The sequence below is a fragment of the Mirounga angustirostris genome, unplaced genomic scaffold (assembly GCF_029215605.1).
Source record: "Mirounga angustirostris isolate CCGP_5_RB_7025 unplaced genomic scaffold, mMirAng1.0.hap1 SCAF_11, whole genome shotgun sequence".
Taxonomy (NCBI): Eukaryota; Metazoa; Chordata; class Mammalia; order Carnivora; family Phocidae; genus Mirounga; species Mirounga angustirostris.
Window position 1 is genome coordinate 14,397,627 of NW_026991719.1, and position 72,089 is coordinate 14,469,715.

General features: G+C 40.2%; 1 pseudogene; it reads left to right on the forward strand.

The window, feature by feature from the left end:
• The first annotated feature begins 3,361 nt into the window (after window positions 1-3,361).
• Window positions 3,362-35,509, forward strand: LOC123843415 (peptidyl-prolyl cis-trans isomerase FKBP3-like; annotated as a pseudogene).
• Window positions 35,510-72,089: the final 36,580 nt, after the last annotated feature.

Consider the following 72,089-nt stretch of genomic DNA (forward strand, 5'->3'; position numbering starts at 1 on the left):
AAGGAGAAATAAAGGCTTTCTCAGACAAACAAAATTAAGGGAATTTGTTGCCAGTAGACCTGGCTTGCAAGAATTGTTAAAAGAAGTTCTTCAAAGAGAAGGAAAGAAGAAAGGTCAGAAAGTCAGATCTACATAAGGAAAGGAAGGATGCTAGAGAAGGAATAAAGGAGAAGAAGGGGAAAATGAAGGGGGATATCAGAGGGGGAGACGAACCGTGAGAGACTATGGACTCCGAGAAACAAACTGAGCGTTTTAGAGGGGAGGGGGGTGGAGGGATGGGTTAGCCCGGTGATGGGCATTAAGGAGGGCAGTACTGCATGGAGCACTGGGTGTTATACAAAAACAATGAATAATGGATGACTAAATGTGGCAGAGATAGCTAATTGTACAATAAAAATCATACATTCCCTTCCATGGTATAGAACTGTTGCTAAGAAATGGCTTCTCAGCTGGGTACTATATTTCCAGCATCTAGGTGGAGCAATATAGGTAGTTTGTGACAAAGGAAGGTGAGCAAAATGATGTGTGCCCCTTCTGAACCCAGGGGATTAGGAAGCAGGTGTGCCTTCCCTACTTTCTTTTCTTCCACTTAGCTACTAGCTAAATGCAAAGGATTGAACAGTGAAGTCTGATGCCCTGGGGACAGCAAAGACACAAGATGCAAGGAGCCTGGGTCCCTATATGACCGCATGGAACACTCTGCTGACCAGGAACTGTCCCTTGAATAGTTACGAAGGCAAGAACCAATTCTATTGTGTTAAGCCACTAAAATTGGGGGCCATACTTGTTATAGCACCTAGAGTTTCCCTAGCTAATACATCAAAAGTTCTGTTTTGTTTTTGTTTTTGAGAAGGAGAGAGAGGGGAGGGAATGGCAGAGGGAGAGAGAGAATCCTAAGCAGGTTCCACGCCCAGTGTGGAGCCCAGTGCAGGGCTTGATCTCACAACCCTGAGATCATGACCTGAGCCAAAATCAAGAGTTGGACAATTAACCAGCTGAGCCACCCAGGCACCCCCAGCAAAAATTTTAAAAGGCTCTTTCTTCCAAAAGAATCCTGAATCACCAACATTAAAAACTTACCATTGAGGTAACACATCTTTTGAATCACCTTCTTCAACCGTTCTAAGACACTGCAGATTCTGTCATGAGGGCTAGGTTATGAAGATGCCACAACTCAAAGTTTTCAAATGAGTTTTTGTTATCTTGAAATAATGACTTTTGCATGTCATTCTACTTTATCCTACTCCCCCTGACCCAGTTTAGTGAGATGTACGGTATCATTTTCTTGTAACAGTCCCTAACTAAATTGCCTGGGGACTCCAGGTCAATCCAGCTTCCAGCCCTTCCACAAAGAGAACTGTAGGTGCCATCTCACTTGCTAGTAGAAAACCAATTCTGTTTCTGTTCACTAGAAAACACTGAGTCCAGTAAAGTCTGGTCAGTCCTTGTTAATACTTTGCATATTAAAAGAAGTGAGACCTTGGGCGCCTGGGTGGCTCAGTTGTTAGGCATCTGCCTTCGGCTCAGGTCATGATCCCAGGGTCCTGGGATCGAGCCCCACATCAGGCTCCCTGCTTGGTGGGAAGCCTGCTTCTCCCTCTCCCACTCCCCCTGCTTGTGTTTCTTCTCTCGCTGTGTCTCTCTCTGTCAAATAAATAAATAAAATCTTAAAAAAAAAAAGAACTGAGACCTTATGTATAGCTAAACATACCCCACCTAAAGCTATAGTGAACCGTCATAGACAAATACATATAAGAATCTGGTATGTAACAAAGGTCATCATACTAATCAGTGGTGAAATAAAGGGTTATTAAATAAACTATACCAGGTCAACTGGTTGACTAAATCAGAAAAAAAAAAAAAAAGCCCCAAAGTTAAATTCTTATCTCCCCTCATACCACAAAATAATTTCTTAATGGGTTAATGATTAAAAAAGAAACACAAATTTTAAAACAAATGTTTAAATCATACCGATATGGTAACAACTTTTCTAAGTATAAAAGCAGGGAAAAAGATACTTGCAGGGAAGATAGCAGAGTAGGAGGACCCTAAACTCACCTTGTCCCATGGATACAACTAGATAGACTCATATCCATGTAAATAACCCAGAAAACAACCCAAAGACTAGCGGAACAAACTCACAACTAAATGTACAGAAGAGGCCACATCTAAAAGTGCAAGAAGGGTAGAGATGTGGTGGGGAGCTAAATTCCATGGGACTGGCTACTGGATGGAGGGAGCCCCCAGGCATGGAGAGGGGTGAGAAACAGACTATCACACCAGGGAGCCTGCATGGGGAAAATAAATCCCCATAGCATTTGGCTTTGAAAAATCAGGCCAAATTTTGTGAGTTCTTACAACTGGTGGGACTTAAAGCCTAGAACTTTCAAAATTAGCAGGCTCAGCTCTATGAGAGCCCAGAGGTCAATAGGAAGCTGAGTCCCTGCCTTTAAAGAAACAGCACAACAAACAGCCTGTGGAAATACAGGAGAGAGGCAGCAGTTTGAAAAACACCTGGGGCATGTGGGAGAGTTATTTACTTATCTAGAATTCTCTGAGGGACTTCTCCAGGAAAAAAGTTGCTGCTAGGCACCATTTCCTTCCCCCACGCCCCAGCAAAAAACATACCACCACTTGCAGGAAACAGCCTGGAACCAGCATTCACTACCTAACTTGCTTACACTGCACTGCGCCCCGCCCCCTCCAACCTCAGTCCCAGCACTGTGGGTACTCTCCCCCAGAAGACTGTTGCAAACCTTACCAACACTGTGTCTCCCCACTGTGTGCCCTGCAGGGCCTTGGTCCCAGCAGAAGCGGTTGGTCACCTCTTTCAGAGGATGCTCACACATTGTTAAAACTGTACCCCCACCCCACCCCACATACTTTGCAGAGCAGCCCCATCAAGCCCTGGTTTCCACAGCAGCTGTGCATCCTGGGGTGGGGGAAGAGGGCTGGCACACAAAGCTTGTAAGGCTGCACCCCCACCCATGTGCACTTTGCAGAGTGGCCTCAGCCAGCCCTGGCTTCAGCAGCAGGTTTTTGTCCCCTGAGGGAGAGGACCAGCACCTTGTTAAAAGTGTGTGCCCTGCCCAATACTTTCAAGAGCAAGAGACAGAGCTGACTTTCCTAATGGAGTAACAGACAAAGAGAAGGTGTTAGACAAAATGAGGACACAGAGGAATATGTTCCAAATGAAAGAATAGGACAAACAGTACAGCAAGAGACCTAAGCTGAACAGAAATAAGTAATAGGCTGATAAACAATTAAAGTAAGAATCAGAAAGATACTCACTGGACTTGAGAACAAAGTGGAGGACATCAGTGAGAACTTTAACACAGAGATATAAAAGAACCAATCAGACATGAAGAACACAATAATTGAAATTAAAAATACACTAGATGGAATAAACAGCAGGCTAGAAGAAGCAGAAGAACGAATCAGCAACATGGAGGACAGAGTAATGGAAAGTAATCAAGCTGAGCAGGTGAAAGAAAAAAAATTATGCCAAATGAGAACAGACTTAGGAAACTCAGTGACTCCAAAAGCATAATAACATTTTCATTATAGGGATCATAGAAGCAGAAGAGAGAGAAAAGGGGGCAGAAATGTATTTGAAGAAATAATAGCTGAAAGCTTCCTAAATGTGGGAAAAGAAAAAGAAATTAGATCCAAAAGGCACAGAAAACTCCCAACAAATTCAGCCCAAGGAGGTCCAAACCAAGACACATAGTAATTAAAATGTCAAAGAACAGTAATAAATAAAGAATTTTAAAAGGAGGAAGAGAAAAGAAAACCATTGCATACAAGGGAAACCCCATATGGCTATCATCTGATTTTTCAGCAGAAACTTTGCATGCCTGAAGAGAGTGGCATGATATATTCAAAGTGCTGAAAGAAAAAAAAAAACCTGCAGGCAAGATTACTCTATCCAGAAAGGGCAACATTCAGAATAGGAGGAGAGATAAAGAGTTTCCTAGACAAACAAAAGTTAAGGGAGTTCATGACCATTAAACCAGCCCTACAAGAAATGTTAAAGGGGACTCTATGAGTGGAAAGGAAAGACCATAAGTAAGAGTAAGAAAAGTAGGAAGCACAAAACCAGTAAAAATAATTATATCTGTAAAAATCTGCCAAGGGATTCACAGAATAAAAGGAAATAAAGTATGATGCCATATGCCTAAAAATATGGGGAAGAGAGGAGCAAAAATGGGTTCAAACTTAAGTGACCATCAACTTAAGAAAGACTGCTATATGCATATACAAACCTAATGGTAACCACAAATCAAAAACCAGTAATAGATATGCAAAAAATAAAAAGAAATCCAAGTATATCACTAAAGAAAAACAACTTATGGTGAAAGAAGAGAGTAAGGAAAGAAAGGAATAGAGAAAATCCATAAAAACAAATACAAAACAAATAAAATGGCAATAAATATATACCTATCAATAATTACTTCGAATGTAAATGGACTAAATGCTTCAATCAAAATACATAGGGTGATGGAATGGATAAAAAAACAAGACCCACCTATATGCTGCCTACAAGAGACTCACTTCAGACCTAAGACACATGCAGACTGAAAGTGAGGGGATGGAGAAATATTTATCATGCAAATGGATGTGAAAAGAAAGCTGGAATGGCAATACTTACATCAGACAAAATTGACCTTAAAACAAAGGCTGTAGGGGCCCCTGGGTGGCTCAGTTGGTTAAGTGTCCGACTCTCAATCTCAGCTTGGGTCTTGATCTCAGTGTCTGGAGTTCAAGCCCTGCATTGGAGCCTACTTTAAAAATTAATTAATTAATTAGTTAATTAATTAAAATAAAGACTGTAGGGGCACCTGGCTGGCTCAGTCGAAAGAACAGATGACTCTACATCTCAGGGTTATGAGTTTGAGTCCCACATGGGGTATAGAGATTACTTAAATAAAAAACTTAAAAAAATTTTTTTAATAAAAAAATAAAAGACTGTACCAAGAGACAAAGAAGGACACTATATAATTATTAATCAACAAGAAGACATAACAATTGTAAATATTTATGCACCCAACACAGGAGCACTCAAATACATAAAAAGTTAATAACAAATATATAAGAACTAATTGATAGTAATACAATAATAGTAGCGGACTCTTGCATCAATGAACAGATCATCTAAACATAATATCAAGGAAACAGTGGCTTTGAATGACACACTGGACCAAATGGATTTAATAGATATTCTCAGAACATTCCTCCTAAAACAGCAGAAAACACATTCTTTTCAAGTGTACACAGAACATTCTCCAGAACAGATCACATATTCGCCCATAAAACAAACCTCAACAAATTCAAGATCAAAGTCATACCATGCATCTTTTCTGACCCCAACGCTATGAAACAAGAAGCCGACCACAAGAAAAAATCTGGAAAGAACACAAATACATGGAAGTTAAATAACATGCTACTAAACAATGAATGGGTCAACCAAGAAATAAAAAAAGAAATAAAAAGTACACAGAAACAAATGAAAATAAAAACACAATGGTCCAAAAACTTTGGTATGCAGCAAAAGCAGTTCTAAGAGGGAAGTTTATAGCAATACAGGCCTACCTGAAAAAGCAAGAAAAATCACAAATAAACAAACTAACCCTACATCTAAAGGAGCTAGAAAAAGAACAACAAATACATAAAACCATCAAAAGGAAGGAAATAACAAAGATTAGACCAGAAACAAATTTAATAGAAACTAAAAACAACTATAGAACAAATCAATGAAACCAGGAACTTGATCTTCAAAAACATCAATAAAATTAATAAACTTCTAGCCAGACATATCAAGAAAAAAAAGAGAAAGGACTCAAAAAAATAAATCACAAATGACAGAGGAGAAATGACAACCAACACCAGAGAAATACAATTGTAAGAGAATATTATAAAAAACTATATGCCAACAAACTGGACAACCTAGAAAAAAATGGATAAATTCTTAGAAACATAAAACCCACCAAAACTGAATCAGGTAAAAATAGAAAATTTGAACAGACCAGTTACCAGCAATGAAATTGAATCAGTAATCAAAAAAGTCCCAACAAACAAAAGTCCAGGACCAGACAGTTCCACAGGTGAATTCTACCAAACATTTAAAGAAGAGTTAATACTTATTCTTCTCAAACTATTCCAAAAAATAGAAGAAGGAAAACTTCCAAATTCATTCCATGAGGCCAGCATTACCCTGATAGCAAAACCAGTTAAAGACACTACAAAAAAAAGAGAACTACAAGCCAGTATCTCTGATGGACATAGATGCCAAAATCCTCAACAAAATATTAGCAAACTGAATCCAACAATACATTAAAAGAATCACTCACCATGATCAAGTGGGATTTATTCCTGGGGTGCAAGGGTGGTTCAACATGTGCAAATCAATCAACATGATACATCACATCAATAAGAGAAAGGATAAGAAATATATGAACATTTCAAAAGATGCAGAAAAGGCTTTTGAAAAAGTACAACATCATGATAAAAAAAAAACTCTCAACAAAGGTTTAGACAGAACATATCTCAACATAAGAAAGGCCATATATGAAAAACCCACAGCTAACATTATCCTTAATGGGGGAAAACTGAGAGCTATTCCCCTAAGGTCAGGAACAAGACAAGGATGTCCCCTCTTACCACTTTTATTCAACATAGTACTGGAAGTCCTAGCTACAGCAATCAATCAATCAATCAATCAATCAATGGCATCCAAATTGGTAAGGAAGAAGTAAAACTTTCACTATATGCAGATGACATGATACTCTATATAGAAAATGCGGAAGGCTCCATCAAAAAACTACTAGAACTGATAAACAAATTCAGTTAAGTCACAGGATACAAAATCAATGTACAGAAATCCATTGCATTTCTGTAGACCAATAATGAAGCAGCAGAAAGAGAAATTAAGAGAACAAACCCATTTACAATTGCACCAAAAATAATACAATACCTAGGAATAAAGCTAACTAAAAGGGAACCTACAAAATGGGAGAGGATATTTGCAAATGACATATCTGACAAAGGGTTAATATCCATATTATAGAAAGAACTTATACAATTCAACACTGGAAAAAACAAATAATCCAATTAAAAAGTGGGGAGAAGACATGAAGAGACATTTCTCCAAAGAAAACATACAGATGGCCAACAGACATATGAAAAGATGCTCAACATCATTTATCACCAGGGAAATGCAAATCAAAGCCCCAGTGAGATATCACCTCAACACCTGTCAGAATGGCTAAAATCAACAACACAAGAAACAAGTGCTGGTGAGGATATGGAGAAATACAAATACTCATGTACTGTTGGTGGAAATGCAAACTGGTGTGGCCACTGTGGAAGACAGTATGGTGGTTCCTCAAAAAATTAAAAATAGAAATACCATATGATCGATTCAGTAATTCACTACTGGGTATGTACCTAAAGAATATGAAAACACTAATTCAAAGGGTTACATGAACCCCTATGTTTATTGCAGCATTATTCGCAACAGCCAAATTATGGTAGCAACCTAAGTGTCCATTAATAGATGAATGGATAAAGATATGGAGATCCATTAATAGATGAATGGATAAAGATATGGAGATACACACACACACACACACACACGGAGGAATATTATTCAGCCATAAAAAATAATGAAATCTTGCCATTTGCAATGACATGGATGGAGCTAGAGAATACAATGCTTAGCAAGTAAGGCAGTCAGAGAAAGAAAAATACCATATGATTTCACTCATATGTGGAATTTAAGGAACAAAACAAAGAGTGAAAAAAAGGAGAGAGAAACAAACCAAGAAATAGACTCTCAACTATAGAGAACAAACTGGCGGTTACCACAGAAGAGGTGGATGGAGGAGATAGGTAAAATAGGTGATGGGGATTAAGGAGTGCACATGTCCTGATGACCACTGAGTAACTTACAGAATTGTTGAATCACTATATTGTACACCTGAAACTAATATAACACAGTATGTTAACTCTACTATCCTGACAATGCCCACTTCCTGACAATACCTCAGACTTCCATTTAGGTGTCTTTCCTCCTCACCCCACCTACACCTGTGAAAGGAAGCTGACTCATCCCCAATATTACTGGTGGGGCTAACTGGGCTAAATAATTACAGCCCCTTTGACAGCGATTGGACAGACTGCCAGGCCTAAGCCTGTTAGCACATGGTATTCTCCCAGCTTCCTGGATTATTCAGAGGCTGGTGTACAACCAGATTTGGGCCAATGAGGAACAAAGGACAATTTGGGGGCACTTCTTAAAAGAGAGCCAGTTCCTGTCTTCCTTGGGTATTTGGGGGTGTGGATCGGAGCCCCCAAGGGTGCTGCAGTATCCTCTAGAAGCCTGAGAATCAAACCACACTGTGGAGGAGAGCTGAGAGATTCTCAAGAGATCTTGAGAGTATATATTCAAGAGAAAATAAGTCAGAGCTTTGATAGACCCAGGGCTGATCACTGCCCTGCCACTGGGGTCTTCCTTTAACATAGGCGTCCTAGTATATGAAACCAAAACTGATTTTTCCCACTTGCAAAATGAAGCTATCATGACGCAAAAAGAAATGAAGACAAACACTGAAAACTAAAAGAACTTTTGCTCTTTAACATCAGGGATAATTCAGGTGCCTCAGTGGCTCAGTTGGTTGGGTGTCTGCCTTCGGCTCGGGTCATGATCTCAGGGTCCCTGCTCAGTGGGGAGTCTGCTTCTCCCTCTCCCTCTGCTGCTCCCCCTACTTGTGCTTTCTCTCTCTCTCCCTCTCTCTCTCTGTCAAATAAGTAAATAAAATCTAAAACAACAAAAACATTAGGGGTAATTATATCTATTTGAACCAAACCAAAGTTTAGGGCAGCTCTCCTATAATATGGACAAGGGTATTACCAAGCAGGTCTGGTCCAGTATGCCCAGAACCAATAAAGGTTATGCCCATAGGCCCAACAGACAACTGCTTTGGGGAGTGCCTGAACAGGACGTGGTAGTGTGGGTCTGGGGTCCCAGATGGGAGAACCAAAAGTTCTGGAACTCCGAGCTGTGGTGAGGAGCAGCAGGAAAGTCCACAGAAAACTGGTTGTCAGAATGGGTATGAAGTGGCACTGAGAGGTCCACCACTTTTGGCCAGTGCCCAAAATGCCATGAGCCCCTTGATTTAAGGCTAAGAAGTGGAACATGATGAAGTTTATGAGTCACTAGCATCTCACCACAAATTGGGATTTTTAGCCCCTACTGAGATTTGTGTAGAATATTTGTATGGAATAAGAGAACAGTGGGATGCCACAAAGGTGAAGGGAGAGAGAAAGAGATCCCAAAATCTAGAGGGCATTGAAGACCAACTGCTGAATCACACTTCTGCAGATGGCAGAAAAATGTGGCTGACACAGTTTTGCCAATGGCAGGCCATTTATGTTATTTAAGAGATCTAGAAATAGACCTGCTATATACCAGGCACTGTTCTGAGTGCTTTACAAACATTTATTTATTCCCCTCAACAACCCCATGAAATAGGTATTCTTATCATCCTTATTTTAAAGATCAGCAAACTGAGGCACAGAGAGGTTAAGAAACTTGCCCAAGTTCACACAGCTAGAAACCAAGGCACAAAGAGATGAAGAAATTGGCTCTAGGTCACACAGTTGGAAAGTGAAGTACAGCTGGTCAGTGGTAGAGTCAGGATTCGAATGCAGGATTTACAGCCAGGGCCCATGCTCCTGACCACCATACTCCACTGCATAGGCTATCACATTTCAGTGTCTTTGCAGACTTGCTGCTAAATATCCCCTCATAGGGATGTTCCTCTCTGCGTGACAGTTCCCCCTGGGGCTTTAGTGAAGCTACAACAGATTTCAGTACATGTAATAGTTGTGGGTGGTTTTTATGTCAGGTCTGGCCCTCAATTCTGGGACCTCGTGTTGCCACAAACTCTGCTTCTGTCACCTTTAACAGCCTGAAGAACAGCCATAACTTTGGGCTTGTTAAAAATGCAGTCGATCAGGAGGGTCAGGCCAACCATTTCCCTCTTTACCCAAGCTTCCTGATCATTCCAGTCCTCTGCCCATCACACATCCTCCTTCTTAAATACTATCATCAGTGTCGGGGTCATTAGGGAGAAAACCAATGAAGAGGAAATGATTATAAAAGTTACATCTGCTGTTCAGGCAGCTGTTCTCTTTCCTCATTAGGATAATCAATCATTTTTCAACATCATTTTTGTAACTAGAAAAGGCTTCATTTATTCTAAGACTAAGGAGCAGGAATAAGGGAATTAAATCCCATAGGTCTTTAGCTGATGGAATTTTTTTAATATTCTGTCCTCACCAATGACCTAATTAAGCTTTCAGAGAATGATAAACTCTCAGCTCCTCTGTCTTGTTTCCATCTGTGCCTTTGCAGAAGGGGAGATCCACACCCCTAGGAGTCCACGCCTTTTCTTCTGGCTTTCTGTTTAGCTTCATCTTCATAGATTAAGCCCAACTTTCTCTGACTTCCTGCAAGGGCCTCTTGGAAAGGTGTCATCGTCACTAAAACCTTACCATTAAGCCGCAGATTTTCACAGAGACATTAAGTCATATTTCTGTGGAGTCACAGAACAGTAGGGCAGGAAAATTACCCCTTGTAATGACCATGAGCCCCAACCACGGGGGAGAAACTGCCCAGGTTCATATATCAACTTTGTCCCTTACTAGTTATTTGACCTTGGGCACATTACTTAGCCTCTTGGTGCCTTGGTGTCTTCATTTGTAAAATGGAGAAGGAAAGTACATACCTACCTCCTAGGGGTGTCATGAGGATTAAGTTGACAGTACATGTAAAGCACTTACAATGCCTGGCACACAGTAAAGGCAAAATCGTAGGTTTCTCTATTATCATCGTGGCTACTGCTGTTGCTGCTACCATTGGTATTATCTGGTCCACCCGGCTCTGACGCTTAGGTGCCCTCTTGAACATCCTCTTCAAACCATCAAGGTCGGTTCACCCCAACCACATGCCTTCTCCATGCCTATGCCCTGGCTCTCAAGAGCTTTGGGGAAAATCAAACAAGTGTGTGAACTACAAACCCATTGTCTCCCAGCTAAGCCAACTCCCCAGATACTCTGTCGTCTGTGCCTCTCTGCATCGGTCATGGTCCAGGAAGAAAGACAAGCAGCACAGTTAGTTCTGCAGAGGTAAAGCAGGGATTGGAGGTGAAATTGCTGAAATGAGTTTTGGAGGACTCAAAAGGTAGACAGGGGATGCTGAGATAACACAGAGATGGGAGCTGCAGGAATTAGAGGCCACCCCAAAGATGTGGGGGGAATGGAAGGGAGAGACTGGGGTTATCAGAGCCTGGAAGCCTGGAAGAGGGACCCCATGGGGCTGTGACCCAGCCCCCAAAGAGGGGCATCACCCATCTCTGATGGGACACAATAAGGCTGATTATGAGAGTGTTGGGAAAAATCACAAACTGGATGATTTGAACTACTACCACCAGGCTGATGCTCACAGCAATAGGAAATAGACACGAAACCCACAGGAAGCAAATGGGAAGGAGTAGCCACCTGCTCTGGCTACCATAGCCAGACTGATCTTTCTAAAAAGCAAGCATGGGGGTGCTTGGGTGGCTCAGTCGTTAAGCGTCTGTCTTCGGCTCAGGTCATGATCCCAGGGTCCTGGGATGGAGCCCCGCATCGGGCTCCCTGCTCTGTGGAAAGCCTGCTTCTCCCTCTCCCACTGCCCCCTGCTTGTGTTCCTCTCTCACTGTGTCTCTCTCTGTCAAATAAATAAAATCTTAAAAAAAATAAATAAAAAGCAAGCACGGCTGGGTCACAAGCCTTCTTAAAGCCCTTCTGTGGCTCTCTCTGCATCTCCCGCGAGTCTGGAATGTAGTTTGGCATAGGGGGGTACTGGAGCTGGCCCTCACCTACGCCTAGTACTTTCCCACACCCGACACCCTCTCCCCTATGACACCAGTGCCAGCCATATTGAATTCATCACATTCTTCCAAACACTCCATGCCTTTGTTCCAGCCTGGAAAGCTCTTCTTTCTGAAGTCTTTGTTGATCACCTAAGCTAGGAATGGCTAACCTGGTGTGTACTCACTGTAAGCCCAACATACTTCTTTTAGCAGATGCTGCTGGGGCCCTTCCCACATCTCTTTGGCCTTTGCCTCTACATGGAAGGCTGCTTACTATAAACACCAGTGGCTTCACTTGGGACTGTATATCTGCCCACCAGCATGCATTTGGCCAGGTGGTCAGGAGTTGCGCTAGGGCGTTAATCTCCCTTGGGGCAGTCTTCAAACACTGATGGAGAGAGATGTGATGGCTAACTGGCCCATCTGCGTGGCCCCTTGGTGGGGAGAACAAGGCATGTTTTATGTGCCCAGAGCTCCCTGGGGAGGTTGAACCCCAGTTGCCTGTAGTAGTAATTACGCGGATAGGCTTTCTTCTGTTCCCTTCCTCAACTCCCTGATCTTTTCTACCAGTGCTTCCTGGGATCACTTCCCAAATAAACTACTTACACTCAAATCCTTTTCCCACAGCCTGTTTTGGGAGAAATCCAAAGGAAGACACTTTTCTGATAGCCCATTACATAGTGTTGTACTTATTTGCTTAAAGGTCCCCACCACCCTAACGGCTTTCAACTCTCTGAGGGCCAGGACCTTATATCATCCTTTATTGTATCCTCAGATCATAACACAGTGCCAGGCACATAATATGCCCTCCATCCATGCTTATTGACTGAGGGGAGATATCTGAAAACCAGAACAGTGACACTGTAGAATGTGATGCGTGATGAGCAGGGATTACTGAAGGAAGCTGGCAAAGAGCTTTGAGATTACAATTCACATTTTTGGAGGTAGGGCTCCTCAGGCAGCCAAAGCAAGGGAGTACAACTGCTACTTTTAATCCCTCTGTTTCTTCAGAGGAGAATGAAATAGTAGTACCAGAAATGTAGACACATCCACACACACAATGAAATGTGAGTCACAGGCATTTTGCCCCTTCACCATGTCGCATAGGTATGGTCCCCAGAGCAGCTGCCACCTCTGATTCTAACAAGCATAGATCCCTTCACCGGGCTCGAAGAAATGTCACACCAAAGTCGTATCAGTGGGCCAGCCCTTTTACTCTGAGAAGCTCAGAGAACACACAGTCCTAATACTGGCATGGCCCATGTCCAGATTAAAGGCCATCTGCTTCCTCTTTAATCAGGACCAGCCATATTGGGAATACTCCATCCTACCCAATCCTTCCTCTGAATGAGACTGATCATAAATAAGAGCCCTGCCACAATGCCCAAGAGTGTCCCAGTTCTCTTATGATTGCCAGCATTAGAAATAAAACCTCCATGTACCGGAGTCATCTCAGCTTCTTGCCCAGGAAGACTTCTGCACTGCCCAAGGGCTGGGTTCTATGATGTAAGCTAGTCTCACCTCTTCTAGCCAAGTTCCACATCAACAGTTTCCTACCATATGCCCTCCTGCCTGGACAGCTTGGGGGCCTCTAAATCAAGACATTTCCTGACTTTTTCCAATACTGTAACTACTAGGCAAGATTTTAAAATAACAATTGTTTTATTTTCTAACTTTTTTGAGCACCTACAATATACCAGTACCAGTTACAAGCACTGTGCAAAATGTTTTACATATAGTAGCCCATTCAAACCTCCAAACAACTCGATAGGAAAGGTAGGTGGATTAGCCTCATGTCACAGCAGGGGAAACAGAGGGTGTGCCTGACTTGCTTAAACACAGGCTTTCCAACTCCCAAGCCTGGACACTCTACCACAGTATTATTCTGGCATTATTTCAAATGTGATACAACAGAGTTTTAGTTCTGGAAGGGACCACAGAGATTAACCAAAATCCAACACCCTTCTGAGGTGCTGTTCCTTGGTAATTTAAGGTATGGTCTTGGCAGACAGACAGACCTCAGTAGGACTTACAGACCTGCCACTTAACAATCTGTGTGATCCTAGACAAGCCTCAATCTCCCCATCTGTAAAATGGGGGTAATAATTGGTACCTGCTAAGGATAGGATTGCTGTGAAGAAAAAATGAGATCCTGTATGAAAAGCACTTAGCAAGTGCTGATTAAATATTAGCTAACACTTACGTAGTACTAACTACATTCCAGGTACTCGTCTAAGTGCTTGTCACATATTGAATTAATTTTAATTCCCACAACATGAAGTAGCTATTATAATCCCTACTTTATAGATCGATTAACTGAGGCACATGTTGGCCACCAAACCACAGATCCAAGAAGCTCAGAGAACACCAAGCAGGATAAATACCAAAAAACCCCATCAAAAATCAAAAAACAAAAAACAAAAACCCACTGCACCTAAACATATCACATTCAAACTGCAGAAAATCAAAGATAAAGAAAAAAAATCTCGAAAGAAGCCAGAGGAAAAAACATGTTACCAATAAAGAAACAAGGATAAGAATTATATCTGACTTCTCATAAACCATGCAAGCAAGAAGACAGTGAAATGAAATATATAAAGTATGAAGAGAAAAAAAACCCACCAACCTAAAACTCTGTACCATTTGAAATTATCCTTCAAAAGTAAATGAGAAACAAAAACTTTCTAAGACAAAAATGAAGAGAATTTGTTGCCAGTAGACCCACCTTGCAAGAAATGTTAAAATAAGTGCTTCCAGTTATAGAACAAATAAGTCACAGGAATAAAAGTCACAACATAATGAATATAGTCAATGCTATTGTAATACTGATGTATTGAGATAGATGGTAGCTACACATGTAGTAAACATAGCATAATAGGTAAATTTGTTGAATCACTATGCTGTACACTTGAAACTACTGTAATGCTGTATGTCAACTACACTAAAAAAAAAAAAGTTCCTCAGAGAAAAGGAAAATTGTATAGATCAGAAACTTGGACAGACATACATAAAGGAAGAACATCAAAGAATAAGAGAAGGTAAAAACTTATTTTTCTTATTCTTAACTGCTCTAACAGATAGATTATTTGTTCAAAAAATAATGGCAACAATGTATGCAATTATGTATGCTTACATGTATGTATTTATGCTTACTTTATTGTATATATAAGTGAAATGAATGACAGTAATGATTCAAGAGATGGGAGGGAGGAATTAGGATTCTTTTGTTATTATAAGGTACCTGCACGATTCATGAAGTGGTATAGTGTTATTTTAAAGTGGACTTGGGGCCACGTGGCTGGCTCAGTCAGTGGAGTGTGTGACTCTTGATCTCAGGGTTGTGAGTTCAAGCCCCATGTTGGGTGTAGAGATTAGTTAAACATAAAACCTTTAAAAAAATTAAATTAAAAAATAAAGTGGACATGGATTCACTGTACTTGTATACTGCAAATTCTAGAGCAGCCACTTTAAAAGTAAATTAAGTAGTAGATATACTAAAAAATGAGACAAATGAAATCATATAAAATGCTCAGTCAAAACCACAAAAGGCAGAAAATGTATGGGAGACAAAAGTAGACCAAAAAATAAGGGCAACAGAGTAACAAATATTGTAGATAGCAATCCAACTATATCAATAATCACTTTAAACATCAATGGTCTAAATACACCAATTAAAAGGCAGTGATTGTCAGAGTAGATCAAAAAAACAAGATTCAACTATATGTCATCTACAAGAAACTCACTTTAGATATAATAACACAGGAGTGCCTGGGTGGCTCAGTCAGTTAAGCATCTGACTCTTGATTTTGACTCAGGTCATGATCTCAGGGTCATGGGATCATGCCCCACATCAGGCTCTGCACTGGGCATGGAGCCTGCTTAAGATTCTCTCTCCCTCGCCCTCTGTCCCTCCCCCCACCACTCACACGCATGCACACTCTCTCTCTCTCAAAAATAAATAATAAATATGTCAAATAAATGTTATTTAATATAATTTAATACATTTAAATATAATTACAATTATTAAATAAATAACATATAGATGAAATATAAAGGAATGGAGAAAGATATGCCATGCTAACACTACTCGAAAGAAAGCAGGAGTAGCTATATTAATTTCAGACAAAGCAGACTTTAAACAAGGAAAGTTATCAGGGATAAAGAGGGGCATTTCATAATGATTGAAAGGTCAGTACTCTAAGAAGACAATGTGCATGCACCTAACAACAGAGCATCAAAACATGTGAGGCAAAACAGATAAACTGCAAGAAGAAATAGATAAATCCACTATTGTAGGTGGAGACTTCAACATCCCTCTATCAGAAATAGACAGATATAGCAGGCAGAAAATCAGTAAAGATAGTTGAACTCAACAGCACCATCAATCAACTGGATTTCATTGACATCTATAGATGACTTCATTCAACAATAGTAGAGTACAAATTCTTCTCCAGCTCACATGGAACATTCAGCAAGATAGACCACATTCTGGGCCATAAAATGCACCTTAATAAATTTAAAATATACCTTAATAAGTTTAAAAGAATAGAAATCATATAATGTGTGCTCTCAGACCACAATGGAATTAAAGTAGAAATCAATAACAGAAAGATAGCTGGAAAATACCAAAATACTTGGAGATTAACAATACACTTCTAATTAACATGTAATTCAAAGAAGAAATCAAGAGAAATTTAAAAATATTTTGAATTAAATAAAAGTGAAAACACAACTTATCAAAGTTCATGGGACACAGTGAAAACAGTGCTTTAAAGGTTATTTATAGCATCGAATGCATATATTGCAAAAATATAAAGATCTAAAATCAATAATCTAAGTTTCCACCTTAGAAAACTAGAAAAAGGGCACCCGGGTGGCTCAGTCATTAAGCGTCTGCCTTCGGCTCAGGTCATGATCTCAGAGTCCTGGGATCGAGTCCCACATCAGGCTCCCTGCTCGGCAGGAGGCCTGCTTCTCCCTCTCCCACCCCTCCTGCTTATATTCCCTCTCTCACTGTGTCTCTCTCTGTCAAATAAATAAAATCTTAAAAAAAAAAAATGTTATAAAAAAAAAAAGAAAACTAGAAAAAGAAGAGCAAATTAAATCCAAAGTAGAAGAAATAACAAAAATTCAAGCAGAAATCAATGAAACTGAAATCAATAGAGAAAATCAACAAAACCAAAAGCCATTTCTTTGAAAAGGTCAATAAAATCGATGAGCCTCGAGCCAGGCTAAAAAAAAAAAAAGAGAGAGAGTAGACACAAATTACTAGCATCAGAAATGAAAGAGGAGACATCACTCAAAGATAAAGGACATTTAAAGATCTCATGGACATTAAAAAGCAGATAAAGGGGGCACCTGAGTGGCTCAGTTGGTTAAGCGACTGCCTTCGGCTCAGGTCATAATCCTGGAGTCCCTGGATAGAGTCCTGCATCGGGCTCCCTGTTCGGCAGGGAGTCTGCTTCTCCCTCTGACCCTCCCGACCCTCCCCCCTCTCATGCTCTCTCTCAGTCTCTCTCAAATAAATAAATAAAATCTTAAAAAAAAAAAAAAAAAAAAAAGCAGGGTGCCTGGGTGGCTCAGATGGTTAAGCATCTGCCTTCGGCTCAGGTCATGATCCCAGGGTCCTGGGATCGAGTCCCGCATCGGGCTCCCGGCTCAGCGGGGAGCCTGCTTCGCCCTCTGACCCTCTCCCCTCTCATGCTGTTTCTCTCTCGCTCGCTCTCTAAAAAATAAATAAAATCTTTAAAAAAAAAAAAGCAGATAAAGGAATATTATGGACAACTCCATGCCAGAAACTGATAACCTAGATGAAACAAACCAATCCCTTAAAACACAAAATCTGCTAAAACTCACACTTGATAAGCTGTTTTAAAAAATAGCTAAAAATACTCTTAACATATGATTGGTCCTCGGTATTTATCCAAATGAATTAGAAACTTATATCCACACAAAAACCTGCACATGGATGTTTGCGGCAGGTTTTTATTTTTAATAAATTGACAAATTATTAATAATTGCCAAAACTTGGAAGCAATCAAAATGTCCTTCAAAAGGTAAATGGATAAACTGTAGTATGTCCAGACAACAGAATATTATTCAGTGCTAAAAAAAAATGAGCTAGATGAAAAGACATGGAGGAAACTTAATGCATACTACTAATTGAAAGAAGCTAATCTGAAAAGGCTACATACTATATGATTCCAAATATCTGACATTCTGGAAAAGGCAAAACTATGGAGAGAGTGGAAAGATCAGTGGTTGCCAGGGGTTAGCAGGAAGACAGGAATAAAGAGAGCACAGTGGATTTTTAGGGCACTGAAACTCTCCTGTTATAACACTATAATGGTGGATACATGTCATTATACATTTGTCCAAATCCAGAGACTGTACAATATCAAAATTGAGCCCCTAATGTAAACTGTGGTCTTTGGATGATTGTGATATGTCAGTATAGGTTCACTGATTGTAACAAATGTCCTAGTCTGGTGGGGAATGTTGTTAGTGGGGGAGGCTGAGCATGTGCATGTATGGGACCGGGGGTAAATGGGTCTCTGTACTTTTGCTCAATTTTGCTGTGAACCTAAAACTTCTCTAAAAAAATAAAGTTTATTAATTTTTTAATAAGTAAAATGGTACATTCTGCAACCAGCAGACGAGTTCAAGCTTCAGCTAAATGTAATATAAAGAAGAAAAAAAAAAAAAAAGAAAGAAGCTGAGGTACAGACTGTTTTAGGTAATAACGGCAGAGCCAGAATTTGAACCCTGGCAACCTTTCTCTGGAATGTGTTCACTTGCCCTCTATACCACCTTGCCTCTCAACTGTTTGTTACTATTATTACTATTATTTTGCAAATGGGAAAACTGAGGCTCAGAGGGATCTGCCCACTTGCCAGAGTCCTAGATTCAGTGAGAAACAGTCTAAGATTCTGGGTTTCCTGAACCTCTAAATCCCAGTTCTTCCTCCACTCTCTGACATTGCCTCTACATGTCCCCATGTCCCCCCCACCCAACAATATCTGGAAAGATCCATGTGTATTGTCCTGGAAAGGGGGAAACTTTTGTTCCAAGCACAACATTTCAATACTCAAATCCTTTTGGAAGCAAAACATTCTCCTCCTCACTTTCAACCTGGCTTTACCATCAAACTGAGAAGAGGATATGTGCTAAAGCAAGCCATCAGTAAATAAATGGTAGGTAGGGCCAATCTGCTCAGGACTCCAGCACTTCCAGCATGCCCAGTTTGGGCACCAATTTGCATGGATGCATGAGACACATAGCATGAGTAGAACAGAGACCAGAATGAAATTCAAGTAGATATATAGCTGGGAAATGGCTGGTAGATGCAGATTTTAAAAAGAAAAATAAAAGATACCCACTGAGAGGCACTAGAAAAGAGCAGGAGACCATTTTTTTCTTTTAAAGCTTGTCCAGCTGAAAGAGATCTGCTTTGGTATAATTCCCTGACCCACTTTTTTTTTCCTGATAAGAGATAGATAGCCAAGATATCCAGATGTGAGGGATAGTCTATCTCTAGAAGGCACTTATTTGATTAGACACTGCTTTCATTTTATAGCAATTCATATTTCCAAGGGCATCTCCTTCTTCGCTTCATTTTACATCCCAATTTCTATTTCCTTCCACAAAACCCAAAGCTCTATATTTTTCAAGTTAATACCACAGTGCACCAGAATGCATGATTATGTGCAGTCTAATTTCCTTTAGGTCATGCGCTCACATTCAGTTATTTTATACATATTGAGAATAGAGCTATCTTTGCTTTGAATTTTTAAGCTGTGAGTTCTGGCTGCTCTAAGATAAATTAGACATAATTCCTAAGGCTTAGTGTGCTCTGGTGAACTACCCTAAGGCCCCAGAGTTTCAAACAAATGCCTTTCTTTTTCTCCTTTCAGAAAACTAAGCTGGGTCTCAACGTATGTCCCTTGCTATTGTGATTTCTTATTATTTTCTTTCATCCTTAGAAGAAATCTTGCAGTTCAGTATGATCCAGTGCCTCGGTCACAATTGGCTGAGTGATGTTTTTTTAAATAATAACCCTTCCCAGATGGCTGATGTTAGCTTTAGGTCAAAACATCACGAAATTAAAGAGTGAACAACGTTCAAAAATCATTGGCATGTTGCTAGGTGTGTAGGCATAAATCAGATTCTTTGATTCATAGCAAACCTGAGAAGAAGAAGTTGGAGGAGGCAATTTTTTTGTTGTTGTTTGCTTAGTTGGGGAGTTAGTGGTAAGAGGAGTTTCCGACTGCTGAGGATGAAGGGCTTCAGAAAAATGACAAAGTAGGGGCACCTGGGTGGCTCAGTCGGTTAAGTGTCTGCCTTCAGCTCAGGTCATGTTCCCAGGTTCCTGGGATCAAGCCCCACGTCGGACTCCCAGCTGATTGGGGAGCCTGCTTCTCCTTCTCCTCCCTGCTCATGCTCTCTCTCACTATCACTGGCTCTCTCTCTCTCTCTCTCTCTCTCTCTCTCTCAAATAAATAAATAAATAAAATCTTTTCAAAAATGACAAAGGAGCTGTGTGTGTGTATGTGCGTCCATAATTAGAAGTCATGCGCAACAATCCTAATAGATATTCCATTTACAATACCCAGTCCAGGGAAGACTTTCAAAGAGGAAAGAATGTACCACCTATTATCAAACCTATGGTAGGTTTTATTGTCTGGGAGGTTAGAAGCGTCTTCAGGAGCATGGCAAAAAATTAGGCTTGAACACAAAATGGTACTTTCCCTTAAATCCATCCTAGTATACTTCCACCAAGGCATTCATATTATGAAATGCCAAAGGTTCATTTACAATCTTTATTTTTGCCCCATATGAGAAAATATATTATCCCATTAAATATACTTATACTTGGTATATACTGTGACCAACTTATAAGGAGTCCTACCAAAGACAGAACACGTTTTTTTCCACTCCTAAAATTAACACTCAAAGGTAGGTAAGCTAAGCAATAATGATTCCCTTCCTGTATATCCTGTATACGTTGATTTACAGTTTTCAAGACTTTTTCACACAGGTAATCTCCTTTGACCTTTACAATAACTCCATGGAGAAGGAAGAACAGATTTTATTTGAATCATTTTACCATTGAGAAACCAAAACCTAGAGAGTAAGGCCAGTTATTTACCAAACGGTGTCCCTTTTCCTTTTTGGCATATATCAAGACTACATTTTCCAAGGTCCTTTGCAGTTAGGTGTGAACATGGGATGGGTCCTGTCCAATAGAAGGTAGGTAGAAGTGATTTGTACCACTACAAGGCCGGACCCATAAAATCCTCCAAAATATAAGCTCCCCATTCTTTTTTTTTTTGAACACCAGCAGTTTAGCAAATATTTACTGAGTATTAGAAAGACCAGGCATCAGAAGCTGGAGTACAAGATGTCAGGGAGTAAGTAGAGAGAGAACAGCATTCCAAGGTGACGGCAGAACAACTCCTATGAAGAGCTGGGAGAGAACCGGGTGCAAGAGAACAGACTGCCCAAAACAGGCCCCAGCAGAAACCCACTGAAGAATAACCAAAGGGCTAGAACACTGGTCTTGACTGTCCCCTAAGGAATTGGGCAGTGGTCCCAGTGAGAATGATAGTCACTCATTCACAGTCAGAGAAAGCACACTCCCCATTTTTTCCCCTCATTGACTAGCTGAATGAAGATTACTCAAAAAACTTAGAGAATAGCAAGGCTATAATCTGGAAGAAGTTTGAGTCACCACTTGGAGGAAAGTTATCCAGGAAAGCCAGTCAACCAGGAATATGTATTAGATTGTTGTATGAGTGACAAAGAAGCTTACATTGTTTTAAGTGATTGCAATTTGGGGGTTGTTTGCTGCAGCAATTACCTTACATTAATACAGAGAAGTTAAATGATTTGTCCAATGTTATACAATTAGTCAGTTAAAAAAAAATAAAGTCATGGGATACCTGGGTGGCTCAGTCGGTTAAGCGTCTGCCTTCAGCTCAGGTCATGATCCCGGGATCCTGGGATCTAGTCCCTCATCGGGCTCCCTGCTCAGCGGGGAGTCTGCTTCTCCCTCTGCCTCTGCCTGCCACTCCCCCTGCTTGTGCTCTCTCTCTCTCTCTCTGGCAAATAAATAAATAAAATCTTTAAAAAAATAATAAAGTCAGGACTAGAACTTTGTTCTCCTAGTGCATAGTTTAATATTCATTTGTTTACCAGCACCAACCTTATATAAGGCACCTTGCTATACCCTGTTGCTATGCAGTAAGTGAAGGACTGAAAAGTATGACAAATGAGTCACATGTAGTCAACTCTCTGAAGATGTCTTCTTTCTGTTTCTTCCATGTGTTCTTCTAGTACTTTCTCAGGTATGAAGACATATCTGAAAATTATCTCTCCTGAGTTCCTTTCCTTCCTGATAGTACAACCAAAAGTTATTAAAACATGTATTCTCTCCTACTGAGATAACTTCAAATAGACTTCCTTTAGGACAATGATAAATGAAGCGGCCAGCACAGGCAGATAAAAAACAGTGACTGAAGTCCCACTAGGCATGAGTCACAGACAGATTGTATCAAGGAGTTAGAGGCCAGAGGGCAAGTGTCAAGGCAAGAAGAGGTAGTGAATCCTTTAGGTGAGAGACAGTGAGATGAAGATTCCATCAGGTTGGAGAAAGGTGCAGTTTTTCAGAACCTTGGAGAGCTCCTAGTGCTCATTACTGCTCTGAGAATGTTTACTCTGAGACCCAAACATGTAGTTTGCCTGTTCTTCTGAACTCTCTAGCTAATAACAGGGGTCTTGTCTTTTCTGTGAAAGTCTTCATCTGTATAAAATAAGAGAGTCATTCTCATTCCTTCTGAGTTCAAGGCCTGTGTCCAGTAGGTAAGTTGGAGCTGCCTCATCTAGCCTTACTGAAAACCACATGAGAGGCTCATACCATGGAAAAACCAGAAAAGTGCATTCTCAAGGGACTTCATCCTCTTTATGTTTTAGAAACTCTCTTCTGGGTTAGAGGCTAGTGCTTAGGTGGGCCTGGGCTCCAAACATTTCACCCAACCAAAACCATATTACTATATGAACTACATCATAGCCCTATAATCTTAACTGGATGATCATCAAAATTATGGGTCCCTTTCTTCCTGAAGGTGTGTTCTCAAACTTCTTAATAGTCTATGAAAAAGAATTCTATAGAAAAATTAATTTGAGAAAATTTGGATTAAAATATTTAATATTTAAGGTGCTTTCATATATGTTTTCTCTCTCTTTATAAAATACAATGTGATGAACATCTTCAGGTATATAAGGTTTTTTTTCCTCTCTTGGGATTATTTTTCCCTTTGGAGATATGTTCCCCAAAGTAGAATTCCTAAGTTAAAGGATTTGAACAATGCTATCTATTGACAGGTATGGCCAAATCCAAATGGGATTGTATAATTTTACTTTCAACGGCAGTGTATAAAAGTATCAGTTTCGGGGTGCCTGAGTGGCACAGTCAGTTAAGCATCCAACTCTTGGTTTTGGCTCAGGTCACAATCTCAGGGTCGTGAGATCAAGCCCTGTGTCAGGCTCCACGCTTGGCATGGAGCCTGCTTGAGATTCTCTCTCTTCCTCTCCCTCTGCCCCTCCTGCTCGTGCTCTCTCTCTCTCTCATGCTCTCTCTAAAATAAATAAACAAACCTAAAATATATATGTAAGTATCAGTCTCACTAGTATCTGATTAGTAATTTGATTTGTATTCTTTGGTGTCTGTACCTAGAACTCCTTTGATAAAGTGCCTAGAATTGTGTCTGGCCCATTGTAGATGCTTAGTAAGTATTTAAGATTGAAGTGAAAGGTTTAACACTTTCCCATTTATCTGTTTACTGAGCATAATTCCTCATTTGGCATTGCCTTGTCTTTTTCTTCTTTATTATTGTGATATTAATGTTTTCCTTTTAATTTGTCTAAGATATTAAGCCTCTTTTTTTGTTAAAAATATTTTTTGTTAAAAAATATTTCCTCTGTGCTTTTAAAATTCCTTTTATATAAAGTTTTAAGTTTTTTATGTAGTCAGATTTTTCAATCATAATTGTAAGGTCTATCACTTTAAAGCTTATAAACTTTAGAGAGAACTCAAGAGACCTCATTAAAATTCAATGTTTTTCTTTATGAATTAAGTTTTTATATATATTTTATTCATCTGGCATTATGGGGTGAGGTGTGGGTCTAAATTGATTTTTCTCTAAATTAGTAACAGATATACCAATACAATTTATAGTTGAAGCTTCTTTTTCCGGTGTCTTCTGATTTTTACCAATGGCTCTTGGTAAGACACGTGGGTTGAAACAAAAGAGGATGAGTTTCAAATATGAGAGAATATGAGGTAAAAAGGAATTATCTAACACTTCGCTGTGTGGGTTACACGACCCTGCTCTCAAAGGGTTTACAATCTTGTTGTCAAAGGTCAGATTTTGTTTACTTCATTTATGTGTTCGAATATAACAATCTCGTAGCCTTAAAGTGTTTCAAAGTGGGCATTGAAATTTCACTTTTACTACAATTCAGATATGCAGTATAAATGTGGTTTCTCTATTTCCTAAAAACCTGATATAATTATTCTTCACAAATCCCTATGGCACTTATTTCTGACCCCTGGGGACTTCTCAAGGCTAGAGCCTGGGTGATGGAAATGGAACTGCTCTTGGAGAAAATGTGTCCTTGTATTCTCTGATGCTGTGTCCCCACTAGCCTTGAGGTCAGGGTCCACAGCTTATGACCTTTTTGTCTATTTCTGTTTTTGTTTTTTTGGCTCAGTCACTATTCTAGGAGCATATTGACCCTCTCCCTCTAGCTGCTTCAATCTCATCTCTAGAAATCCTCTGACTCCCTGTCACAACTTCCTTCTCACCCCCGGACACAGAGTTCACCATTTATTCTCTGTGGTGGCCAGCATCTTGGCAGGCTTCCAGGCTCCAACACAGGATTCATACAACGTGAGAATAAAGGTTGACTCAGATGTGTTAATCAAGTCCTCACTGCAGAGGACACTATTGGTACTCCACAGTGATCCCCTTTGCCAACCAATTCAACAATCCTTCCAGAGGTTGTGTGTTGGTTGCTGTGTACAAATGTCCCTTTCTTTAAAGAATGTCACCCAGCTGAGTGGGGGCCACTTTTACCCAGGAAGCTAGGCTTACCCCCACCTTTGGGATACAACCCACAGCCAAGGACTAAATGCTACAGGGGGCTATGGAATTCTGACCCCCTTGCCTCAAGGGGAAACAACTCTATGGTACAATTCATAGTACAGAACTCCCTATGGGATCAGGCTAGAGCTAAGAACACATCCTTGCTTAGCACCTTCCCCTGCCCTGTCCCACTTCCCTCACTCCCTTTCTCCTGAGAGCATTCCTCCAATATACAGCAGGCACCAGAATCTTTGTCTCAAGCTCTGCTTCTAATGAACATGACTAAGACACTCACAATGTCTGATAATGCCTCTCTTTACTAGGCTGAGTCATCCCATGTTGGCAAATAGGTCTCTGTTCAGAGGACTTTTCTGAGACTTTCAAACCATGAATGAGACAAAAGTTTCCTGGCCTCAGTTTTCCCCAAATTTGTCTGTCAGCACAACCCCATCCTTTTCCCCAGGCCATGCCTATATAAGAGTTCTTAATACATCAAAATACTAGTTTTCTCAGTTTTGTGAATTGAAAATACCTTCCCTCACTCTCTTTCTTGGTTTATCTTTGCACTCTTTGTATTGTTTTTTGATGAACAGAAGTCTCCCTTCCTTCTAGTTAGGGTATCTTTTGCATCTTGTTTATGCAATTACCCACTAGCTCATGAAGATATTTCCCTATATTATCTTCTACAAGCTTCTTGTTTTTCCTTTCATGTTTAGGTTTTTAATACATGAATATACAGGAATATATTTGGGGGTATAGTGTGAGATAGGGGTTTAATTTAATTTAATTATAGCCACTCATCTCAGTACTATTTATTATAAGGACTGACATTTCTCCTCTGTTCTACAGTACAACATATGTCAAATATTGACCTTCTGCATGGATATATTTCTGAGTTCTCCATTCTATTTCACTGGTCTATTTTTCTATCCCCGAAAAAAATACATACTGTCTTGATTACTAAAGCTTTATAATACTCTTCTTATCCAGTAAAGTCTTCCCCTTTATTCTTCTACTTCAAAAGGTTAATGGCTATCCTTATCCTTTTGTATTTCTATATGAATTTTAAAATCAGTTTGTCAAGTTCCACCCAAACACATCTATTGCAATTGCATTGAATTTAGAATTAAATTTGGGGAGAATTGGCATCTTTTTTGCTCATATTTACTATGGCATATCTCCCCCTTTTTATATTTCTCTAATGCCTCAGAATAAGGTTTGATCATTTTTTTCTGTAGATGTCTTGCATATCTTTTATTAGATTTATTCCTCAGTATTTTATATTAATTTCATTTTGTTTGTTGCTGGTATGGAGAAATATATTGGATTTTTGGATACTGAGCTTTTATATCCTGAGACTGGGTTAAATTCTCTTATTAATTCCAATAGTTTATCTGCCAAACCATTTGGATTTTCTATGAATATAGTTATATCATACGTAAATACTGCCCGTTTTCAGTTTCTTTCTTTCTAATTCTTATGCCTTTTTCTTGTTTTGTGCACTGGCCAGAACACTGAAAGATGCTGAATAGCAGTGATTATCAGGGGCATCCTTGTCTTGTTCCTGATCTCCAAGGAAAAGTTTTCAACTTTTTATCATTTAGTATGTTTGCAGTAGGTTTTTTAGAGACTAAAAAAGTTCTGGGAACTTCCAGGGAAGATGGCAGAGAAGGAGGACCCTAGGCTCACCATAGATATGCCTAGGTAACACCCACATCAGTGTAAATAACCCAGAAAACAACCCAAAGCCTGGCAGAACAGACTCTCCACAGCTAAATGTAGAGTAGAGGCCATATCAAAGAGGATAGGAAGGGCAGAGACATGGTCAGGAACTAAGGTGACCTATGGGACTGTCCACAGGAAGGAGGAGTGCTGTGGGCACAGAGGAGAGAGGAGCAGACCCCACCCCAGGCACCCCAGGCATGGGGAACAAGCACCAGAAGACAAATCCCCATAACATTTGGCTTTGAAAACTAGAGAGGCGTACCTTCATGAGTTCTTACAATCAGTGGGACTTGACAAGTAGAACTTTTAAAAATCAGTGGGCTTGGCTCTTGGAGAGCCAAAGGGTGACAGGAAACAGAGTCCCCCACCCTTAAAGAGACAGCACAACAAACAGCCCCACAGAGATACAGCGTCGAAGCAGCAGTTTGAAAAATGCCTGCGGTATACAGGATGGAGAATTGTTTACTAATCTCAGGGTGTGGTGGAGGGGAAGGGGTCTTTGGGAAACTTCTCTAGGAACAAAAGAGCTTGTAGGCACTATTTCACTAACCCATCCCCCAGCCTAGATACACAGTCACCTGTGGGAACCAGCAGAGTGTGAACACTCTCCACCTAGCTTGTTAATAGTGCACCCACCCCTGCACTCTTCTGCAGACTCACCCCCTCCAAACCAGCCATGGCAGAAGAACTCCAAAGTAGCTACAAGTCGCCTCCCACAGCAAACCAGCCCAGACCTTGCTAACACCACACACCTCACCCCTGTGTTCTCCTGCAGACCCTCCCCCTCCAACACCACCTCTGCAGGAGTCCATCCAAACTGGTGCCACAAGCCACAGTGTGAAAGCAGCCCTAACAGTGGTTAGCACCACCCCAAAGTGACTCCTGCCCTGGAGAGAGAGGAGAAGAAAGCCACACACACCAGTCCAACTGAGGCCCCAGCAGTGGGCTGGGGGCAGACATCTGGTCTGCCTGCAGGCCCCACTCACCAATGAAAGCTTTTCAGGGGACAACACAGGGAGAGCACCCTGCAGCTTACTGCTACTGCAGCTCTGGCAAACACCTGGTCTGACCAAACTCAGGCCCAAGGTGGCCCCAGACTGGCCCACTAACACCACCATGACCAACCCCTGCCCATAACAGGCAAAGAAAGCCATTGCAGATGACTGGACTGCAGGCAAATGCAGCTCAGCCACAATAGTAAGGCACATGCAACGCACATGGGATATACCCCTGAAGCACCAGGTTCTGGTGAACAGGGCACATTGCACTGCAGGGCACTACAGGACCTCTTACTCATAAGCAGGAGATGTAGCTGACTTCCTTAACACAGAGAAACAGACACAGAGAAAGAGACAAAATGAGGAGACAGAGGAATGTGTCCCAAATGAAAGAACAGGAAAAAAAAATCACAGCAAGAGAGCTAAACGAAACAGAGATAAGTAAGCCTGATAGAGAATTTAAAGTAATTGTCATAATTGTCACTGGACTTGAGAAAAGAATGGAGGACCTCAGTGAGACCTTCAACAAAGATATATAAAACATAAAAAAGAACCAACCAGAGATGAAGAACTCAATAACTGGAATTAAAAACACACTAAAGGGAATAAATAATAGAATGAAAGAGCAGAAGAATGGATCCGTGGTCTGGAGGACAGAGTATCAGAAAGAAATCAAGCTGAACAGGAGAGAGAAAAAAGAATAATAGAAAATGAAAATGGACTACAGGAACTCAGTGATATCATCAAATGTAGTAATACTGATATTATAGGGATCCCAGAAGAAGAGAGAAGGTGGGGGGCAGAAAATGTATTTGAGGAAAAAATAGCTGAAAATTTCCCAAATCTGGAGAAGGAATTAGAAATCCAGATCCAGGAGGCAGACAGGTTCCAAAAAAAACAACCCAAGGAGGTCCACACCGAAACACACAGTAATTAAAATGGCAAAAAGTAGTGATAGAGAATTTAAAGGCAGCAAGAAAAAAGAAAACAGTTATGTACAAGGGAAACCCCAAAAGCTATCAGCTGATTTTTCAGCAGAAACTTTGCAGGCCAAAAGAGAATGGCATGATATATTCAAAGTGTTGAAAGAAAAATCTGTAGCCAAGAATACCTATCCAGCAATGGGATCATTCAGAATAGAAGGAGAGATAAAGAATTTCCTAGACACAAAAAAGTTAAAGGAGTTAATGACCACTAGACCAGCCCTACAAGAAATGTTAAAGGGGACTCTTTGAGTAGAAAGGAAAGTCCATAAGCAGAAGTAAGAAAAGTAGGAGACACAAAGGCAGTAAAATTAAGTATATGCATAAAAATCAGTGAAGGGATTCACAAAATAACAAGATGTAAAGTATGACACAATATATCTAAAACGTAGGGGAGAGAGGAGTAAAAATTTAGTGCTTCTGGAATGGGTTCAAACTTAAGCAACCATCACCTTAATATAGAACACTATATGCAGAAAATGTTATAAACCTAATGGTCACTATATATAAATCAATAACTGGTAATAGATAAGTAAAAAATAAAGAAAAAGGAATGCAAGCCTGTCACTAAAGAAAGCCAGCAAGGGGCGCCTGGGTGGCTCGGTTGGTTGGGCGACCGCCTTCGGCTCGGGTCGTGGTCCTGGAGTCCCGGGATCGAGTCCCGCCTCGGGCTCCCTGCTCGGCGGGGAGTCTGCTTCTCCCTCTGGCCCTCCCCCCTCTCATGTGCTCTCTCTCTCTCATTCTCTCTGTCTCAAATAGATGAATAAAATCTTAAAAAAAAAAAAAAAAAAAGCCAGCAAGCTGTAAGAGAAGAGAGCAAGAGAAGAAAGGAACAGAGAAAAACTACAAAAACAACCATAAAACAAGTAACAAAATGGTAGTAAGTACATACTCATCAATAGTTACTTTGAGTGTAAATGGACTAAATGCATCAGTCAAAAGACAAAAGGTGACAGAATGGATAAAAAAGCAAGACTTATCTATATGCTGCACACAAGTATTCATTTCACACTTAAAGACACATGCAGATCGAAGGGATGAAAAATCATTTATCATGCAAATGGAAGTGAAAAGAAAGCCAGGTTAGCAATACTAATATCAGACAAAATAGCCTTCAAAGCAAAGACTGTAACAAGAGACAAAGAGGGATACTACATAATCATAAGGGGAACAATTCAACAAGAAGATGTAACAATTGTAAATATTTATGCACCCAATATGGGAGCATCCAAATACATAAAACAACGAATAACAAATGTAAAGGAAGTAATCAATAGTAATACAAAAATGGTAGGAGACTTTTACACCTCACTTACATCAACGGATAGGTCATCCAAACAGAAAATGAACAAGGAAACGGTGTCTTTGAATGACACATTGGACCAGATGGATCTAACAAATATATTCAGAACATTCCACTCTAAAACAGCAGAATACACATTCATTTCAAGTGCATATGGAATATTCTCCAGAATTGATCACATGTTAGGCCACAAAACAAGTCTCAACAAATTCAAAAAGACTGAAGTCAAATCATGCATCTTTTCCAACCACTACGCTACAAAACTAGAAATTACAAGAAAAAAAAATCTTTAAAGAACATACATACATGGAGGTTAAATAACATGCTATTAAACGGTGATTGGGTCAACCAAGAAGTCAAAGAGGAAATTAAAAAATACACAGAGATAAATGAAAATGAAAACACAACAGTCCAAAATCTTTGGGATGCAGAAAAGGCTGTTCTAAGAGGGAAGTTCAGAGTAATACAAGCCTACCTCATGAAGCAAGAAAATTCTCAAATAAACAACCTAGCCTTACACCTAAAGGAGCTAGAAAAAGAACAACAAACAAAACCCAAAACTGGTAGAAAGAAAGAAATAATAAAGATTGGAGCAGAAATAAATGTAATAGAAACTAAAAAACAATAGAACAGATCAAGGAAACTAGGAGCTGCTTCTTTGAAAAGATAAAGAAAAGTCATAAACCTCTAGCCAGATTCATCAAAAGAGAGAGAGAGGACTCAAATAAACAAAATCAGAAATGAAAGAAGAGAAATAACAACAGACACCACAGAAATACAAACAACTGTAAGAGAATATTATGAAAAATTATATGCCAACAAATTGAACAACCTAGAAGAAACGGATAAATTCCTAGAAACCTATGTCCTGCTAAAACTGAATCAAGAAGAAATAGAAAATTGAACAGACTGATTACCAGCAATGAAATTGAATCAGTAATCAAAAAACTCCCAACAATTAAAGAAGAGTTAATACGTATTCTTCTCACACTATTCCAAAAAACAGAAGAGGAAGGAAAACCCAAATTCATTCTATGAGGCCAGCATTAGCCTTCTACCAAAACCAGATAAAAACACTACAAAAAAAGAGAACTATAGTCCAATAACTCTGATGGACACAGATGCCAAAAATCTGAACAAAACATTAGCAAACCAAATCCAACAATACATTAAAAGAATCATTCACCATGATCAAGTGGGATTTATTCCTGGGATGCAAAGGTTGCAAATCAATCAACATGATACATCACATCAGTAAGAGAAAAGATAAGAAACGTAAGATCATTTCAATAGATGCAGAAAAATCATTTGATAAAGTACAACATACATTCATGATAAAAACTCTCAACAAAGTAGGTTTAGATGAAACACAACTTAACATAATAAAGGCCACATATGAAAAACCCACAGTTAACATCATCCTCAGTGGTGAAAAACTGAGAGCTTTTCCCCTAAGGTCAGGAACAAGACAAGGATGTCCACTCTCACCACTTTTACTCAACACAATATGGAAGTCCTAGCCACAGCAATCAGACAACAAAAATAAAAGGCATCCAAATTGGTAAGAAAGAAGTGAAACTTTTACTATTTGCAGAGAACATGATACCATATATAGAAAACCTGGGGTGCCTGGATGGCTCAGTCAGCTAAGCATCCAACTCCTGGTTTCAGCTCAGGTTATGATTTCAGGGTTGTGAGATCAGGCCCCACTTCAGGCTCCACACTGGGCATGGAGACTGCTTGGAATTCTTTCTCTCCCTCTCTCTTTGCCCCTCTCCCCCATAGGAAAAAAAAAAAAAACCTGCAAGACTCCACCAAAAAACTACTAGAACTGATAAATGAATTCAATAAGTTTACAGAATATAATATCAATATACAGAAATTCATTGCATTTCTATACAGAAATGATACACTAATAATAAAGTAGCAGAAAGAGAAATTAAGAAAACAATCCCAGGCACCTGGATGGCTCAGTCATTAAGTGTCTGCCTTCAGCTCAGGTCATGATCCCAGGGTCCTGGGATCAAGCCCCACATCAGGCTCTCTGCTCAATGGGAAGCCTGCTTCTCCCTCTCCCACTCCCCCTGTTTGTGTTCCCTCTCTCGCTATGTCTCTGTCAAATAAATAAATAAAATCTTTAAAAAAAAAAAAAAGAAAACAATCCCATTTAGAATTGTACCAAAAATAATAAAATACTTGGGAATAAACCTAACCAAGGACGTGAAAGACCTAGACTCTGAAAACTATAAAACACTGATGAAAGAAACTGAAGAGGACACAAAGCAATGGAAAGACATTCTATGCTCATGGATCAGAAGAACAAATACTGTTAAAATGTCTATACTACCCAAAGCAATCTATACATTTAATGCAATCCCTATCAAAATACCAACATCATTTTTCACAGAGCTAGAACAAACAATCCTAAAATTAGTATGGAACCACAAAAGACTCCAAATAGCCAAAGCAACCTTGAAAAAGAAAAACAAAACTAGAGGCATCACAATTCTGTACTTCAAGTTATATTACAAAGCTCTAGTGATCAAAACATTATGGCACTGGCACAAAAATAGACATATAGATCAATAGAACAGAACAGAAAACCCAGAAATAAGCCCATAATTACATGATCAAATAATCTTCAGCAAAGGAGGAAAAAATATACAATGGGAAAAAGACAGTCTCTTCAACAAATAGTGCTGGGAAAACTGGAGAGCTACATGCAAAAGAATGACACTGGGTCACTTTCTTACACAAAAATAAATTCAAAATGGATTAAAGACCTAAATGTGGGACCTGAAAGCATAAAAATCCTAGAAGAGAGCAGAGGCAGTAATTTCTCTGACATTGGCCATAGTAATATTTTTCTAGGTATGTCTCCTGAGGCAAGGAAAACAAAAGCAAAAATAAACTATTGGGACTACATCAAAATAAAAAGCTTCTACACAGCGGAGGAAACAATCAACAAAACTAAAAGGCAACCTATGGAATGGGAGAAGATATTTGCAAATGACATATCTGAATAAGGGGTTAGTATCCAAAATATATAAAGAACTTTATACAACTCAACACCCAAAAAAACCAAATAATCCAATTAAAAAATGGGCAGAAGACATGAGCAGACATTTCTCCAAAGAAGACATCTAGATGGCCAAGAGACACATAAAAAGATGCTCAACATCACTTATTATCAGGGAAATGCACATCAAAACCACAATGAGATATCACCTCACACCTGTCAGAATGGTTAGTATCAAGAACACAAGAAATGGGCACCTGGGTGGCTCAGTTGGTTAAGCGACTGCCTTTGGCTCAGGTCATGAAACTGGAGTCCCGGGATCGAGTCCCACATCGGGCTCCCTGCTCGGCAGGGAGTCTGCTTCTGCCTCTGACCCTCCCCCCTCTTGTGTTCTCTCTCTTTCTCTCTCTCTCTCTCAGATAAATAAATAAAATCTTAAAAAAAAAAAACACACGAAATAAGTGCTGCTGAAAGGTGGAGAAAAAGGAATCCTCATGCACTGTTGGGAATGCAAACTGGTGCAGCCACTGTGAAGACAGTATGCGGTTTCCTCAAAAATTAAAAATAGAATTACCATAGGATCTAGTAATTCCACTACTATTTGCCCAAAAAGTACAAAAACACTAATTTGAAAAGATATATGCACCCGTTTATTGCAGTATTTACAATAGCCAAATTATGGAAGTAAGCCAAGTGTCCATCAATAGATGAAAGGATAAAAAGACATGGGGTGTGTGTATATGTGTATGTATGTGTGTGTGTGCAGAGAGAGAGAGAGAGGGGAATAAATATTACTGAGCCATAAAAAAGAATGAAATCTTGCCATTTGTAACAATATGGATGAATCTAGAGTATAATGCTAAGTGAAATAAGTCAGAGAAAGACAAATGCATAATTTCACTCATATGTGGAATTTAAGAAACAAAACAAAGAAAAAAAGAGACAAATAAAAATCACTCTGAAGGGGCGCCTGGGTGGCTCAGTCAGTTAAGCATCTGCCTTCAGCTCAGGTCATGATCCTGGAGTCCTGAGATCCAGCCCTGCATTGGGCTCCCTGCTCAGCAAGGAGCCTGCTTCTCCCTCTCCCTCTGCTGCTCGCCGCTGCATGTGCTCTCTCACTCTCTCTCAAATAAATAAATAAATAAATAAATAAATAAATAAATAAAATCTTTTGTAAAAAATCACTCTGGGGTGCCTAGGTGGCTCAGTTGTTAAGCGTCTGCCTTCAGCTTAGGTCATGATCCCAGTGTCCTGGGATCGAGCCCCATGTCAGGCTTCCTGCTCAGCGGGAAGCCTGCTTCTCCCTCTCCCACTCTCCCTGCTTTTGTTCCCTCTCTCGCTGTCTCTCTCTGTCAAATAAATAAATAAAATCTTAAAAATAAAAGAAAAGAAAAAATCACTCTGAAATACAGAGAACAACCTAGTGGTAATCGGAAGGGAGGTGGGGAGGGAATGGGTGGAATATGTGAAGGGGATTAAGAATACACCCATCATGGGGCGCCTGGGTGGCTCAGTTGGTTAAGTGATGGCCTTCGGCTTGGGTCATGATCCTGGAGTCCCGGGATCGAGTCCCACATCAGGCTCCCAGCTCAGCAGGGAGTCTACTTCTCCCTCTGACCCTCCCCCCTCTCATGTTCTCTCTCTCTCATTCTCTCTCTCAAATAAATAAATAAAATCTTTAAAAAAAAAAAGAATACGCTCATCATGATGAGCACTGAGTAATATACAGAACTGTTGAATCATGAGTGGGGGAAGACGGCAGCAGCCATTCCACAGTGGACCTAGACCATGGAGCAGCAAGCAGCGACCCAAGAAGGACATTATCAAATTTTTACAGGACTACAGTTCAGATTTGTTTCTTGCAGAACATAAGTTATTAGGAAACATTGAGAATGTGGTCAAAACAGCTAACAAGGACCATTTGGTTACAGCCTATAATCATCTTTTTGAAAGTAAGCATTTCAAGGGTACTGAAAATTTAAGTAAAGTGTCTGAGCACGTGAAAAATGTGAAGCTTAATGAAGATAAACCCAAAGAAACCCAAGTTGAAGAGACTCTGGATGAGGGTCCACCAAAATATATAAATTGTGTTCTTAAAAAAGGAGATAAAACCAACTTTCCCAAAACAGGAGATGTTGTTCACTGCTGGTATACAGGAACACCACAGGATGGGACTGGTTTCGATACTATATTCAAACAAGTTCAAAGAAGAAAAATACCACACCCTTAAGCTTTAAGGTTGGAATAGGCAAAGTTATCAGAGGATGGGATGAAGCACTCTTAACTATGAGTAAAGGAGAAAAGGCTCAACCGGAGATTGAACCAGAATGCGTTTATGGTAAGAAAGGACAGCCTGATGCCAAAATTCCACCAAATGCAAAACTCAGTTTCAAAGTGGAATTAGTGGATATTGATTAAAAGAGCAATGCTTCAGATACAAAGACATCAGCAACAATAAAACATGGCTTTGAAGAAACTTATGTAACTAATTAAAGCTGGTTACCACTGTTAGGGAAGAGTCAACTTGAAAATTCAAGAAGCCAAATACTGTTTACTCGATTCCCAACTTTTAAGATATGTAATCCATTAAAATTCCCTAAAGTTTGAAATATTTTACTACAGCTGTGTAAAATATTGGTTAAGGAGAACTGACATTCCTTTTACCTCATGTTGTAAACTAAAAGGCTCAATAAAAATATATCCAGTGTCCCAAAAAAAAAAAAAGCAATTTTTGAGTCACTATGTTGTATACCTGAAACTAATATAACACTGCATGTTAATTATATTGGATTTAAAATTTAAAAGAAAGAATATTCTCTTCTCCTACTTTGCTAAGAGTTTTTACATGAAAGGATGTTTAATATTGTCAATGAACTTTCTACATCTATTGAAATAATCACATGATTCCCCCCCTTATTCTGTTAATGTGATGAATTAAACTGTTTGATTTTTAAATTGAAACCCAACTTTGCATTCCTGGGTGAAGCCGCATTTGGTCATGATGTGACATGCCCTTTGAACATTCTTATACATGTCTTTTGATGCACTGTGCACACATTTCTTTTAGCTACACATATAGGAGTGGAAATGCTGGGTCATAAAGTATGGAAGTTGGTTTTAAGGAAAGAGCAAGGCTTTAGGTGTACTGAGTCAAGGCTTCAGGAGGACCTCTAGGGGTAAATGTCCAGCAGGCAATTAAAAATGTGGGACTGGAGTTTGGGTAGAAACAGAGGTGTGGATTTGCAAGTCATCAACATAAAGCTTACATCTGAAACCACTGGGACAGAATGCTCTGTGTGGGGGAGGATCACTGAAGAGAGAAGAGGACTCCAGATCAATACTTGAGAAACACCTGTAGCTAGGAGGGAGGATGACAAAGAGCCAGGAGAGAGAGGCATGACTTCAAATGGGTGGGACAAAAACAAAGAGTATCAAGTTTTCAACATTATGGAGAAAACAAGGGTAGGGAGTCCATAGTTTTGGTGACCAAGAGGCCTTCGTACTATTTTCTCCCTTGCTATAGCTACTGCTATGCTCTTCTGTTTACTTTTCAACTTTATAAAGTTCTTTGGCTACTTCTGAAATCATGCCAATTTGCAGGACAGTTATCACCCTGGCAGCTGCTAAGAACATTGTCTACCACCCCACAGAAATACTCGGGACACAGTACTTAATGAGCACTTACTAATTATAGGCCTATCAGTCAAAATTATGCCATCCAAAATAGCAGGCTTTCAAAAGTCAGCTGAAGGTGCATGTGTCACAGGACAAAGCAGTGACACAAATGAACAAAGAGAAAAAAAGAGGTTGCCTTTAAAAAACTATTAACTTCATAGAATTGGGCAGCTGAGATTTCATGACTTGATATACTGAACTTTCCTTCATGCTACCTCTTGTAATTTCCTGTCATACTATTTAAGGCACCTTTCCAAAGGCTACTGGAGAAAAATCATGAGAAAAGAGAAGGGGAAGAAGAGGACAGGTCAGCTGAGTTCTGAGGATAGAAACACTGGAGAAAGTTTGGGAAGATTTCAGTAGCTTGCCCTACACTCTCTGTGAGCAGAAAGTAAAGCAACATATACACTATATGTTATTAGGTACACAGCAGCATCCCTCAATATGCAGTGAATGTTATTCCACAAAATAAATAGCTATCATGCTTTTACTCTATTCCAAACAAAACAAAGATAACTAACCTTGCAGTAGATATCTTACCAGCAACATAAAAGGTTAAAAGGCAATGGAAAGTGAGAGCAGGGGCCCCTGGTTGGCTCAGTAGATTAAGCGTCTGACTCTTGGTTTCTGCTCAGGTCCTAATCTCAGGGTTGTGAGATCAAGCCCTGTGTCAGGCTCCTCGCTAAGTGCACTGTCTTCTTAAGACTCTCTCCCTCTCCCTCTGCCCCTCCCCGCTCCCCCCAATCTCTCTCTCTCTCTTTTCCCCTCTCTAAAATCAATAAGTAAATCTTAAAAAAAAAAAAAGTGAGAGGGTAAGTGTTAAAAAAACAAAATGGATAACTTCCAAAACAGAAGAAGAAAGCAAAAATCAAATAAACAGGAACAACAAGAAAGCAAAAATTAAACTCAAATATATTCATAATCTAAATTTTTAATCACTATATTTAATAGATAATTAAGTCTGTTCATATTGGGTGAGTGAAAACAAAAACTAGAGATGGGCACACCTAAAACACAATGACATACATAAGCTAAAATAAAAGGAATGGGAAAAAATATACTAGACAAATAACAAAAAATCTATCTAGCAAAATTAGTAACAGGCAAAACAAAATTTAAAGGGGAAAGACTTAGTAGTAATAAAGCAGGACCTCATTTGATGACAAAAAAAGCAATCTACAAGAAGCTATAACAATTTTGAACTTCCATGCATTGATAACATAGTTTAAAAATATATAAAGCAACACTTTTATAAAATCCACCATTCTAGAAGATTTTAGTTTATTTCTCTTAAAAAGTTATCAATAAGAGGAGCAAGATGGCAGAGGAGTAGGAGACCTAAATTTCATCTGGTCCCAGGAATTCAGCTGGATAGGGATCAAACCATTCTGAACACCTACGAACTCAACAGGAGATTGAAGAAAATAGCAGCAACTCTCTGAAGAGAAAAGCGACCACTTTCTGGAAGGTAGGACATGTGGAGAAGTGAATCTGAGGTGATATTCGGGAGGATAGACGGCAGGGGAGGGGGCCTCCGCCGGCCACTTCTGACAAGTGATAGAGCCGAGGAGCACAAAATCGGAATTTGTAGAAGTCTGCTCCACTGAGGGACGTCACTCCAGTGGCTAAGCTGGGGGTGGAACCCTCACGGGGACAGTGTGGTCTCAGGACCCTCGGGGTCACAGAAAGACCGGGGGTGCCTGAGTGCAACAGAGCTCCCAGGTATTGGAGCGGGGAAGCTGGCTGCAGAGACGGAGCTGAGGAGCAGGCTCTCAGCTTAGGGTTACCATAAACCATGATCCGCGGCACAGTCGGGCCACTGCTCCTCCAGCAGGGACCCAACAAGCAGCAGATCCGGGGAGACTCCCCTTCCTCCCCCGGGAGGAGCAGCGTGGGAGCGCAACTCAGGGATTTGCTGCATTTGGAGACTCCAATCAGGGTCGGGTGCCAGAGATAGAAACACTCGGTCACAGGCCAGGTGAGCACGGAGTGCGGCTGGAGACCGGGGAGATGGGAGTGGTTGACTGCTTTTCTCTGGGGGCGCACTGAGGAGCAGGCCCCGAGTTCTTGGCTCCTCCGGGGCGGAGATTGGGAGGCTGCCATTTTCACTCTCATCCTCCAAAAAGCTTGCAGAGAAAGCTTGCAGGGAACAAAAGCTACAAGAGCAAACCCCAGCAGATTACTTAGCCCGGACCTGGCAAGGGCAGGGCAATTCCGCCTCCCCCAAAGACATTTGGGAACCATGGCAACAGGCCCCTCCCCCAGAAGATCAGCAAGAACAGCCAGCCAAGACCAAGTTTACCGATCAGTGAGAACAGCAGAACTCCAGCGCTAGGGGAATACTGCACATAGAATTCATGGCTTTTTCCCCATGATTCTTTAGTCTTTCAAAGTTAATTTTTTTAATTTTCTTTTTTTTGTTGTTTATTTGAATTTTTCTTTTTCCCTTTTCCAACCAACATCTTATCGATCCCTTTTTTAAAAAATCTTTTTTATTCTTCATTTTTAGAGTCATATTCTATCCCTTCATAGTAGTTAACCTTATTTTTGGTATATATATAAGTTGTTCTCTCTTTAAAATTTTGGGATACAGTTTCTTCTAACAGACCAAAATATACCCTAAATCTCTAGTGTATGGTTTTGTTCTAGTCTCCTGCCTGATCACATTCTGTCCCCTTTTTTTTTTAAATCCTCTTCTTTCTTTTTTCAACCAACTTATCAATTCCTTTTATAAAATGTTTTATAATTTTCATCTTTACAGTCATATTCCATCCCTTCATCATATTTACCCTTATTTTTGTACATATATAAGTTTTTCTTTCTTTAAAATTTTGGGAGGTACTTCCTTCTAACAAACCAAAATACGCCCAAAATCTAGTGTGTGGCACTGATCTATACACCAGCCTGATCATATTTGATCATATTCTGTTTGTTTTGTTTTGTTTTCGTTTGTTTTATCTTTTTCTTTATTTTCTTATTCTTTTTTCTTTCTTTCCCTTTCTTTTCCCCCAGTTCCAGGTCTCTTCTGATTTGTTTAGTGTATATTTTTCCGGGGTCATTGTTACCCTGTTACCATTTTGTTCTCTCATTCATCTATTCTCCTCTGGACAAAATGAAAACACAGAAAAAAATCATCAAAAATAGAACAAGAGGCAATACCAACTGCCAGGGACCTAATCAATACGGACATCAGTAAGATGTCGGAACTACAGTTCAGAATGATGATTTTAAAGATACTACCTAGGCTTGAAAAAAAGCATGGAAGATATTAGAGAAACCCTTTCTGGAGAAATAAAAGAACTAAAATCTAACCAAGTTGAAATCAAAAAGACTATTAATGAGGTGCAATAAAAAATGGAAGCTCTAACTGCTACGATAAATGAGGCAGAAGAGAGAATCAGTGATATAGAAGACCAAATGATGGAAAACAAAGAAGCTGAGAAAAAGAGAGATAAACAACTACTGGATCACAAGGGCAGAATTCGAGAGATAAGTGATACCATAAGATGAAACAACATTAGAATAATGGGGATCCCAGAAAAAGAAAGAGAGAGAGGGGCAGAAGGTATACTGGAGCAAATTATACTAGAGAAGTTCTCTAATTTGGGGACAGAAACAGGCATCAAAATCCAGGAGGCACAGAGAACCCCCTCAAAATCAATAAAAATAGGTCAACACCCCGACATCTAATAGTAAAACTTACGAGTTTCAGAGACAAAGAGAAAATCCTGAAAGCAGCTCGGGACAAGAAGTCTGTAACCTACAATGGTAGAACCATTAGATTGGCAACAGACCTATCCACAGAGACCTGGCAGGCCAGAAAGAACTGGCAGGATATATTCAGAGCACTAAATGAGAAAAATATGCAGCCAAGAATACTATAGCCAGCTAGGCTGTCATTGAAAATAGAAGGAGAGATAAAAAGCTTCCAGGACAAACAAAAACTAAAGGAATTTGCAAACACCAAACCAGCCCTACAAGAAATATTGAAAGGCGTCCTCTAAGCAGAGAGCCTAAAAGTAACATAGACCAGAAAGGAACACAGACAATATACAGTAACAGTCACCTTACAGGCAATACAATGGCACTAAATTCATACCTTTCAATAATTACCCTGAATGTAAATGGGCTAAATGTCCCAATCAAAAGGCACAGGCTGTCAGATTGGATAAAAAAACAAGACCCATCGATATGCTGTCTGCAAGAGACTCATTTTAGAACCAAAGACACCCCCAGACTGAAAGTGAAGGGGTGGAAAACCATTTACCATGCTAATGGACACCAAAAGAAAGCTGGGGTGGCAATCCTTATATCAGACAAATTGGATTTTAAGCCAAAGACTATAATAAGAGGTGAGGAAGGACACTATATCCTACTTAAAGGGTCTATCCAACAAGAAGATCTAACAATTGTAAATATCTATGCCCCTAACATGGGAGCAGCCAATTATATAAGCCAATTAATAACAAAGCAAAGAAACACATTGACAACAATACAGTAATAGTGGGGGACTTTAACACCCCCCTCACTGAAATGGACAGATCATCTAAGCAAAAGATCAACAAGGAAGTAAAGACTTTAAATGATACACTGGGCCAAATGGACTTCACAGATATATTCAGAACATTCCATCCCAAAGCAACAGAATACACATTCTTCTCTAGTGCCCATGGAACATTCTCCAGAATAGATCACATCCTAGGTCACAAATCAGGTCTCAACCGGTACCAAAAGATTGGGATCATTCCCTGAATATTTTCAGACCACAATGCTTTGAAACTAGAACTCAATCACAAGAGGAAAGTTGGAAAGAAATCAAATACATGGAGGCTAAAGAGCATCCTACTAAAAAATGAATGGGTCAACCAGGAAATTAAAGAAGAATTTAAAAATTCATGGAAACAAATGAAAATGAAAACACAACTGTTCAAAATATTTGGGATGCAGCAAAGGCGGTCCTAAGAGGAAAGTATATAGCAATACAAGCCTTTCTCAAGAAACAAGAAAGGTCTCAAATACACAACTTAATCCTACACCTAAAGGACCTGGAGAAAGAACAGCAAATAAAGCCTAAACCCAGCAGGAGAAGAGAAATAATAAAGATCAGAGCAGAAATCAATGAAATAGAAACCAAAAGAACAGAACAGATCAATGAAACTAGGAGCTTGTTCTTTGAAAGAGTTAATAAGATTGATAAACCCCTGGCGAGACTTATCAAAAAGAAAAGAGAAATGACCCAAATAAATAAAATTGTGAATGAAAGAGGAGAGATCACAACCAACAACAAAGAAATACAAACAATTTTAAGAACATATTATGAGCAACTATATGCCAGCAAATTAGATAATCTGGAAGAAATGGATGAATTCCTAGAGATGTATCAACTACCAAAACTGAACCAGGAAGAAAGAGAAAACCTGAACAGACTCATGACCACTAAGGAAATTGAAGGAGTCATTGAAAATCTCCCAACAAACAAGAGCCCAGGGCCAGATGGCTTCCCAGGGGAATTCTACCAAACATTTAAAGAAGAATTAATACCTATCCTGACACTGTTCCAAAACACAGAAATGGAAGGAAAATTTCCAAACTCGTTTTATGAGGCCACCATTACCTTGATCCCAAAACCAGACAAAGACCCCATCAAAAAGGAGAATTACAGGGGCGCCTGGGTGGCTCAGTTGGTTAAGCGACTGCCTTCGGCTCAGGTCATGATCCTGGAGTCCCGGGATCGAGTCCCGCATCGGGCTCCCTGCTCAGCAGGGAGTCTGCTTCTCCCTCTGACCTTCCTCCTTCTCATGCTCTCTGTCTCTCATTCTCTCTCTCTCAAATAAATAAATAAAATCTTAAAAAAAAAAAAAAAGGATAATTACAGACCAATATCCTTGATGAACATGGATGCAAAAATTCTCACCAAAATACTAGCCAATAGGATCCAACATTACATTTTTTTTTTAAGATTTTATTTATTTATTTGACAGAGAGAGAGAGACACAGTGAGAGAGGGAACACAAGCAGGGGGAGTGGGAGAGGGAGAAGCAGGCTTCCCGCGGAGCAGGGACCCCGATGCGGGGCTCGATCCCAGGACCTGAAATCATGACCTGAGCCGAAGGCAGACGCTCAACGACTGAGCCACCCAGGCGCCCCAGGATCCAACATTACATTAAAAGGATTATTCACCACAACCAAGTGGGATTTATCCCTGGGCTGCAAGGTTGGCTCAACATCTGCAAATCAATCAATGTGATATAATACATTAATAAAAGAAAGAACAAGAACCATATGATCCTCTCAATAGATGCAGAAAAAGCATTTGACAAAGTACAGCATCCTTTCTCGATCAAAACTCCACAGAGTATAGGGATAGAGGGTACATACCTCAATATCATAAAAGCCATCTATGAAAAACCCACAGCAAATATCATTCTCAAGGGGGAAAAACTGAGAGCTTTCTCCCTAGGGTCAGGAACACAGCAGGGATGTCCACTATCACCACTGCTATTCAACATAGTATTAGAAGTCCTAGCCTCAGCAATCAGACAACAAAAAGAAATCAAAGGCATCCAAATCGGCAAAGAAGAAGTCAAGCTCTCACTCTTTGCAGATGATATGATACTTTATGTGGAAAATCCAAAAGACTCCACCCCAACACTGCTAGAACTCATCCAGGAATTCAGTAAAGTGGCAGGATATAAAATCAGTGCACAGAAATCAGTGGCATTCCTACACACCAACAACAAGACAGGAGAAAGAGAAATTAAGGAGTTGATCCCATTTACAATTGCACCCAAAACCATAAGATACCTAGGAATAAATCTAACCAAAGAGGCAAAGAATCTGTACTCCGAAAACTATAAAATAGTCATGCAAAAAATTGAGGAACACACAAAGAAATGGAAAAACGTTCCATGCTCATAGATTGGAAGAACAAATATTGTGAAGATGTCAATGCTACCTAGAGTAATCTACACATTTAATGCAATCCCTATCAAAATACCATCCACTTTTTTCAGAGAAATGGAACAAATAATCCTAAAATTTGTAAGGAACCAGAAAAGACCCCAAATAGCCAGAGGAATGTTGAAAAAGAAAACCAAAGCTGGTGGCCTCACAATTCCGGACTTCAAGCTCTATTACAAAGCTGTCATCATCAAGACAGTATGGTCCTGGCACAAAAACAGACACACAGAGCAATGGAACAGAATAGAGAGCCCAGAAATGGACCCTCAACTCTATGGTCAACTAATCTTCAACAAAGCAGGAAAGAATGTCCAATGGAAAAAAGACAGTCTCTTCAACAAATGGTGTTGGGAAAATTGGACAGCCACATGCAGAAGAATGAAACTGGATGAAGAATGAAACCACACACAAAAATAGACTCAAAATGGATGAAAGACCTAAATGTGAGACAGGAGTCCATCAAAATCCTAAAGGAGAACATAGGCAGCAACCTCTTCGACCTCAGCCACAGCAACTTCTTCCTAGGAACATCGCCAAAGGCAAGGGAAGCAAGGGCAAAAATGAACTATTGGGACTTCATCAAGATAAAAAGCTTTTGCACAGCAAAAGAAACAGTCAACAGAACCAAAAGACAACTAAGAGAATGGGAGAAGATATTTACAAATGATATATCAGATAAAGGGCTAGTATCCAATATCTATAAAGAATTTATCAAACTCAACACCCAAAGAACAAATGATCTAATCAAGAAATGGGCAGAAGACATGAACAGACATTTTTCCAAAGAAGACATCCAAATGGCCAACAGACACATGAAAAGTTCTCAACATCGCTTGGCATCAGGGAAATCCAAATCAAAACCTCAATGACATAACACCTCACACCAGTCAGAATGGCTAAAATTAACAAGTCAGGAAACGACAGATGTTGGCGGGGATGTGGAGAAAGGGGAACCCTCCTACACTGCTGGTGGGAATGCAAGCTGGTGCAGCCACTCTGGAAAACAGTATGGAGGTTCTTCAAAAAGTTGAAAATAGAGTTACCATATGACCCAGCAATTGCACTACTGTGTATTTACCCCAAAGATACAAATGTAGGGATCCGAAGGGGTACATGCACCCTGATGTTTATAGCAGCAATGTCCACAATAGCCAAACTGTGGAAAGAGCCAAGATGTCCATCGACAGATGAATGGATAAAGAAGAAGTGGTGTATATATATACAATGGAATATTATGCAGCCATCAAAAGGAATGAAATCTTGCCATTTGCAACGACGTGGAAACTGAGGGTTGCTGGAGTGGTGGGGGGTGGGAGGGATGGGGTGGCTGGGTGATAGACACTGGGGAGGGTATGTGCTATGGTGAGTGCTGTGAATTGTGTAAGACTGATGAATTACAGACCTGTACCTCTGAAACAAATAATACATTATATGTTAAGAAAAAAAGAAGCTAGTAGGAAGGGAAAATGAAGGGGCTGTTCAGAGGAGGAGACGAACCATGAGAGACTATGGACTCTGAGAAACAAACTGAGGGTTCCAGAGGGGAGGGGAGTGGGGGGATGGATTAGCCTGGTGATGGGTATTAAAGAGGGCATGTACTGAAGGGAGCACTGGGAGTTATACGCAAACAATGAATCATGGAACACTACATCAAAAACTAATGATGTAATGTATGGTGATTAACATAACATTAAAATAAAGAGTATAAATTATCAGGGATAATAGAAAAGATTAAAAAAAAGTTACCAATAAGGTGAGCCAAAAATACACATATTAAGAATAACAAAACTTTAATCATGTCAAATTCCAAGAAGGTTTTCTGACGAATCAGAAAATATGACATAAACTAAATCATTGGAAACTCCACATTTTGGGGTTCAGAAGCAAAACCATTTTAAAACTCAATAAAATGAGAAATGACTGTGATAGTTTTATTTTAGAGTTTACTGCTTTTCTTTGGTTCATATTTCTATCCAGTTGCAAACTGTCAAATCATTTCAAATGCCATCTTGTATTTGTTATACTTTCACAGATATTAATTCACTTGATTCTCATAATAAGCCTGTGAGGTTTAAAAAGTATTATTCTCATCTATTTTTTTTTAAAGATTTTATTTATTTATTTGACAGAGAGAGACAGCTAGAGAGGGAACACAAGCAGGGGGAGTGAGAGAGGGAGAAGCAGGCCTCCCGCAGAGCTGGGAGCCCGATGGGGACTCGATCCCAGGACCCCGAGATCATGACCTGAGCCGAAGGCAGCCACTTAACCGACTGAGCCACCCAGGTGCCCCTATTCTTATCTATTTAACTCAAGTAAATGAAAACTGCTCCCACCCATGTCCAGAAAATTCTTTGGTGGTAGAAGTACCAGAGTTTGTTGAAAATTATCTGAAAAGTATTCTAGATATCCGATAGCATCTTTGGAGCACCCACCCATATCCCTACCCCACCAGCATTTTTTTTTAAGATTTATTTGATTGATTAATTGATTTTAGGTTGGGGTGGGGGAGTGAAGCGGAAGAGAGAATCCCAAGCAAACTCCAGGTTGAGCGCCAAGTCCGACACAGGGCTCGATCTCACGACTCTTAGATAAGGACCCAAGCCAAAACCAGGAGTCGGTCACTCAATCAACAGCACCATCCAGGCGCCCCACTAACCCACCAGCATTTTAAAACCCATTTTGCCACCAGGGTAGCAGTCTGAAAGTGCTGGGAAATTAAGGCTCCCCCAACAGTCGTCAACCCAGAACTGAGAGGATTTGTTATATCAATGTTTCCACTTCCTCACTCTGAGGTGGGACAACTCTGAGGCACATTTTCTACACCTCTCCCAGAGATCGCCAGCAGGCTGAAGTTCTAGTCGCACCCTATAATGGTTCCTTCCTCTGCCTGTCTCACTTCCCCACTCCTCTACAGTGCTTCCTTCCCTTCCCAATTCAATGATTTGCACTTGAGTCCTTGTCTCAGGTCTACTTCTACAGGAACCCAAACTAAGACAATCTTTCATTCTGAAACAAAAATGCATGCTTTCCACAATTTCTGCTTATTGTTTAATGTCAGAGATAACGGAGTCATTAACATTTGTTTCTGATCTCCTGAAACACAGAATTCACAATAAAATGCAGGGAGCACCCCAGCAAGCACAGCTGGGAACTCATGGCCTGATTTACAACAGAACACCACAAACTAAGTGTCATACTGGGCTACGGCAGAGGGAGAAGGAAGAGTAGAATATTAAGGAATTTATGAAGGACGTGGGGCCAGGGAGAGGTTAACAATCCTTCATGCCATGGGTATTACAAATGATTTGCCTGTGTGTGCTCTAAAAAGCTGCACAGGTCAACTCTCCAAAGGCTCCTTGAGATTGCAACGGGGGTTCACATGGCCCTGATTCCAAGTGGGAACTGCTACACTCAGCATCACTGCTACTTTCGGTGGGGACTAGTCTTTACCTGGAGACCTTCCATGAAAGCGGAGACGTCGTCTGGGCAAACCTGCCTGCTCTCCAGAAGATCAGAGAGAAGCCTGGCTCCAGAATGCCCAACTTTATGGCTCCTACCACTTCTGGAGTAAATTATTAAGGAACATTTCTTCTGCTCTTTATGCTTTACAAGAAGATTTGCAACCATTCATCCCTCATTCCTTACAATGGTCCTATGAGGAAATACAGGGAAAGCTGGGAGATTTGTGGATGAGTTACTTGGTTCAAATTATACTTTCCAGTGTCCCTACAGCCTTCCTTGGACAGAAGAAAGGCTCTAAAGATCATGCCAAATCTTCCTTTGAAGTGACAGGTAGGACAGTAAAAAATAGTTCAAAAAGATCTTTCATTTTCTAAAAGAATTTAAGATCTTGCTTCACCACTCTGCAGTTTAAATAGCTTTATAGAGATTTGGAGGTTATATTTATATTCCCCCTCCTGTTTTATATCCATGTTTTAAAAGGCCAAATCCATTCTAAGATAAATAAAGCTTTATCCCCAGGAAAAGTGACTTTGAGTTCTTTGCAATGCATGGCTTCTGCTTCTGGAACTATTGTTTTTCTTCTCCAGTGGGATAATGTCGTCCCCCTTGTCTGAATAAATGAAGCACATATTAAAAACCGTGGCAAAGAGGGGAAAAAAGAAAATCAGAAGGAAACAAATGTTTAAAATAACAACAAGAGAACTTCCCTTGTTCATTCTTGTCCTTGTTCCAGAAAGCGACTAGTGCAAGCAGAAAGGGCAAAGTGTTCTTGCTCAGTTATGATCAGGATGGAGAGGCTCAGCAGAGTCAGATGCCAGTTATGCTTAGCATCACAAGCCTTTCCTTTTTATCTTTTATTGTTTTCAAACTTCACATTCATATTTGGAAGTCCAGAACTGTCTCATCTTGGCTACAGATAGGAGAGGGACTGGAGATCAATGGTTTTCAAGGGGCAAATTCCTTAAGCAAAATAATCTTATTTGAATCTTCAACATAAAAAGCAGCTTTAAAAGTGGCATTTTGTCTAAATTTATTTTATAAGTTCTAAGTCAGATAAAAAGCACCCAAGGCTTACCAAAAAAAAAGTAAATGAAAAAAGGAAAGAAAAAAAACCTAAAAACCTGCAACTCTATGTAACATGATACTGACACAGTGAAAGCTATTACAAGTTCCCTTTTGGGGGGACAACGACATTTAATTGAGTGTAGTACATATGAGTTGAGAAGGTGTTTTACGTGAGCACCAATCCACAGGCCTGAATTACTGAAACGAAACAAAAACACTTGACAAAGCTGTAACCTTGCAAAACAATGATACATCTATCAGAATGTGACTCCAATAAACAAATAAACATGCCATAAAGAAAAGCTGTGTACTGGATGCTGTGGGGAGCCACCCGGAACCCCCTTGAGGAACAACACATCCATCCCCCAGACACTGTGAGTGCTGTGCTCTCCCCCACTAGACCCCCATCCCCAGGGTAGCTCACATCCAATGACCGGCGGGTGAGGAGGCATAAAGCCCTGGCCCCCTTGCCTCAAGGACAACCAGGAAGGGCCATCCCAGCCGCTGAGCTCCCGTGATTTGGGCTGAGGCGTTGGTTGGTACCGCATCACAGCTCAGTAGGGCCGCACACCTCTGCTGAATCCTGCTGCCTTCCCCAGCGAGAGCACTCCACCATTAACTTCCGCACATCTGTCGTAGGGTCTCAGGTGAAAGTACAACCAAGACCCATATAGCCTACACATGGATCCAATAAGCACTCTCATTTTGCTATATTTACTTTAACGCCGTCTCTCCACATATGCATATTTGTAACACACACACACACACACACATATATATTTCCCCTAATTTTTATTTTGAGAATTGTCAAGCCAACAGAAAGAATACCACAAACACTCATATACCCATATACCACTGGGTTCAACAATTCTTAGCATTTTAGCATACCTTATCCTTCCATACCTACGTTTTCTTTTGCTATACCGTGTGAAAGGATTATTGAAGACTTCATATCGCTTATCTCCTAAATACTTCTGTATGCATCTCCCAAGAATAAGCACAATCTACACCACCACAAATTTACCACCACACCGGAGAAAATCAACAATTCCATTAATTACAGGCTTAAAATATATATATATATATATATATTTTTTAAGATTTTGTTTATTTATTTGTCAGAGAGAGAGAGAGCAAGAGAGAACACAAGCAGGGGAATGACAGAGGCAGAGGGAGAAGCAGGCCTCCCGCCGAGCAGGAAGCCCGATGCGGGGCTCGATCCCAGGACCCTGGGATCATGACCTGAGCTGAAGGCAGACGCTTAACCGACTGAGCCACCCAGGTGCCCCAGGCTTAAAATATTTTTAATGTTGTTTTCAGTGATACTCTAATCAAACATTTGTGAAACCCATGAGGTTTCTTACAATCAATTTGAAAAACATTTTTCTGGGGTGTCTGGCTGGCTCAGTCGGTTAAGCATCTGCCTTCAGCTCAGGTCATGATCCCAGGGTCCTGGGATCGAGCCCCACATCGGGCTCCCTGATCAGTGGGGAACCTGCTTCTCCCTCTCCCTCTCCCCCTTCCCCCTGCTCATGCTCTCTCTCTCTCTCTTGCTCTTGCTCTCACTCTCTCTCTCTCACTCTCAAATAAATAAAATCTTAAAAAAAAAAAGGAAAAGAAAAACACTTTTCTAGAGTAATACCTAGGAAGAACAGGTAGAAAAAAAGATCAGTCTTCAATTTATCTGTCACCTGGTTAGCACTGAAAGAGTGACTAACAAAGCTTGACTCCCTCTGCCCCCAACAGAACCAAATAGTATCCTATAGGCCTGTGTATCAGACCCATCACACACTAGAATACGTACCTGCATACACAGATACACGCTAAGGCCTATGAAGTGGTTCATATCTTTTAATAAGTGGCAAGCTGGTAAGCGTGCCTGTGTGAACACTTCTGTTCTCAAACCCACAGTTTGTAAATTTGGTAATGGCTTTTCTTATTAGACTGGTATTCTTAGTTAGATCAAAAGAGTGTTTAAATAATAATGACTCTGGGAACCCAGTAGGTAAGTACAAGTACAGGATACTCTATTACCAGGCACCACAAAAACATATAATGTGTTGTATCTTCCTTAAATAAACATCATTCATCACTTAAGTGAACCAACAATTAGGTTGAAAACACAAGTGCTAAGAGAGAAAAGGGATATCCACTAAAATGTACATTTTATTTCAGGAACATCACTTTTCAGAAAGTGACTTACTTGGAAACTCACTTAAGTGGTGCCATTCAAAACTTGAAGTGTGAACGTTCTTCGGAAATAGCAAAAATAAGCCACGCGATTATACAAGCGCCTCGTCCGGCTGGGCTTGGGTAGTCCTGCTTAAGACATCTCAGTTAAGCAGGCCCTTATCTGGTCATCTAGGGAGAAGGAAAATATATTGGACCATAAGCATGCATATATATGCTTCTCTCTCTCTCTCTCTCTCTCTCTCTCTCTCTTTCTCTCCCCTTCCCCCCGCCCCCACACACACCACTCTTCCTGTGTTTGAGAGGGAAAAAGAAAAGAAACCTGCCATAGCCTACACCTTGAAGGCTGGTGGCTGGCATTTCCTTCAAACAGACAACTGAAATAGCTTCTGTTTAAAACAACAAGGATTTCAAGGATTAAAAAGCAAGTACTTCAAGGGTCAGATGATGGGTGGAATGTAAAAAGTTCATTCCACTAAATACAACCCACTATGGTCAAATCCCTGCTTCCTAAGCCTGATGTGGATGCCAAAGGCCTGCTGAAGGACTCACTTGTGGCTCTGCCTAAAGGAAAGCTCGTGTTCTCCTTGTAGCCAGAGGTAAAGTCCTTCCCATTCCTCCTGGCCCCCAAATCTCTCGAAATTACAGGGCAAGGGAAAACCAAGCCACCCTACACTTGTCAACACAGTGAGCTAAGTAAGCAGACAGCTAAACTTACTAGAGCGGCTTTCAGATAGTTTTGAATTGTGACCCAAATAAGAAATGCGTTTTACAGGGCAACCCAGTTCCTATATACAGTAGGAATATAAAACTGAGACAAACATTTTCCAAAATCATATTGTCCTCAGATATTTTCTATTCTCTTTCTTAGAAATGCTAGTCCCAACTCATTAAACTGATTTTATCACCCGCTGGCAGTAAATGCCCTGCAGTGTGAAAGACATGGGCTGAGACCAAAACTGTATTTTTGTGCTGGACTGGATTCATAGAAGATCTTTGGCTATGGCTTTATTTAGAGCTGACTAAAATCCCACTGTTCAGCCATACATTCACATTGTAGATGATTCAAACAATAGTGCCTTTCCACGCCTATTCCCATTCACTGCCCAGGATAGCCACAGTAAATAACCAGACAAATATCTTCCATCTTTTGTGATGCATTCACATATTACACATAACCACACCCATGGTTTTTAATAACGTTAAATGGAATTGTATTACATTTACTGTTCTGTAACTCACTGAACTTAAGAGATAAGTCTTTTGGAGTCAGGACATAATTTTCAAATCAGTTTATAGATTGACTACATTCTTTTTGTCAATCTATAAACTTTGTTTATACCCACTTTGTTTATACCTACTTTGTTGAGGTATAATTTATACAGTAAATGCACATAACTTAAGTACAGCTTGAGGACTTTTTACATATGTATATCCCTGTATGACCACCATCCAAATCAATACAGAGAACATTTCCATTAACCCAGAAAGGCTCCTTCATGCCCCTTCCAGTCAATACCATCCCCACAGAGGTATCCACTACTCTGACTTCCGACACTATAGTTTTGCCTGTTAAATTTCATATGCATGCCATCATAGAGTAGCTATTCTTCTGTGTCTGGATTCTTTCACACAACCTAATATTTCTGAGGTTCATTTCTGGTTTTGCATGTATTAGTAGTTTTGTGGGGTGTTTGCTTTTGTTGCCAAGTGGTATACCCAACACAGTCTTGGTTGTTTTCAGTCTGGGGCTCTTGTGAATGAAGCTACCATGAGCATTCTTTTAGAAATCTTTCTGTGGCCATATGCACTAATTTCTCTTGAGAATATACTTCTGGGTCATAGGTTGTGTGCAACTTTATCAGAGACTACAAACATTTTGCGACTATGCCATCTTACCTTCCCACCAGCAGTGTAGAACCTTCCAGGGGTCCAATCCTCATCAGCATCTTGCACTGTCAGTCTTTACAATGTTAGTCATTCTGGTGGGTGTACGCTGGTATCTTGTTACGATTTTAATTTGCATTTTCCTGATGACCAACAATGTTGAGCACTTTTTCATGTACTTATTGGCCATTCCAATATTTTCTTTTATGAAATACCCATTTGAGAATTTTGAACAATTTTTTAATTGGGTTGTTCATCTTTTTGTGATTGGTTTATAGAATTTTAATACATAATGGATACAAGTCCTCTATCAGACATATGTATGCTGAATATTTTCGATCTCCAGTCTGCCTTTCACTTTAGTTTCTGCCACACTCTTTGCAATGGATGCTTCTTTTCCCAATGTAGTAGCAGTTTCTTAATGTTACCATTTCTCTATTAATGGATATTTATACTCATGAGTAAAAATTTGTGCTTCAGTGGAAAACTGTTCATTGTTTGGAGCACGTCATTCTTGGTTAGCTGGTTCTGATTTTCCATTCTGTAAAATGTGTATTACTGATAGCAATGGAAAATAATTCTTAGCTATGGACATGCAAATAAATTCTCCAGTGGAGAATCAATTAATTGCCTTCCTCGACTGTGGGAGAAGTCAGTTTTGCCTCCATGTACAGCTTCCTTTCAGTATTCCCAATCTAATAAAAATACGTTGTTTGGTTATCCTTTGAAATTGTTGTGGCATCTTACTGGTTCCCTAACTAGTAATGAGTTAAGTAAAACCTCTAACATATGTTCATTTTATATACGTACGAGAGCCATAATTTGTGTTTTAAAAAATATTCTTTAGGGGCGCCTGGGCGGCTCAGATGGTTAAGCGTCTGCCTTCAGCTCAGGTCATGATCCCAGGGTCCTGGGATCGAGCCCCGCATCGGGCTCCTTGCTCGGTGACGAGCCTGCTTCTCCCTCTCCCTGTGCCTCTCTCCCTGCTCATACTCTCTCTCTCTCTCTGTATCTGTGTCTCAAATGAATGAATAAAATCTTTAAAAATAAAATAAGAAAAAATTAAAAATGTTCTTTAATGCATTGTTTCCAATTTTTTTTATCCTATTACAGAGAATGCTGCAACCCTTCTTGCACATTTATCTTCATGTAGAAGTCTCTCTCAAGACTAAGAAGTCCTCAGGCTCTCATGTTCCAAACTGAACCAACTTTGAGGAATGGATTTAACAAGTTCAGCTCCAAGAAGGCATAGAGGATGAATACAGAGAACTTAGATTTTTACAGGGGAAAAGGTCAAATTAGCGCAAGTCAAAGAAATCAAACTAATGGTGAAATTTCAGGCATGGTAAGGCAGAGTGTATGAGGCATGCCTTTGTTTACTGGGCACCTACTACTCCTAGACCACTGAGTTAGGCACTGAAGACAAGAAGGTCAGGCTAGAGTGGGAGACAAATACTTGAGCAATTAACAATGTGAAGGCAGACTCTATGTGCTCTAATACACCAGCTGGAAGAAAGGGAGTTAATCCATCTCTAGTCTTCAAGTTATGGTCTCTGAAAGCTTTCAGAGTACCTGGGAATGCTTTCATATGGAAACAGACTGTTATATTTGAAAAAGAAAAAGAAAAAAGGAATTGTCGTTTTGAGTTTTTTATTACTGAAATACAATTGACATACATTATATTAGTGTCAGGGTTACAACATACTGATTCAACAATTCTATACATTATTCAATGCTCACCACAGTAAATGCAGTTACCGTCTGTCACCATACAATGTTATTACAATACCACTGACTATACTCCCTAGGCTGTACTTTTCATTTCTATGACATTTATAACTGGAAGTTTGTACCTCTTAACCCTCTTCACCTATTTTGCCCATCTCCACACACACTTCCCTTCAAGGAACTACCAGTTTGTTCTCTGTATTTAAAAGTCTGTTTTTAGTCTGTTTGGTTCTTTGTTTGTTTCTTCATTCACCTTTTTAGATTCCACATATAAGGGGCGCCTGGGTGGCTCAGTCATTAAGCGTCTGCCTTCGGCTCAGGTCATGATCCCAGGGTCCTGGGATCGAGCCCCGCATCAGGCTCTCTGCTTGGCAGGAAGCCTGCTTCTCCCTCTCCCACTCCCCCTGCTCTGTTCCCTCTTTTGCTGTGTTTCTCTCTGTCAAATAAATAAAATCTTTTAAAAAAAAGATTCCACATTTAAGTGGGATCATATGGTATTTGTCATTGTCTGACTTATTTCACTTATTTCATATACTCTCTAGGTTCATCCATGTTGTCACAAATGACAAAATCTCATCCATTTTATAGCTGAGTAATATTCCATTGTATATACATCACATCTTCTTCATCCATTCATCAACTGATGGACACCTGAGTTGCTTCCATATCTTGAATACCGTAAATAATGGTGTAATAAACATAGGGGTGCATGCATCTTTTCAAATTAGTGTTTTCATTTTCTTTGGGTAAATACCCAGTAATGGAATTACTGGATCGTAAGGTAGTTCTATTTGTAATTTTTGAGTAACATCCATACTGTTTTCCACGGCTGTGCCAATTTACATTCCCACCAAAATGCATGAGGGTTCCCTTTCCTCCACACCCTGGCCAGCACTTGTTATTTCTTGTCTTTTTCGTGATAGCCATTCTGACAGGTGTGAGGTGATAGCTCACTGTGGTTTTGATTTGCATTTCCCTGATGATTAGTGATGTTGAGCACCTTTTCCCATGTTAAGAAATTAAGTCTTGGGGCTCCTGGGTGGCTCAGTCGTTAAGCGTCTGCCTTCGGCTCGGGTCATGATCCCAGGGTCCTAGGATCGAGCCCCGCATCAGGCTCCCTGCTCTGCAGGAAGCCTGCTTCTCCCTCTCCTACTCCCACTCCCCCTGCTTGTATTCCTTCTCTCTCTGTGTCTCTGTCAAATAAATAAATAAAATCTTTAAAAAAAAATTAAGTCTTGATCATCACTCTTTTCATGTAGGGACACCCATTTTGACAACCCGTTCTGATAACAGAGATGTTCAGCTTTATTGCTAAGAATTATCTGAAGTAGTCATTAAACTGCTCGTGGGTGGACACGGGAGTGGCACAACTGACTTGTGAGTTCCCCCGTTTCTAATGGCGCCTTCTTACTCCTGGGCAGTGAGAGGATTAAATGCATGAACACGTGTTGTACTATGTCAGGGGTCAGTTAAGAAAGCAGGAATAAAGGGTTTTAGCATGGAAAATAGTAGTTTACGGGACTATTAAATGAGGTAGAAAAGACAAGGTCAAAGGAGGTGTCACCAAAGGTCAAGAAAGCAAACACTGGAGACCTCAGCTTGAAGCACCAAGGAAAATTCTTGAAAGGTTCCTGGAAAGCTGAAGAATCTCCGAAAATCCCCTCACTCTACCCCCACCTGTCTGCAGCAGTGAAGTATGTGACCCTCATGAATTCTTCAGGAAGCTTCTGTAAATCTCACATCTGCCCATGTGTCCTCGTTGTGTTGCAAAACAGCTTCTTTTCTTCTGCCTTCAAATTTCATGCACGTTCCTCTCATCAACAAACTCTAAACTGGGACCATACTGAGACAGAGGTTATGGGAAATGTGGCTCTCAGCTTCTCTTTTGCAAAGCCGAAGTCCTAGAAGTGGGAGGTGTTCTAGGGTTGAGATCTGGCCCACAGCCGAAGCTCACTAAGTGGTGACCAAAATCACCACCGTCCATGAAGCAGCAGGGACACTGAGCAAGTGCTTAACTTCACAGTGTTTGGAGTACTATTTTTTTCCTACGTTATCTGTCCATTGTTCAGCCTCCCCTTTCCCCTAGTTCATTGTGCAGGGACCAAACAAGGACTCGATGGTCACAATCCTAAAAGTCAAATGCTTAGTAAGTCAGTAGTTTAGAAAAACATATGAAAGGATTTATAGGTTTGTGTTAATAAACCGTCACATAAAAGTGAGACTTGAGGTCCAGTCCTGGCTTTGGTGCTAACAACTCTAGGACTTGGGGCAAACTGCTGAACCTTCTAGTAACAGTTTTATTGAAAAATTCAAGAGGCTGTGAAGCTTTGAGAAGAGCACATCATTCCCAAGAGTGCATAACCTCAGTCTCATCAAGGGAACACTAGACAAATGCAAATTGAGGTACATGCTACAAAATGTCTGAACAGTACTCTTCAAAAATGTCAAGGTCAGGAAGAACAAGGAAAGACAGAACTGCCATAGATTGGAGGATATTAGGAGACGTGAGAATTAAATGCAATATAGGATCTTGGACTGAATACTGAAAGTGAGAAAGAGTTTTCTTTAGTGGAAAACCTGGCAAAATACAAATAAAGTCTGGAGTTAACAGGATTGTACCATGTTAATTTCTGAATTTTGGTAATTATACCATGATTATGAAAGCTGTTAACATTAGGAGAAGCTGGGTGAAGGGTGTGCAGGAACCCTCTGTACTATTTTTATAACTCTTCTGTAAGTCCAAAATTCTCTCAAAATAAAATGTTAAAATATAAAACTGTGCTACTTAAATAGTACCAAATTTTAATTCATCATTTTCACTGGGCCCTGCAAATTATGTAGGCAGTCCTCCATGGACGTCTGTGGAGAACTGGATAAAACGCTTCCTGTGACACAAAATAATGAAGCAGCAGCAAAACGATTCCCATGAGCTTGAAGGGAACCTGGAAGGAGCAGAGATAGGCGCTTCTCCAACCGAACGGGTCTTGAGGACAGGAATAAGAATGGCTCTAGGCCAATGACTAAAGACCAGATGAGACAAAGAGATACCTCAGCTGATGATGGCTAAGAAATATAACAAAAACCTGATTCTGAACCCTCTCCTCAGCTTTGGCAATGTAAAGACAACTAAAACTTAGAATCAATTCTGGATAAAAGGATGAAAATACCCACCCATCGGTATTCTCCCAGACCTATCTCCATTCATGTCCTGGGCTCTTCACTTGCATTCTTGCGAAACTCAAAAGCCTTTAATGACGAAGGCTAAGTTTCTACTCCCAGGGCATGAAGACTCAAAATAGAAATCAAGAGTGACGTCACCACGATGGCGCCATACAGAGTCCTGATTTCCCTCTCCCTCACTATAACCAACAACTATTCCTGAACAAAACACCACCGAAAGAATCCTGGAACACCGGGCTGACGCCGAGGCACCCCCTGCACCATAGAGACCAAGGCAGACGACCTCAGAGGGGTAAGAGCATGACACACATGGACCGCATTGCCCTTCCCAGACCAGCACAGCACCACAGGGAGAGGCCTCCCCTGGGCCTCAGGTTCCTCCAGTGGGAAGAGAGAGCCCAGGTGACAAGCAGCGCCCCAACATTGCGGGGAGCTCCGCGGGAGCCCCTGCCGGGACTGCAGGGGAATCGGAGTGGGACTGAGAAGGGGGTGGGGCTTGCAACAATTCACGCCCGCCAGGCTGAGCTCCTAAGTGCAGTGCAGCCCAAGCAGTAGCCCCAACCGCGAGTTTCGCTCAACCGCAGGACCACTGAACTTGGCAGGGTGCACGTCTGCCGCACTCGGTCCTCAAACAAGGCGTTCTGCCCACCTGAGAGCCTAGTCCGCCCAGGCCGCCACCAGGTGATGAGTCACAGGCGCACGGGCGGCGTGGAGAACGTCTCGGGACTGACCAGGGACCGGCGGGAACAGCTCGAAGCCTGCGCCTGCGCCTGCGCCTGCGCGCCTGAGCTCAGAGATGGGTAGGCGGGGCTGCTGCTCCGCGCAGACCCGGGCATTCATTCATTCATAGCCAGGGCTGAGGGTAGCTGAGGGTAGCTGAGGGTAGCTGAGGGTAGCTTCTACCCACTGGAAAGCCTGTTTGAAAAATTGGGAGCTTCCGGGAGCGGCCCCGCCCCGTCACACCAAGGCCTGGGAGCTGAAACATAGCCCCACCCATCACGGGTCCCGGGCCCATCTAACTGGAACGTCTAGTGAGAACACCTGGAGGCTGTGTAATCAAAATAGAAATTCAGTTGTTATAGAAAAATAAAGTAATATTTCTTGCCCAGCTATGTTGGTGTAGACATTTGCACCTGTCACCCGTCAATCTTACAAATTAATTTTACTAATTGAGATTACCAAGTATTCCACCTCAAAGAGGACGAGCAGGATTTTTATCATGGTGAAAGAAGTCATTGCAAACTTAACATATTGTGAGTTAAAATAAATTAGGCTGGAGGAGGTAGCAGGGGAAATTAAAAAAAAATAAATGTTAGGGTGAAGGAAGCAGTGAGCGTGAATGTGGTTAGACCACCACTGTTGCAGAGATAGTCCTCTACTCTACTACATGCAGAAATAGTCTCTAAAAAGTGAGAAACAGGGGCGCCTGAGTGGCTCAGTCGTTAGGCGTCTGCCTTGGGCTGATTATGATCCCAGGGTCCTGGGATCGAGCCCCGCATCGAGCCCCGCATCGGGCCGCATCGGGCCGCATGGGGCTCCCTGCTCGGCGGGAAGCCTGCTTCTCCCTCTCCCACTCCCCCTGCTTGTGTTCCCTTCTCGCTGCGTCTCTCTCTGTCAAATACATAAAATCTTTTTTAAAAAAGTGAAAAACAGCTGAATATCTAAGCCTTGCTGGCCAAAATAAAAATGCTACCGTATGTTTAAATAAATATTAAAGTATAAAATGATATTATGCTTTAGTAACACTTCGATTTTACCCAGGAAGGGTAAAACACTTCCAAAGTTTTCAATATACTTATGACTATGCCCACAATACTAAATTACTGTTGCTGGGTTCAACTATTCTACTTTGCTTATTAAGCAAGAAAGCAAACATTCCAAGTGTGCCACATTTATGTAACTGGATGAAAAATATGTTATCATTAATTTTTTAAAAACCACTGTGGATTGCATTAGTAAAAGTGCTGTAGAATTACTCCATTGTAAAGAACAACTTAAGCATCTGTATTAAGAATATCTTAAATGTTGGGCGCCTGGGTGGCTCAGTTGGTTGGGCGACTGCCTTCGGCTCAGGTCATGATCCTGGAGTCCCTGGATCGAGTCCCACATCGGGCTCCCTGCTCAGCGGGGATCTGCTTCTCCCTCTGATCCTCCACCCTCTCATGCTCTCTGTCTCTCATTCTCTCTCTCGCAAATAAATAAAATCTTAAAAAAAAAAAGAATATCTTAAATGTTTATTCATTGTATTTATTTGTAAAACAAGACGACATAACAAATATACTTATCAAAAACTAGTCTTATGAACAGGCATTTAAAATCTTTAACATCGGATGAATACAGTAATGGAATGAACCTGTGAAATTTTGAAGGCAGAAAAGGTCTAATTTAGTTTAAAATAAAATATGAAGCACCTTTGTGAAATTTATTTTGCTCAATCAGCGTGATTGTAAAGAAGCTGTGTGTAAAAAAAATAAAAATAAAAATAAAGAAATCGTGTATATAATTTTATAATTCAAACCATGGGAATCATTTTAAACACTTTCTTAAAAAAAAAAATGGGTTTATAAACTATGCTAGCCAATACAGCACCCACTATTCACATACGGTTATCTAAATTTAATTTTTAATTAGCTAAAATGAGGTAAAATTTAAAATTCAGTTCCTCTAATTTTTAAAAAGATTTTATTTATTTATTTGACAGAGTGAGAGAGAGCACAAGCTGGTGGCGGGGGGGTGGGCAGCAGAGGGAGAGGGAGAAGCAGACTCCCCGCCAAGCAGGGAGCCCGACGTGAGGCTCCATCCCAGAACCCTGGCTGGGATCAGGACCAAGTCAAAGGCAGACCCGTAACTGACCAACTCACCCAGGCAGACACTTAACCAACTGAGCCACCCAGGCACCCCCACATGTGGCTCTTAAGCACTTGAGATGTGGTCATTAGAGGAACTAAATTTTGGGACACCTGGGTGGCTCAGTTGATTAAGCATCTGCCTGGGTGGTTGTCGGTTAAGTGTCCCCCTTTGACCTGGGTCCTGATCCTGGGATGGGGCCTCACCCCAGGCTCCCTGCTCTGCAGGGAGCCTGCTTCTCCCTCCCCCTCTGCTGCTCCCCCTGCTTGTACTCTCTCTGTCAAATAAATAAATAAAATCTTAAAAAAAAAAAAAAAAGCCACATGTGGCTAGTGATTACCATACTGGACAACATAAAGTTATAGAACATTTTCAATACAATGGTACTCGACAGGACTGGTCTAACAAATTATATAAGCAACCACCATAATAAAGTCAACCATGTAAATCTTGAAAAATTTTTGTAAATATAAAGTTTTTGTTTTTGTAATTTTGCTTCTAGTCCAGGGACTATTTCAGATAGCACAAAATACAAATCAAATTTGAAATCTGCATATACAGTTTAAAATTTAATCTTGCCTAGAATATAATTTTACTTTTCCGTATTAGCTGTATTACCAATAGTGTGTAAAATTATTTGTAAAACTGAACGGTGAAGACAAAGACTATCTTAGATGAATTCATCTGAATAACTCTGGTCAAAACTCTTTTGCCCTGTATGGGAGATTTTTTGACTTGAATTATTTACTTCTTAAGACCACTGTAGGCATAGCCCAAACATATAAAGATATGCATAGAAATACTATAATTTTATTAACCTAAAGGCAGCTAACAACAAATTAATTATTTGGAGAACAGGGTCATAAAAATTATATCTATTATGTCTTAATCTTTCTAAAATTAGTTATACTATATTTCACTAAAATACTCTAAAAATTGAATTTAATTTTCAAAAGACATATCACTTGAAAAAATGCATATATTCTACAAATTGACCATATAAAACCATCCCAAATTACTTTACAAGTCACAAAAATAACAAGACTTGTCAACTTTCACACTAATTACTTTGATCAATTTATTACTTTCTTTTGAATTTCTTCTTTGCCTTATTAAAAGAGCAAAGTTAATTAATGTCAACTATCTAAGAAAATCCATGGGTCATAAGCAAATGTGCACAACTAAAGACTGAACTCTCACAAGGAAAAAAACTGTTTTTTGAACAATAACTAAGGATGCGATAAAGCGAATATAACTGATAACTGTTCCATAGGTTGAAAGCTGAGAGAGAACATTATAACTAACAAAACGTTTCTCTTTTTTCTGACAAAATGCTTCTTAAACACAAATGATCAAACAATGAAATTATACAGTATTTTCTATGGCTAAAACATTCAAGAACTTTAAAGTGCTTAAGCTAAACATAAAATCCTACTCGTGAGCAAAATGGAATTATTTTTTTCATTTGCCAATATTCCTGTCAATATACTTCAAGACCACTTTTTTCTAAGTGAATTTCTGATCAATATTTTTTTCATCTAAACACTGTAAGATTTAAATTTGTATGCACTTCAACTAGTAGAATCAATCAGAAAAACACAGTAAATACATAAAACCTTCATCCAGACATTTCAGAAACAACAACAACAAAAAACATTCGAATCTGGTCAGATTCTTTTTATTCATAGTGATATATTCTTAAATTTGAATTACTTCAATGGAAACAAAAAGCCTCCTGACATCATTTTCTGTGTTGACTCTTAGAAAACGGCTGTGATAAAATATTATCAGGAGGTAAATAAAAGGATGCTGTTCTTATCAGGAGTAAATCAAAAAACCATAGGTCTCATGCCTGGAAAGCTTGGGTCAAACAACAGGATGTCAATCCTATGAATCCCCTACTGATGGATATTTAAGAAAGCCAACATGGGTGTTTTGGTTATGTGTAAACCATACCTCCCTTCTGAATCAGTGGAGCTTAGACCTCAGATCTCCAGTGACAATTCACTTGACGAATATTGAATGTGTACTACCTACAAATTCCTACACCTGCAATTATGGTCTGCCTATCCAACTATGTCTCTCTACCTCACTATCTATTATGTGTGTCACTGATGCTCAGATCTCATCTATCACTAAGAGCTAAACTTGCTATTCTCATTCTACCTTAAAACAGCAATGAAAACAACCTTTAGGAATTTACTACCATTCCCTTAATCAGAGGTTCTTATTGGAGTACCGCCCATCACTTTGTTCACAAGATGAAACGTTACACATCTTCCTAAAGCAATTCTGTCTGCTGTGTGGGCAGAAAAAGAACATCGGATATTTCTTCAGTTGTGAATGCAGAACTACACCACCACTATGACAAGCTAATTTTGGAATTACAACTTGAGAAACTTACAGGGTGATACAACAGTAAAAAAAAAAAAAAAGTAGGGTTGGCGTTCAAGTACTTCAGTCATTATCTCTTGGCTCTGACTGCTGGAGGAGTTGTTGCTGGAAGCCGCTATGCTTTGGATGCGGACTTCTTGAGGTCATATCGGAGACTACGGATGCAGCTATTGATAGCTGTCACACACAACTTCCAGTCATAGCCGGTTTCGGAGAGACTGCAAGTCGGGAAGATGTCCTGAAGGAATTCTGGTGGTAAAGCCCGAAAACATAAGTTACTTAGAAATCACTTCTCAGAGAAAAGAATTTATTCAACCTCAGTTCTATTGCTGTGACTATGAAAGGGTCATTAAAACTTTAACTAAAACACATGGAGTATTATAACTATTATTAAATTAGCTGAACAGGGGCGCCTGGGTGGCTCAGTCGGTTAAGCGACTGCCTTCGGCTCAGGTCGTGATCCTGGAGTCCCGGGATCGAGTCCCGCATCGGGCTCCCAGCTCGGCAGGGAGTCTGCTTCTCCCTCTGACCCTCCTCCCTCTCATGCTCTCTGTCTCTCATTCTCTCTCTCGCAAATAAATAAATAAATAAAATCTTTAAAATAAATAAATAATAAATTAGCTGAACAAATCTTTTCATCTAAAAGGGTAACAGGAAATAGCACCATTCTTAAATCACAGTAAAATAAGAGTATCCCATGACCTTGCTACCTAACCAGAATGGAAATCCTCTCCTGTCTTCGATACCCAACGTAAACTTTTCTCGTTCTTAAATTTATCAAATTGTTCATTATATCAAGGCTTGCTAAGGCTTCGTCACACACTACAGGCTGCAATGTCTTTATACTTTTAGAGACAAGAAGCTATAACTGCTAAATATTTTGGTACTGCCTGATTTCTCTCAGACAAGAAAGGAGTCTCTAGATCTTGCAGTTAGAAGAAAAGGTCTATAAACGAAGGTAACAGAGCAACATGGTTCAAGGAACACACTTAGAGAGAGCAGGTGGACAGATGAAGGGAAAGGTGGGGAAGAGAGATGTTTTTAACTAGAAGAGCAGAACTGTCCTCGGATACATTTTTAGGTAACTTCCAAAGTACCTCTGAGGACTTAGAAAGGGATCTGATGAGCACTACAGGCCTGCATTAGTTGGCTACATTAACCTCATTTGTTTTTCAATAAGATTAAGAAGTTGGGAAATCAGGACAATGCCATAAACACAACATAGGTCCAAAATTTTTAGCAAGGCATGTGACAGTTAAAAAGCTTTTATACTCAAAGGACTACTTAATACATCAGTGGTAGCCTGGAAGGAGGCTTTCAGTGGTATGTCCCTGGATTCAGGATCAGGCAGTGTTTTTATGTTTTTATGCTGCCGGCCATCTTTTTTTATTATTATTTTATTTGTATTATTATTATTTTATATTATTATTTTGCTGCCGGACATTTTTATTACCAAGAAAGAAGTTATGGAAAGCAGGCTTGTCCCATCTGCCCAGGACAGTGAAGCTGGGATGGATAACTGAGAGACTGGAAGACAAATACAGCACCCACAAGGCTTTCAACAGGCTGCAACAAGGAGCCTAAAGTGGTTGGTGTTTCCCAAAAAGTGCTCTCTGAAACACTAGTCATGAAGAAGTTTCCTGGGGAAAGAGATTCCGGTTGCGCAAACGAGCAATGCTACCCTCCAGAGTTAGTTCCCACTAAAAAATCCCACAGTAAAGAGACCTGCTGATTCAAAGGTGACAGATGCAGATGCGTTAGTTGGGCTTATAAATGAGGAAGGTGGCAATGCAAAAAACAACAGAAGGTCAGGACTGTGGAGATCTGGAAGGGCTTCAGAGCTAAAGGCATTCAAAACATGTTTTAAAACAGAGTCAAGTGAAATAGATCTTTGGACTAAGGCCCTGGGGGTGCCAAATCAAGAGTTTCCCTAGCCATTTCACTAAAAAGCACCTTATTCATGAAGCACCCATTAACATTCAGCTGTCTTTAAGAAATACTGTTTGGGGGATGCCTAGGTGGCTCAGTCGATTGAACATCTGCCTTTGGCTCAGGTCATGATCCCAAGGTCCTGGGATTGAGCCCTGCATCGGGCTCCTTGCTCCGTGGGGAGCCTGCTTCTCCCTCTACCTGCCACTCCCCCTGCTTTTGCTCGCTCTCGCGCTCTCTCTGACAAATAAATAAATAAAATCTTTCAGAAAAAAAGAAACACAGTTTAGGAAATGCTACTCTACACTAACAGGATAAAATGCAGGAGGAATAAATATAAAATCCTACATTTACATTAAAAAAATAGTAACAGTATAAATAGAAATAGCCCAAACACTAACAACATAAGTACTAGATAAACATCAGTATATAGAAGAAAAGATCTAGGGGTCTTAGTTAACCATAAAATTAAAAATGGCAAGTGCCATTTTAGTCTGGATTAATATTGACATTTGTCTTGGCAATGATGTTTTTATTCTGACACCAAAAGCAAAAGCAACAAAAGCAAAAATAAACAAGGAAGCCATCAGCAAAATGAAAAGGCAACCCACTGAATGGGAGAAAAGATTTGTAAATCATATATCTGATAAGGGGTTAATACCCAAAATATAAAATAACTCATACAACTCACCAGGAAAAACACCAACCAACCACATGTTTTAAAATATGGGCAAAAGATCTGAATAGACATTTTCCCAAAGAAGACAAAGAGATGGCCAACAGGTATTTGAAAAGATACTAAACATCATTAACCATCAGGGAAATGTAAATCCAAACCACAATGAGATATCACCTCACCCCTGTCAGAATGGCTAAAATCAAAAAGACCAAGTACTGGCGAGGATGTGGAGAAAAGGAAACACTGTTGCTGGGAATGTAAATCGGTGCAGCCACTATAAAAAAAACAGTAATGGAAGTTCCTCAAAAAATTAAAAATAAAACTACCATACGATCCAGCAAGTCCATCTCTGAGTATTTATCCAAAGGAAACAAAAATGCTAACTCAAAAAGATATAGGCACCCGCCCTGTACACTCTAGCATTATTTACAATAGCCAAGATAGACAACCTAAGTGTCCAAGTGTCCATGGATGGATGAATGAATAAAGAAATTGTGGTGTATACACACACACACACACACACACACAATTTTTATTCGGCCATAAAAAATAATGAAATCTTGTCATTTGTGACAACATGGATGGACCTTGAGGACATTATACTAAGTGAAATAAGCCAGACAGAGAAAGACAAATACCACATGATTTTACTTACGTGTGGAATCTAAAACAACAACAAAACAACAAGAAGATACAGAGAACAGACAGGTAGTTGCCGGAGGTAGGAGGTAGGGAGAGGAAGAAATGGGTGAAGGGGGTCAAAAGGTAAAAAGAAAAAAAAAAATAAGATGAATACATATTACAACATGTATACACATAGGAAGGAACGAACGAAGAAAGGGAGAGAGGGAGGGAAGGAGAAAGGAAGGAGGGAAGAGAAAGAATGACCTCTTTGCAGGAACAATTTTCAGAGACAGCATGTTTATCAAAAAAATAAAATTTAAAAATTAAATTAAAATTAAAATGGCAAGTGCCATTTTAGACTGCATTAACAGCCTAAAAGGAAATAGTACCATTGTATTCTGGGTTACCTTGAGAACATCTGAAGTTATTCACTGAATCAGATCATGAAAGATGAGGAAAATATTTCTATGAGGACTTACTGAAGGAAATGAAGATATTTACCTGTAAAAGTGTAAGACTTAGTGGGGAAAAGGTTGTGAATAACACTTACTTTCTCAAATTCTCATGCTTCCATGTAGAGGGATCTCCAAATTGGAAAGTTTGAAAAAACTGTATGTATGATTAAAAAATAAAGCTGATATTTTTATCTCCACCTGCCAGATTCTAGTGGCTGTCTCTCACTTGGTTCTGAACTTGAAAGTGCGGGGAGAGGGTGTATTTACTATCTCCTAGTGCTCCAGCAGGAAGTAATAGCTGTCTCTACATACTTGAAGGCCTATCATGTGAAAAGTAACTGGATCTACCCTATTTAGCTCTGGAAGGGAGAAGTAGAACAAATGTGTATTACATGCAGGGAAGTAAATTTTGAGTCACTTGGAGGAAAAACTTTCTCATGAATTAGAGCCCCTTTAAAATGTATTGGATTGCTGGACGTAAGAGAAGATGGTGACGGAGTAGGAGGACCCTAGGCTTGTCTCATCCCATGAACACAACTAGACAGCTATCAAATCATCCTAAATACCCCAGAAATCAACCTGAACACTGACAGAACAAACCCCACAACTAAAGGAAGAGAAGAGGCCACATGGAAGAAGGTAGGACGTGTGGGGATATGGTTTGGGGAGAAATGGATCGCAGGTGCTATAGAGGGGAGGGAGTTGTGGTTGTGGAAAGAGAGAGAGAGGAGCACACAGGGGAATGATGCACAAGAAGAAGACGGGCTGAATTTCCCGAGTGTTTGCAATCAGCAGGGATTAAAGCCTGGAGTTTTAAAGGTCAGCAGGCTTGGCTGGGATGGAGCCCAGAGGGCACTGCACTACTCCGGGGGGTAAGGCAGGCAAACAACTCAAGGGCAGATGGTGTGGAAAGAGTGATTTGAAGACTGCCTGGAGCACAGAGGGGGTACATTACTCACTCTTCTTGGAGCATTGTCCCTGAGAGGCAGCGTTCGCAGAGATGCCTCTCCGAGAACAAAGGACCTGGCCGGTGCCATTTCCCTCCCCCGCCCATCAGCATAAATCCAGAGCCACCCGTGGGAAGTAGCACAGGGAGGACACCGGCTGCCTAACTTGCTTACACCAAGCCCCACCCCACCACACTCTGGCAGGACTGCCCTTCTCCGTCAAGCTTGCCTCTGTCCCAGCCCAGGGGGGGCCCTTCCCCAGAAACCAGCAGAAACCCCTGCCCACACCACGGCTCCCAACCAGAGAGCTCTGCGGGGCTTCAGTTCTAGTGGAAGCAGTATCAGGTCTCATTGAACAAGCAGATCATAGCACACCTAGTTAAAACTCACCACATTCTGGCCAAAGACCAACCACAGCCCACTGCAAGCAAGGAGAGCCTCCGCAGATGACCGGCCGGAGGGACAGAGCAGCCAAAACACAACAGCAGAGTGCACACAGCCCACACCAGAGACACCCCGTGAAGCACCAGGCCCTGGGCTTTACATGACCACTTCTTCATAAAGCCACACTCTCAGAAGCAGGAAACATAACTGGCTTTTCTAACACAGACAAGAAGACAGAGACTTAGGCAAAATGCAAAGACAGAGGAATTCATTGCAAACGAAAGAGCAAGATAAGGCCATGGCCAGAGATCTAAGTGAGAGAGATCTAAGTAACACGCCTGATGGAGAATTTAAAGCAACAATCATAAGGATACTCACTGGGCTAGAGAAAAGAATGGAAGGCATCAGGGAGACCCCTACCACGGAGATAAAAGAGTTTAAAAAAGAATCCGTCAGAAATGAAGAATGCAATAAATAAGATTGGAAACAGGCTTGATGCACTGAACAGCAGGCTGGAAGAAGTGACAAAGTGACAAAGACAAGAAAGGATCAGAGAAAATCTCCAGAAACAATCCCAAAACAAGTAATAAAATGGCACTAAATACATATCTATCAATAATCACTCGGAATGTAAATGGACTAAATGTTCCAATCAAAAGACCTAGGGTGTCAGAATGGATAAATAAGCAAGACCCACCTATATGCTGCCTGCAAGAAACTCATTTTAGACCTAAAGACACCTGCAGATTGAAAGTGAGGGGGTGGGGCACCTCGGTGGCTCAGTCACTAAGTGTCTGCCTTCGGCTCACATCATGATCCCAGGGACCTGGGTCCTGGGATCGAGCCCCACATCGGGCTCACTGCTCTGCAGAAAGCCTGCTTCTCCCTCCCACGCTCCCCCTGCTTGTGTTCCCTCTCTCACTGTCTTTCTGTCAAATAAATAGAATCTTAAAAAAGAGAAAGTGAGGGGATAGAGAAACATTTATCATGCAAATGGACATCAAAAGAAAGCCAGAGTAGCAATAGTCCTATCAGACAAACTAGATTTTTAAACCAAAGGCTGTAACAAGAGATGAAGAAGGCCACTATATCATAATAAAGGGGACAAACCAACAAGAAGATCTAACAACTATAAATATTTATGCACCCAACATGGGAGCACCAAAATATATAAAACAGTAACAAACATAAAGGAACTCATTGATAATTATACAATAATAGTAGGGGGCTTAAACACCCCAATTACATCAATGGCAGATCATCTAAGCACAAAATCAACAAGGAAACAATGGCTTTGAAGGACACACTAGAACAGATGGACTTAACAGATCTATTCAGAACATCCCATCTTAAAACAGCAGAATACACATTCTTTTCAAGGGCACATGGGACATTATCCAGAATAGATCACATATTAGATCACAAATCAGGCTTTAACCAATACAAAAAGACTGAGATCATACCATGCACATTTTCTGAAACTACATCCCAACACTATGAAACTAGAAGTCAATCACAAGAAAAATCTGGAAAGACCATAAATACATGGAGGTTAAATAACATGCTACTAAAAAAATGAACAGGTCAACCAGGAAATCAAAGAAGAAATTTTTTAAAATACATGGAAACAAATGAAAATGAAAACACAATGGTCCAAAACCTCTGGGATGCAGCAAAAGCAGTTGTAAGAGGGAAGTTTACAGCAAGAGAAGTCTCAAATATGCAACCTAACCTTCCACCTAAAGGAGCTAGAAAAAGAACAATAAACAAAACCTAAATCCAGCAGAAGGAAGGAAATAATAAATATTAGAGCAAAAATAAATGATATAGAAACTAAAAAACAATAGAACAGATCAATGAAGTCAGGAGCTGAGTTTTTGAAAAAAGTAATAAAATTGATAAACCTCTAGGGGCGCCTGGGTGGCTCAGTCGTTAAGTGTCTGCCTTCGGCTCAGGTCATGATCCCAGGGTCCTGGGATCGAGCCCCGCATTGGGCTCCCTGCTCGGCGGGAAGCCTGCTTCTCCCTCTCCCACTCCCCCTGCTTGTGTTCCCTCTCTCGCTGTATCTCTCTCTATCAAATAAATAAAATCTTTAAAAAAAAAAATTGATAAACCTCTAGCCAGACACATCAAAGAGGAAAGAGAAATGACCCAAATAAGTAAAATCACAAATAAGAGAGGAGAAATAACAACCAACATCACAAAAATACAAACTATCATAAAAGAATATTAAGAAAAACTACATGCCAACAAACTGGACAACCTGGAAGAAACGGATAAATTCCTAGAAACCTATAAACTACCAAAACCAAAACAAGGAGAAATAGAAAACTTGAACAGATCGATAACCAGCAAAAAAAAAAAAATTGAACCGGTAATAAAAAATCTCCCAATAAACAAAAATCCAGGACCAGATGACGTCACGGGTCAATTCTACCAAATATTTAAGGAGTTAATACCTATTCTTCTCTAACTATTCCAAAAAGTAGAAAAGGAAGGGAAACTTCCAAATTCATTCTATGAGGCCAGCATTACCTGATACCAAAACAGATAAAGATTCCACTAAAAGAGAAAACTACAGGCCAATATTCCTGATGAACCTGGATGCAAAAATTCTCAATAAAATACCAGCAAACCGAATGTTTCCTGAGGCAAGGGAAACAAAAGCAAAAATAAACTATTGGGACTTCATTAAAATAAAAACTTCGGCACAGTGGAGAAAACAATCAAACTAAACTAAAAGGCAACCTATGGAATGGGAGGAGATATTTGCAAATGACATATCTGATAAAGGCTTAGTATCCAAAATATATAAAGAACTTATAAAACTCAACACGCAAAAAACTGAATAATCCAAATAAAAAATGAACAGAAGACGAGCAGCCACTTCTGCAAAGAAGACATCCAGATGGCCAACAGACACATGAAAAGATGCTCAACATTACTCATCATCAGGGAAATACAAATCAAAACCACACTGAGATATCACCTCACACCTGTCAGAATGGCTAAAATCAACAACACAAGAAACAACAAGTGTTGGTCAGGATGTGGAGAAAGAGGAACCCTCCTACACCATTGGTGGATATGCAAATTCGTGCAGCCACCGTGGAAGACAGTATGGAGGTTCCTCAAAAAGTCTTTTAAAAAGTTAAAAATAGAAGTACCCTAGGATCCAGCAACTGCACTACTATTTACCCAAAGTATACAAGAACGCTAATGCAAAGGGGTACACACACCCCAATGTTTATAGCAGCATTACCTGCAACAGCCAAATTATGAAACCAGCCCACATGTCCATCAACTGATGAATGGATAAAGAAGAGGTGGTGTATATATATACATTGGAATGTTACTCGGCCATAAAAAAGAATGAAACCTTGCCATTTGCAAGGACATGAAAAGAACTACAAAGTATTACGCTAAGCAAAATAAGTCAGTCCAAGAAAGACAAATTCTACTCATATGTGGAATGCAATAAACAAAACAAATGAGCAGATGGAAAAAGAGAGAGAGAGCGAGAGAGAGGCAAACCAAGAAACAGACTCTTAACTATAAAGAACACAGTGATGGTCACCAGAGGGGAGGTGGGTGGGGGATGAGTGAAAAAGGTGATGGGGTTTAAGGAGGACACTTGTCCTGATGAGCACCGGGTGAAGTATTTAAGTGCTGAATCACTACATTGTACACCTGAAACTAATATTACACTCTATGTTAACTAAGTGCAATTTAAATAAAAACTTAAAATAAATAAATAAATAGAAACAAACTTTTAAAAAATGTAGTGGATTGCCATCAATGGAAGTGTTCGAACTGAGGGGAGGCAACTATATGTCAAAGCTGAGATCAAATTCCTGCTCCGGGGGAAAAGTTGTATTAGAGGATGTTTAATGTACTTCCTAGTGCTAAGACTTTACCGTTCTGTAATAGGCAGAAATGGATGGGAGGGTATAGGAGAAAGGGTTGTTCACTGATTGCAAATCTGCAGCCCACTAACCTTCTCCATGTAAACCAATCTCTAAGGAGCCCTTAAGTGATACTGAACTCTCATCAGAGAGCATCAAATAATAGTTTCTTCTGTGAAATCAATACCTTTGGCTAGTAGACATATTTACTTTTGACTACTAATTTCCAGAATAAAATCTTAGAATAAGAAATTATATTAGAGGGGCGCCTGGATGGCTCAGACGGTTAAGTGTCTGCCTTCAGCTCAGGTCATGATCCCAGAGTCCTGGGATCGAGTCCCGCATCGGGCTCCCTGTTCCTTGGGAGCCTGCTTCTCCCTCTGCTTCTCTCTCTCTCTCTCTCTGTCTCTCATGAATAAATCAATAAAATCTTAAAATAAAAAAAAGAAATTAGAATAGAAGAATAAACTGGCTTATTCAGTCAGTGGAATACCAATCAGCAGTTAAAATGCATGAACTAGATCTCAAAAACATCATGTTGAATGATAAAAATTTGCAAAAGGATACATACTATATATTCCCATTTATCTATATTAAAACAACTATAGAACGACATTATATATTATTTATGGATCTATCAACATAGGTAGCAAAAGCATAAAATATGCATGGGAATGGTACATCTAA